Source organism: Cetorhinus maximus, chromosome 3 (genome assembly GCF_964194155.1).
Source record: "Cetorhinus maximus chromosome 3, sCetMax3.hap1.1, whole genome shotgun sequence".
In the NCBI taxonomy this organism is placed as follows: domain Eukaryota; kingdom Metazoa; phylum Chordata; class Chondrichthyes; order Lamniformes; family Cetorhinidae; genus Cetorhinus; species Cetorhinus maximus.
In genome coordinates, this window is record NC_135881.1 from 1,424,249 (window position 1) to 1,485,196 (window position 60,948).

At 46.6% G+C, this 60,948-nt stretch overlaps 2 protein-coding genes and 1 pseudogene across 3 annotated transcripts; 1 reads left to right on the plus strand and 2 right to left on the minus strand.

Moving 5' to 3' along the window:
* Positions 1-8,384: 8,384 nt before the first annotated feature.
* LOC144672432 (zona pellucida sperm-binding protein 4-like) lies at positions 8,385-13,970 on the plus strand. The gene is made up of 9 exons (XM_078534279.1): positions 8,385-8,757; positions 11,414-11,592; positions 11,667-11,764; positions 11,844-11,977; positions 12,066-12,255; positions 12,478-12,625; positions 12,785-12,857; positions 13,594-13,707; positions 13,782-13,970. Exons 1-9 carry the CDS (start codon positions 8,385-8,387, stop codon positions 13,931-13,933), a joined length of 1,461 nt encoding a protein of 486 aa, XP_078390405.1. The 3' UTR covers positions 13,934-13,970.
* A 14,594-nt stretch (positions 13,971-28,564) lies between these two features.
* LOC144672443 (zona pellucida sperm-binding protein 4-like) lies at positions 28,565-36,102 on the minus strand (annotated as a pseudogene). The gene is made up of 8 exons (XR_013574106.1): positions 36,051-36,102; positions 30,921-31,103; positions 30,540-30,713; positions 30,279-30,451; positions 29,909-30,056; positions 29,677-29,749; positions 28,827-28,940; positions 28,565-28,752 (listed from the first exon to the last, which is right to left on the minus strand). The product of XR_013574106.1 is annotated as a zona pellucida sperm-binding protein 4-like (transcript).
* Positions 36,103-42,340: 6,238 nt separating this feature from the next.
* LOC144674783 (fucolectin-1-like) lies at positions 42,341-47,662 on the minus strand. Its single transcript, XM_078535978.1, has 4 exons — positions 47,596-47,662; positions 46,708-46,984; positions 44,581-44,742; positions 42,341-42,925 (listed from the first exon to the last, which is right to left on the minus strand). The coding sequence occupies exons 1-4, from the start codon at positions 47,660-47,662 to the stop codon at positions 42,913-42,915; spliced, it is 519 nt and encodes a 172-aa protein (XP_078392104.1). The 3' UTR covers positions 42,341-42,912.
* Between the last annotated feature and the right edge of the window lie 13,286 nt (positions 47,663-60,948).

Below are 60,948 nucleotides of genomic sequence, written 5' to 3' on the forward strand. Positions count from 1 at the left end.
AGAAAATGGAAAGAAGATTTGCAAGAGTGATTTTACAACCTAGAGAATATACTTATCAGAAAAGATTGAGCAGGCTAGGACACTTTCCTTTAAGAAAGAGAGGGCTAAGAGGGGATCTGATAGACATCTTTAAGATTAAGGCCTTTAGGCTCGGTATGGAGAAGGTGTTGCCCATGTCAGCGAGACCAAAATCAGGGGCCATGAATATAAAACAGCTGCTATTAAATCATAAAAACATAGAAACTAGGAGCAGGAATAGGTCATTCAGCCCTTAGAGCCTGCTTCGCCATTCATTATGATCATCACAGAATCACTGATTTTTCATGGCACGGAAGGAGGCCATTCAGCCCACTGTGTCTGCCCCAGCTCTCCAAATGAGCATTAAAACCCGCTATTGCCCTGCCTTTTCCCCGTACCTCTCTCGTGCAGCATAGCGAAGGGGGTGGCGAGGGGACGGTGAGGGGGGTGGGGAAGGGGACGGTGAGGGGGGGTGGCAAGGGGACGGTGAGGGGGGTGGGAAAGGGGACGGTGGGGGGGGTGGCGAAGGGGGTGGTGAGGGGTGTGGTGAGGGGCTTGTCGAGGGGACAGTGAGGGGCTTGGCAAAGGGGGTGATGAGGGGACAGTGAGGGGACGGTGAGGGGCTTGGCGAAGGGGGTGATGAGGGGACGGTGAGGGTCGGTGAGGGGCTTGGCAAATGGGCTGGCGAGAGGACGGTGGGGGGGTGGCGAGGAGATGGTGAGGGGCTTGGCGAGGGGACGGTGAGGGGCTTGGCGAAGGGGGTGGGGAAGAGGACGGTGAGGGGGGTGGCGAGGGGACGGTGAGGGGGGTGGCGAAGGGGGTGGTGAGGGGCTTGGCGAAGGGGGTGATGAGCGAAGCATTGAGGAGACTGTGAGCCAAGCAGAAAGTATGTAAGTGTTGAGCATCCAATGGACAATGGGTGCACAAGGATATCAGCAGTAGCACCTTGCATGCACCTACGGAAGGAGTGGGTGTCGATTTCCTGTTCCGGGCATATAGCGACGATGTCAGTGGCACTGACTTCCTGCTCCAGGGCAGTGGCAAGAGATACAGTGGAAAAAAAATAAAGTGGAGGAAATTACAGCACGAGAGAATTCTAGCTGGAAATATAAAAACAGGTAGTAAGAGTTTCGGCAAGTATTTAAACAGGAAAAGAGTAACTAAATCGAGTGTTGATTCTCCAGAGAGTGAGGCTGGGAAATTATTAATGGAAAACCAGCAGATGGCGGAAGGATTGAACACATAATTTGTCCCTGTCTTCACTATAAAAGACTTAGAAAATTTCCCAAAGACACTTCAAAATCAAGAAGTGAAAGGGAGGGAGGAACTGAAAACAATCACTATCAGTAGGACAAATGTGCCGGGAAAACTATTAGACCTAAAGACTGACAGGTCCTCAGGACCTGAGGGCTTGCATCGCAAAGTTTTAAAATAAGTGGCTGCAGAGATAGCAGATGCATTGGTTATAATCTTCCAAGATCCCCTCGATTCTGAAAAGGTCCCAGCGGAGTTGAAAATAGCTAATGTAACAACTTTAATTAAGAGAGGAGGGGGGCAGAAAGCAGGAAGCTAAGGCCAGTAAGCTTAAAATCTGTCACAGGGAGATTGCTAGAATCCATTACTGAGAAAGCTGTAGTAGGATACTTAGAAAATCATAATGGAATCAGGCAGAGTCAAAACAAAAATAAAAATAAAAATACTTGGAAAAACTCAGCAGGTCTGGCAGCATCTGCGGAGAGGAACACAGTTAACGTTTCGAGTCCGAATGACCCTTCAACAGAACTAAGAAAAAATAGAAGAGAGGTGAAATATAAGCTGGTTTAAGGGGGGGTGGGGGGGGGGGGGGGGTGGGGGGGGGTGGGACAGGTAGAGCTGGATAGAGGGACAGTGATAGGTGGAGATTTCCAAAAGATGTCACAGACAAAAGGACAAAGAGGTGTTGAAGGTGGTGATATTATCTAAGGAATGTGCTAATTAAGGGTAGAAAGCAGGACGAGCAAGTTACAGATAGCCCTAGTGGGGGTGGGGTGGGGTGAAGGGATCGAAATAGGCTAAAAGGTAGAGATAAAACAATGGATGGAAATACATTTAAAAATAATGGAAATAGGTGGGAAAAGAAAAATCTATATAAATTATTGGAAAAAAGGGGGATCGGAAAGGGGGTGGGGATGGAGGAGAGAGTTCATGATCTAAAATTGTTGAACTCAATATTCAGTCCGGAAGGCTGTAAAGTGCCTAGTCGGAAGATGAGGTGCTGTTCCTCCAGTTTGCGTTGAGCTTCACTGGAACATTGCAGCAAGCCAAGGACAGACATCCTGATGATTTAGGGTAGACTGAACGGGCAGTAATTGGCTGGGTTGGATTTGTCCTGCTTTTTGTGGACAGGGACATACCTGGGCAATTTTCCACATTGTCAGGTAGACTACTATTTTAAACTCAAATAAGGGCAATTCTGAGGGCCTGAAAGCAGATCTAGCTGAAGTGAACTGAACAAAGAACAAAGAACAAAGAAAAGTACAGCACAGGAACAGGCCCTTCGGCCCTCCAAGCCTGCGCCCATCATATTGCCTGTCAACTAAAACATTTTGCACTTCCGGGGTCCGTATCCCTCTATTCCCATCCTATTCATGTATTTGTCAAGCTGCCTCTTAAACACTACTATCGTACCTGCTTCCGCCACCTCCTCTGGCAGTGAATTCCACACACTCACTACCCTCTGCGTAAAAAACTTGCCCCGCACATCTCCTCTATAGTTTTCTCCTCTCACCTTAAATCTATGTCCCCTAGTAATTGACTCTTCCACCCTGGGAAAAAGCTTCTGACTATCTACTCTGTCCATCATAATTTTGTAAACTTCTATCAAGTCGCCCCTCAATCTCCGTCGCTCTAGTGAGAACAATCCGAGTTTCTCCAACCTCTCCTCATAGCTAATAACGTCCAGACCAGGCAGCATCCTGGTAAACCTCCTCTGCACCCTCTCCAATGCCTCCATATCCTTCTGGTAATGTGGCGACCAGAATTGCACGCAATATTCCAAATATGGCCTAACCAAAGTTCTATACAGCTGCAGCATGACTTCCTAGCTTTTATACTCAATGCCCCTGCCAATGAAGGCAAGCATGCCATATGCCTTCCTGACTACCTTATCCACCTGTGTTGCCACTTTCAGTGACCTGTGGACCTGTACACCCAGATCCCTCTGCCTGTCGATGCACTTAAGGATTCTGCCATTTACTGTATAATTCCTACCTGTATTAGACCTTCCAAAATGCATTACCTCGCAGTTGTCCAGATTAAACTCCATCTGCCATTTCTCCGCCCAAGTCTCCAACTGATCTATATCCCGTTGTATCTTTTGACAATCCTCTTCACTATCTGCAATTCCTCCAACCTTAGTGTCATCTGCAAACTTACTAATTATCCCAGTTACATTTTCCTCCAAATCATTTATGTATACTACAAACAGCAAAGGTCCCAGGACTGATCCCTGCGGAACACCACTAGTCACAGCTCTCCATTCAGAAAAGCACCCTTCCATTGCTACCCTCTGTCTTCTATGACCAAGCCAATTCTGTATCCATCTTGCCTGCTCACCTCTGATCCCGTGCGACTTTACCTTCTGTACCAGTCTGCCATGAGGGACCTTGTCAAAGGCCTTACTGAAATCCATGTAGATAACATCCACTGCCCTTCCATCGCCGATCATCTTTGTCACTTCCTCGAAAAACTTGATCAAGTTAGTGAGACACGACCTCCCCTTCACAAAACCATGCTGCCTCTCACTAATACGCCCATTTGCTTCCAAATGGTAGTAAATCCTGTCACGAAGAATCTTCTCCAATAATTTCCCTACCACTGACGTAAGGCTCACCGGCCTGTAATTTCCTGGATTATTCCTGCTACCCTTAAACAATGGAACAACATTGGCCATTCTCCAGTCCTCTGGGACCTCACCCGTAGCCAGTGAGGATACAAAGATTTCTGTCAAGGCCCCAGCAATCTCCTCCCTTGCCTCCCTCAGTACCCTGAGGTAGATCCCATCTGGCCCTGGGGACTTATCCACCTTAATATTCTTCAAGACGCCTAACACCTCCTCTTTTTTGATCTCAACATGATCCAGGCTATCTACACACTCTTCCCTAGACAAATCGACCGCTAAGTCCTTCTCTTTGGTGAATACTGATGAGAAGTATTCATTTAGTATCTCTAACTGGCAAATTAATTTAAGGGATAGGTCAATAGTGCTGCAGTGGCAGATATTTAAATGGATATTTCAGAATATACAGAAGCCATTATTAAGGATGTAGTTGCAGGACATTTAGAAAAGTATAATATAATCAGGCAGAGTCAACATGGTTTTGTGAAAGGGAAATAGTGTTTGACTAGTTTATTAAAGTTCTCTGAGAAAGTGTCAAGTAAGGTGGATAAAGAGGAACCTGTAGATGTGGTTTATCGGGATTTCTAAAAGGCATTCACTAAGCTGCCATGTCAAAAGTTAATATGCAAGATAAGAGCATATGGTGTTGTGGGTAATATATTAGCATGGATAGAGGATTGGTTAACTAATAGGAAATCGAGTCAGGATAAATAGGTCATTTGCAGGTTGGCAAGCTAACCAGTGGAGTGCTGCAGGGATCAGTGCTGGGGACACAAATATTTATGATGAGGGGATCAACTGTATTGTAGCTAAATGATATGAAGATAGGTAAGAAAGCAAGTTGTGAGGAGGATACAAAGCATTTACAAAGGGGTATAGATAGGTTAAGTGAGTGGGCAGAAATTTGGAAAATGGAGTATAATGTGGAAAAATGTTGGTTGTCCACTTTGGCAAGAAGAACGGGAAAGCCATATATTATTTGAATGGAGTGTAACTGCAGAAAGCTGCAGTACAGAGGGACCTGGGTGTCCTGGTAAATAAATCACCAAAAGTCAGTGTGCAGGTACAGCAGGCAATTCGGAAGGCAAATAAAATGTTGGCCTTTATTGCAAGGGGGATGGAGTATAAAAGTACAGAAATCTTGCTACAACTGTACAGGGCATTGGTGAAACTGCATCTAGAGTACTGTGTACAGTTTTAGTCACCTAACATAAGGAGGGATACTTGGATTGGAAGCAGCTCAGAGAAGGTTTCCTGGGCTGATCCTTGAGATGAAGGGGTTGCCTTAAGAGGGGGTTGTCTTATGAAGAAAGTTTGTGTGGGTTGGGCCAATACCCAATGGGCTTTGAAGGATGGGAAGTGATCTTATTGAAACATATAAGATCCTGAGGGAACTTGACAGGAATATAGGAAAATAGAAGTTAAGAGCAGGGTTAGGCCTTTCAGCCCTTCGAGCCTGCTCCATCATTCAATAAGATCATGGCTGATCTGGTTGTGGACTCAACTCCACTTTCCTCTCTGGCCCCCATAACCCTTGACTCCCTTGTCCCTAACTCAGCCTTGAATAAATTCAATGACCCAGCTCCCACTGCTCTCTGGGGAAGAGAATTCCACAGACCAGCAACCCTCCAAAAGATAAAAATCTCCCTGGCCCCAGCACTGATCCCTGTGGCACTCCACTAGTTACAGGTTGCCATTCCGAAAATACCCCCCTTACCCCAATCTAATCTCTAACTAATCTTCTATTAGTTAGCTAATCCTCTATCCATAATAAGATACTACCCCCAACACCATGGGCTGTTATCTTATTAAGTGACCTTATGTGTGGTAACTTAACGAATGCCTTTTGGAAATCCAAATATATTACATCTACTGGTTCCCCTTTATCTATCCTGCTTGTTATCTCCTCAAAGAATTCTAATAGATTTGTCAGGCATGATTTCCCCTTCATGAAGCCATGCTGACTCTGCTTGATTATATTCTGCATTTCTGAATGCTCTGCTATTACATCCTTTATAATAGACTCTAACATTTTCCCAATGACAGATGTTAAGCTAACTGGTCTATAGTTACCTGTTTTTTGTCTCCCTCCCTTTTTGAATAAGGGTGTTACATTGGCAGTTTTTCAATCCTCTGGGACTTTTCCAGAATCTAAGGATTCTTGGGAAGATTACTACCAGTACATCCACTATCTGTGTTGCTACTCCCTTTAATATCCTAGGATGCAACCCATTAGATCCAGGGGACTTATCGGCATTTAGCCCCATTAGTTTCCCTAGAACCTTTTCTCTAGTGATAGTTATTGTATTTATTTCCACTCCCGCTTTTGCTCCTTGATTATTTAGTATTTTTGGAATGCTAGAACCATGGGTCAATCGCTGATTCCCGGAGGAAGTGATTTAAGCTTACATGCTGGTTGAGATCGAATGACAAAGTCCATGCCTGGCCGCCAAGGATGACCTTTGGACTTGCCAATTCAGTAGGAACTATAACCTGTACCAATCTCCACAAGTTGAGAGTCCTAGGCGAGTCATGCTTTGCTTAGGGTGGCTATGTCCAGCTTTCTGGCTGTGAGGGCTGTTCTATGTTCTGGTCTCATACATGTCTGCAAGTGTTTTGATGCTCCACTAACTGAGCCTCATACGATGACTAGTTCTATTGTACTTTATAGTTGAACCGCGTGAGAGATGACCAGCCTGGGGCAGTAACCTGGATGGTGCAGGGAGAGCAGGCTGTGGTAGGGGGTTTCCATTTCTTCCCCTTCTCTGGATTGTGGGAGAGCAGTGCTGTACCTGAAAGAGACTGCTCTGTCACCGCATGAGGATAGGAACACCACACTGGCCCCAATCTGTGGGGAGTGAGCATTCAGGTGTCAGAGAGCACAGCGAATCAGTCTTGCTCTGTGCTTCGTTCATGACCTGGGCTGTACAAGTTTAATGTTATTATTCAATCCCTTTCCACCAGCAAAGTGGCCTCAATGGGGTGAATGAAACTCTTTCAAGTTATCAACAGTCACAGATTGCAACTCTTTCGAGTACAATCACAGTTCTTGGTTTCCGGGAGTGGGACATGAACCCACAACCCTCTGATTCAAAGGCGAGGGTGCTATGAACTGAGCCACAGCTGACACCTCTATGGGGTGAATGAATTCAGTCCCCTGCTGTCGGTTCTAAACAAGCCTTGCCATTCCAATAACATTGACCAAGCACTTCCTTGGTCTTTCTCGCTTTCCCTGTCATGTACCTCAATGGAGAACATTCATGTTTCTGGCAGCCTGACACTTCCTATATTAATATAAAACAACGCATCTCAATAGTTAAGGTCACTTGTTCATCAACTTTATTCATATTCCAGCACCTCCGACTCATATAATAAAATTGGGATAACCGTGCATCATAAACTCCTTCCTCTATTTTATCAAAATACCCTTACCCGTCCACATGTCGCATCATCTTGCAAAAGCTGAAGAACCCAGTCTAATCTCTCTTTTGATACCTTCACAACTCCCATTCACTGCTGTGTTCTGTAACATGCCCAGAAATCTATGTTGCTCCACAAGGTTCATTCTTAAAAAAACTAGGGAACACCAAATGTCTGTGAATTTACAAATGGTTGATTGGAGGTGTTACCCAGCCGAAGGGCCCAGTCCCGTTCTATGTTTATTTTACATTGTCAGGGCTACATAACTTTACACTCAGACACTTCAGAATGAACAGAGCATCAACCACATTCTGGGATCTGCTTCAGGTCAATGACCTGAGCTATGAGCCATTGAGAGAGGAAATAGTTCCTTCAACAGAATAGTTTCAACATGATCTGGACACTGTTTAACATGTAAGTGCACTGATCCAGGACTGAAGCTACTGTGTATTCTGAACTCAATCCCCCAGTGAGGTCACTGAGATCCTCAGAAAAATGGGCCTCTATTCTGAGAAGACACTGAACTGATGGGGTCACATGATCCTCCAAAATCCTCATGGGCTCCAAAGCAGGGATGTCTTATTAGAAAAATAAGATCCAAATCCACACTGAGCTCACTCCGCATTTAGGGAGAGCTAGGGATCTCTGTAAAAGACGAAAACAATTCCCAGGAAGAGTTCGAGAAATGCAGGGAAAACGGACCGCAAGAGATTCAAGGAGAGGGAAGAGGATTAGATCAGGGATGTGTCCAATCCCCTGAGACCACAAGCAGACAATCCAGTAGATGGGCTCTCTGAGAGGGGTTTGCTCTGGAGCTGAATCAATATTCCCCAGTGTCTATGGGATGGAAGCGGCCTCTCTCTGCCCCGCAACATACCCAGTGTGGAATTGCCACAAACAACAATATGATCGTTGGCAATTCAACATTTCTTTCATTCATGAGACTTTGTGTGTCAATTCGATGAGTGCTGTCTCCTTAAGTGGGGTGACTTGTGGAGCTGTCTTTGGAGCCTGGGTCACCTTTAGTGCTTGATTAAAAACAGGCCCCATCTCTGTGCGAGCCGTGGGAATGCGGCTTGATGTTCAGGAGCCCGTGAGCCGCGGACTCTGTCTCAGTCTGATTGGGAAACTCATTGACTGTGGCTGCAACAGCGCTGGGATCAAAAGGGGGGGAGTCGGCTCCATAGCCTCACTTCTCTGGGAGGAGCCGCTTGTTCCAATGGACGGAGTAGGGCTTTTAGGCTTGTTATTGATTACAATCTGTTCCGCTCAGCCGCCTTCTCTCTTTCTCCCCGCCCAGAAATGTTGGCTGTCTCCCAAATGGCGCACAGAGTGTGGATTTGCGGGGATTGAAGGCAGTGAGTGTGTGCGGATGGGCTGCTGTTTTGATGCTGGGAGCCGGGATGTGCCGCCCTGTTTCTATTCACTGGATAATCTGCCAGGTGGGTGGATTCTCCCTCCGGCCATAGTCCAGAGCTGGACTCTCCAGGAGCAGCTGCAGTCCACATGGACTCGGCCTTTACTGGGAGAATCTGTGTTTTCCTCCCCTGAAGCTTTAGCTTCTTTGATTCCTGCAACTTGATTGTCGGATTAAATCTCCATCAATGATCCGTATTTGTAAAGCTGGTTAAATTAGCCAAGATTGACCTGGCCCCGACTGACATGATTGAAGACGGAATCCCCTCCCCTAAGGTATTGAGCAGGTTAAGGGGTTGCTTTGTAGGAGAGTTATCAGACGATGCAGCAACTTGCGGAGACAATGGTTTTCAATCTGGACGAGGCACCCATGGCTGACAAGGGAAGTCAGGGACAGCATTAAAGCTGAAGAGAAAGCATACAATGTGGCCAAAAGCAGGGGATTGGGAAGCCTACAAAGACCAACAGAGGACTCCTAAAAAAGAAATAAGGAGGGAGAAGATTAAATATGAGGGTAAACTAGCCAGTAATATAAAAGAAGATTGCAAGAGATTTTTTAGATGTATAAAGGGTAAGAGAGAGGCAAAAGTGGACTTTGGACCGTTGGAAAATGACGCTGGAGAAGTAGTAGTGGGGAACAAAGAAATGGCGGAGGAACTGAATAGGTACTTTGCGTCAGTCTTCACAGTGGAAGACACGAGTGACATCCCCAAAGTTCAAGAGAGTCGGGGAGCAGAGGTGAGAATGGTGGCCATTACCAAGGAGAAGGTGCTCGGAAAACTGAAAGGTCTGAAGGTGGATAAATCACCTGGGCCAGATGGATTACACCCCAGAGTTCTGAAGGAGATAGCTGAAGAGATGGTGGAGGTGTTAGTGGTGATCTTTCAGGAATCACTCGAGTCAGGGAGGGTCCCAGAGGACTGGAAAATCGCTAATGTAACCCCCCCTGTTTAAGAAGGGAGTGAGGCAAGAGACAGGAAATTACAGGCCGATTAGCCTGACCTCGGTCGTTGGCAAGATTTTAGAGTCCATTATTAAGGATGAGATTTCAGAATACTTGGAAGTGCATGGTAAAATCGGGCAAAGTCAACATGGTTTCATCAAGGGGAGGTCATGCCTGACAAATCTGTTAGAATTCTTTGAGGAGGTAACGAGTAGGTTGGACAAAGGAGATGCAATGGTTTTATCTACTTGGACTTCCAGAAGGCCTTTGACAAGGTGCTGCACAGGAGGCTGCTCAGTAAGATAAGAGCCCATGGTTTTAGAGGCAAGGTGTTAGCATGGATAGAAGATTGGCTGTCTGGCAGAAGGCAGAGAGTGGGGATAAGGGGATCCTTCTCAAGATGGCGGCTGGTGACTAGTGGAGTTCCGCAGGCGTCAGTGTTGGGACCACCACTTTTCACTTTATACATTAATGATCTAGATGAAGGAACTGAGGGCATCCTTGCTAAGTTTGCAGATGATACAAAGATAGGTGGAGGGACAGGTATTATTGAGGAGGCTGCAAAAGGATTTGGACAGGTTAGGAGAATGGGCAAAGAAGTGGCAGATGGAATACAATGTGGGGAAGTGTGAGGTCATGCACTTTGGTAGGAAGAATAGAGGCATGGACTATTTTCTAAATGGGAAGAGAATTCTGAAATCTGGAGTGCAAAGGGACTTGGGAGTCCTAGTCCAGGATTCTCTTAAGGTTAACTTGCAGGTTGAGTTAAGAAGGCAAATGCAATGTTGGCATTTATTTCGAGAGAACTAGAATATAAAAGCAGGGATGTGCTGCTGAGGATTCATAAGGCTCTGGTCAGATGACATTTACAATATTGTGAGCAATTTTGGGCCTCGTATGTCAGGAAGGATGTTCTGGCCCTGGAGAGGGTCCAAAGGAGGTTCACGAGAATGATCCCAGGAATGAAAGGCTTAACATATGAGGAATGTTTGAGGACTCTGGGTCTATACTCGATGGAGTTTAGAAGGATGATGGGGGATCTGATTTACACTTAGAGAATACTGAAAGGCCTGAATAGAGTGGACGTGGGGAAGATGTTTCTATTAGTAGGAGAGACTAGGACGTGAAGGCACAGCCTCAGTAAAGGGAAGACCTTCCCTTAGAACAGAGATGAGCAGAAACTTATTTAGCCAGAGAGTGGTGAATCTATGGAATTCATTGCCACAGAAAGTTGTGGAGGCCAGGTCATAGAGTGTATTTAAGAACAAGATAGATAGGTTCTTGATTGGTAAGGGGATCAAAGGCTACGGGCGGAAGGTGGGAGAATGGGATTGAGAAACTGAATGGCGGAGCAGATTCGATGGGCCGATTGGCCAGATTTCTGCTCCTATGTCTTATGGTCTCAGTGAAGGAAGGATTGCTAAAGGGAAGTGAAGAAGAGTTGATGTAGCCTCATTCTAGCCTGAATTGGGCGGGCTGGAGCAGAGGAAGATCCAAAGGGCGGAGTGAAGGATCCCAGGTCCCTAGAGAGTGTGATGTAGAGCTGATCTTTCAGTTGGGATGCCAGTCTCTGGAGCACAGCCACAGCAGTGCTGTGTGGCTGCTGGTTAACCGCTTCAGCAGCTGATTGAGAATGAGAGAACAGATAGCAGAACATGGCCCTGAGCTGCATGGAGTTTGTCCCACTCTCTAACCGTCCCTGTGCTGAAACCAAGCGCCTTTCATTGCCTCTCTTGCAGTTTGTACCAAGGATGGGCGCGTTCTGATCGCCATCTCCAAGGATTTAACGCTGCCTCCTGTAAACCTGACAACGGTGCATCTGAAGGATGGACACGGAGCTGAGTGCAGTCCGAGCGTGGCCTCTGTAGACACTGTGCTCTTTCAGTTCGCAGTCACTGAGTGTGGCACTACTCAGCGGGTAGGTATTGGGACTTGGGAGCCCCATCATTGGCTGCGAGTCGGCTACTGATCGTCGTCTTGTGTCTCTTGTAGCTGGACGGGGTGAATGTGGTGTATGAAACGGATGTGTTGGCTGAGTTTGAGATCTTGGATGGAGCTTTGGGCTCGGTGAGCCGGGACAGTCCCTTCAGGTGAGAATGGGAGCACATTGAGAGGCTGGAGGTGGTGAGGAGCTGAATTGTGTAGCCATACGTGTCCGTTCTCTTGCAGGCTCCATGTCCAGTGTAGTTACACGGGAAGCCAGGAGTCTGAAGTGCAGCTGAAGCCCCGAGTTTACACCCTTTCTCCGCCACTGCCTGTCACTGAGGCCGGCATTCTGCTTCTGGAGCTGAGAATAGCGAGAGGTAGCGAGTGCTCAATGATGGCGAGTAGTGTCCAACTTGAGGCTCTGTGTCCACATAGTGGCCGTCTTTCATCTTTCTCTCTCTCCAGATGCTGCCTACCGGAGCTGGTACGTGGCCACTGACTACCCGGTCCTGAGTGTGCTCCGGGAGCCCGTGTTTGTGGAGGTTCGTCTCCTGAAGCGGAACGACCCGAGCCTGGTGCTGGTCCTCAATGACTGCTGGGCGACCCCCAGCCCCGAGCCGTATTCGGGGCTCCGATGGGAGCTGCTGGTGAACAGGTAAAGGAGCGAGTGAGGCACCTTGGGCTAGATTGGGGATGAGAGAAGAGCAAATGGCCAGTGTGGGCATTTAGTGAATGAATGATCTTTCCCATTGAGATGCCTCGCTCTCCATTCCCTTGAACATAGCCAATGAGTGGCTTCTAGTTGTGTGATGTGTAAAGCTGCCTCTCGTGCCCCCTCCCTATCTAACTCCCCCCCTCCCCTGTCTCTGTGTTGCAGGTGTCCCTTTGCTGGTGACAACTACAAAACCCGCCTGGTCCCGGTAGACGCTGCTTCCCATTTGCGGTTCCCAACTCATCACCATCGCTTTGTAGTGAGCACTTTCACTTTCTGGGAGCGAGTTTGGGCCCGGCCTCTGAGCGGGGAGGTGAGCTTCCTTCAGTGTTAGTGTCTCGGGGCCTTGGTTCAATTTGTTCCCGGGCTGTTGCTGAGAGTCAGGAGGCCCCTGTTCACCCTCTGAATGTAGAAGCATCAATCTCCTGACTGGGAGCTGTGGGACTGACCATGCTGCACTCTCTCTTTCCAGGTGTACATCCACTGCAGGGCTGAGGTGTGTCACCCTTCCACCCGAGAGAACTGCACAGCTCCCTGCAGCTCCAGTAAGTACCTGGGATCGGACTAAAAACTGAAGCCTGATGGTGAGGGGGTGTCCCATCTGGACACTGGCTTCCCTCAACAAGGGCTCCAGTTGCTCCCAGGAATCGTGTGGTGAATCTGGAGGCTCTGAATTGTTGTGGGAAGTCCCCCAGTTCCACTTGGTGCAGTTTGATATTGGAATAATTGTGGGGCGGTGGGTGTGAGCACATGTTCCAGCAGGAAGGTACTTATCAGGAACCCTGAGCAGTACTTTGGTTCCTTGTTCCTAATGTGGATAGTGAAGCAGCCTAACTGACCTTGCTGAAGTCTCCATCTGTTGCTTCAGGTACACTCCACTCCCAATCTCCTGGTTGGTAAGAGATCCCATCTTTGGCATTGGGAACACTGACCCAGTGTCCAACTGTCAGCTTCATTAGTGGGAATTCCAGCTGGAAGGGGAATGGATATCCCATGTCCAGACACCTGGGACATGGATGTCCTGTGGAATAAATGGGTAAGGCAGATGGTGAAATTGGTCTTCACCAGGGGAGCAGATATTTATTGCAGTGGCAGTAACAGGAAATGTTACTCAGTTGAAGTGAGTCCTTTGTCCTGAATATGCAGAGAAACAATATTTGAGCACAGGCTGATTTCCCATCCCTGTCCTGTACCCAGTGTCTGCAGGTGTATTGTTCATTGGATTGAATGTTGTGGCTTCCAAAGCTTCACCTTGAACCTTTTCTCCTCCTCTTCCCCCAGAGAGACGAAGAAGTGCTGATGATCAGTCTGGAGCCTTGGTGACTGCTGAGGGCTCCATCATTTTCCTGGGAGATGAGGAGAGATTGGCTGCTGGGATGGAGCGGGAAGAGAAAGGTAGAGGAGGAATCTCTTCCTGTGTTTAGTGATGGAGTAACTGGTGTCCCTCTAACCCTGGCTTCTCTCCACAGATGCTGCTGTGGATTCCCTCTCCCATGTTGTTCCTGGATTAGCGGTTGGGGTGGCGCTGCTCTCTGTGACCCTGTTGGTCGGGACTGTTGCTGTGTGGAAAATGGATGTGACTCACAGGCTGGGCACTGAGTGCAGCTCGATGGAACTGTAGATGCTTGTTTGCTAATAAACTCTATTTAGCATCTTCCAGCTTGTGTGTTTACTTCATTAAGTGACTGTCTGCTTTCGGGTGCATTTTGTTTTTCCATCCATCCCTGGATGGATAGGGGAATGCCTTTTGGCCCATTCAGGCTCCTCTGTCTTTCAATTACACCACGGCTCATTTACCTCAATGCCTCTGACATGCTCTTCCTCATGTGCCTTGATGATCTATCCTGAAATCTATAGATTCTGGTTTTTGACATGCTCAATCACTGAGCTTCCACAGTTCTGGAGTAGAGAACATCTCCTCCATCCCAGTCTTCAGTATCCGGCCCTTTATTCTGGGACTCTGCCAAGGGGACAGACTCACCAGCTAGGGGGAATCTCCAAGCTATGTAAAATAAAAATAAAGCACTGGCTGCTGGAAGTATGAAGCAGGATGTTAACTGTTTCTTTCCTCTGCAGCCTGACCTGAGATTTTCCAGCACTTCATTTGTGTTCCTACCCACATCTAGCCTGTCAATGTATAGTATTGCAGTTTCAATCAGATCACTGCTTTTTAGAACTCTTACAGAACAGCTCCGGTATCCTCAATCTCTCCTCATGATACGTTCCCACCTTCATGGATTAGTGTGAACCTCTGTGCTCCCTTCGTGGCAGTAAGATTTTTCTTTGCGTATAATCTGAAGGGACCAAACTGCATTAACTGTGTAATATGTTCTTATCCACCAGGACTCTCTTTATCTGACCTGGATTCAGGGAGTTGTCTGATCTTTGCTTCATGCTGGGAGTGAAAATGTTTTCATTCAAAGGATGTGGGCTTTGGCTGGACTGGTATTTATTACCCATCCCTAATTGCCCTTGAAGGTGGTCATGCACTGCTGCAGTCCATTTGGTGTAGGTACACCCACAGTGCTGTCAGGGAGTTCCCAGATTTGACCCAGCAACTAAAAGAACAGTCATGTATTTCCAAGTTGAGATGGTGAGTGACTTGGAGGGGAACTTCCAGATGGTTGTTCCCATTTACCTTCTGCCCTTCTCTTCTGGATGGTAGTGGTTGTTGGTTTGAAGTTGATATCAATGGACCTTGTTGAATTTCTGTAGTGGATCTTGTAGATGGTACACACTGCTGCTACTGAGCCTGTGGTGGAGGGAGTGCATGGTTGTGGTGCCAATCAAGTGGCGCTGGTTTTTCCTGATGGTGTCAAGCTTGTGTTGTGGGAGCTGTACTCATCCAGGCCAGTGGAGAGAATTCATCACACTCCTGACTTGTGGACAGGCTTTGGGAGTCAGGAGTTGAGTTACTTGCTGCAGGATTCCTAGCCTGCTACCTGTTGTAGCCAGAGTATTTATACGGCTGGTCCAGTTCCATTTCTGGTCAATGGTAACCCCCAGGATGTTGATAGGGGAATACAGTGATGGTGATGCCATTGAATGTCATGGGGTGATGGTTGGATTCTCTTGTTGGAGATGATCATTGCCTCACACTTGTGTGGTGTGTATATTACTTGTCAACTCAGCCTGGACATTGTCCAGGTCTTGCTGCATTTGGACATGGACTGCTTTAGTATGTGAGGAGTATGAATGGTGCTGAACATTGTGCAATTATCAGCAAACAACTCCACTTCATACCTTTTATGGTGGAAGGACAGTCATTGAAGCAACTGAAGATGGTTGGGGGAGGGACAATACCAGAGGAACTCCTGCAATGATGTCAGAGCTGAAATGACTGACCTCCATCAACCACAAGCCTCTTCATTTTGTTAGGTATGGCTTTAAGTATGTATTTAGTTGGGTTGTGTAGTGAAGCCACGGAACTACAGGCCAGTGAGTCTCGTCAGTGGTAGGGAAACTATTGGAGAAAGATTCTGTCCTTCAGAATCTTTCTCCACTTGAGGCAAGGTTTGAGCAGGGAGAGGCTAGGTTTGATCAGGGATTGTCAGCATAGCTTTGTCAGAGGGAGGTCAATCCTAACAAATTGATAGGATTTTTTGAGGTGACCAGGTGTGTAGATGAGGGTAGTGCAGTTGATGTAGTTTATATGGATTTCAGCAAAGCCTTTGACAAGGTCCCACATGGGAGACTTATAAAGAAGGCAAATGCACATTGGTTACAGGGTTATTTGATAAAGTGGTTTCACAATTGGCTTAGTTGTAGGAGACAGAAGGTGATGACAGATGGCTCCTTTAGTGACTAGAAGCCAGTGTCCAGTGGCGTAACACAGGGATATGTGCTGGGTCCCCTAATTTGCCATTTATATAAACTACAGATGACTGGGGGCAGGATTAGTAAATTTGAAGATGAGACAAAGATTGGCCAGGTGGCTAATAATGAGGTTGAGCGTCTTGGGCTCCAGGAAGATCTAGATGGGATGGTCAATGGGCAGCTAAGTGGCAGATGGGATTTAAGCCTGAAAAGTGAGGTGATACACTTTGAATACTTCAGTGTTAAATTACTACTTCCAATGAACAGCATGACATTAGGAAGTTCTGAGGAACAATGGGACCTTGGGGTGTGTGTGTGTATGTCCATTGATCTCTGAAGGCAGAGGGGCATGTTAGTGGGTGGTGATAAAGGCATATGGGACACTTGCCTTTATCAGTCAAGGAATAGATTACAAAAGTAGGGAGGTCATGTTGGAGTTGTGTAGAACCTTGGTGAGGCCACAGCTGGAGTACCGTGAGCAGTTCTGGTCACCACATTATAGGAAGGATGTAATTACATTGGAGGGGGTGCAGAGGAGATTCACCAGGATGTTGCCTGTGATGAAACATTTATGAAGAGAGGTTGGATAGGCTTGGGTTGTTTTTGTTGGAGTAAAGACTGAGGGGTGAACTGATCAAGGTGTACAAGATTGAGGGGCATGGACAGAGCAACTGTTCCCCTTAGTTGAAGGGTCAGTCTAAGGGGACATAACCTCAAGGTGAGGGGTAGGTGGTTTAGAGTGGGATGTGAGGAAGAACATTTTTATCCAGAGGGTGGTGTCTGTCTGGAATGTGCTGCCTGGGAGGGTGGAGGCAGGTTTCCTCACATCCTTTAAGAAGTACCTGGATGAGCAAATAGCATGTCATAACATTGAAGGCTGTGGGCCAAATGCTGCTAAATGGCATTAGGTACATGGGTCAGGTGTTTCTCATGTTCATCCAGACTCAATGGGTTGAAAGGCCTCTTCAGCAGATTGAAGGCTGCCGTACTATTGCTGGAATATTCAGGGCCCCTAGCATTGGCACTATCCAGTGCCTTCAGCTGTTTCTCAATCTCATGTGGAGTGAATTGAATTGGCTGAAGACTGACATCTTTACTGGCTACTTTTACAGGTTGAGAAAGATCTTATTTGTCATGGAGCTATTAATGCACATTATTAGCAAATATGTTCCTTTTAAAATGGAAGTTTAGTCAGTGGGTGTCCTAATTAGATTAAGACCAGCTGGTCTAGGTGCTCAATGTACTTGTTGAGATGGATGAGGTAGAGTGCATTTCTATTTTCTTGAATTGAGCATTCAAGGAGTGAAATCTGGCTGCAAACTAGCAGAGACCAAGCAATGTTTATATTAATAAAAATTGGTACTAATAATGACAATTTAAATGCTTTTCATATCAGATATGCTAGTATAACAGTCTTTGTGGGCAGGGGCATGTAACATCAAAGCCTTTAAGCCTACCACTTCCTGCAAAAGAACTGAAGCGAAAGCAACCAAAGATGAAAATGCTTTCCCTGCCTGCTTAAGTCTATGGGTTCCTGTTGCCTTAACTTAAATTCCCAGACTAATCCTCATTATAACTAGTAGCCATGTGTAACTGTAACTATTGAATTTAACACTCATTTACACTTTAAACATAATCCCTTGAACTGTTGGTCTAATTCCTGGATTTATAGCTACATCTGGAAGATAACTCTAATGTTATGACAGTTGTTTGAAGTTCCTTCCCCTCTGGGATTTTTAAGTAACTCAACTTTATCTGCTGCATCATTAAACACTCAGCTGTTCCAGGTGAAGATTGTAGCAAATGCTTGAGCAGATTTTTTTTGCATTGGCATTCTGAGCTCCTCCCTCCTTGAGGATGTGGATATTTTTGGAGCCTCCTCCTCCAGTGAGTTGTTTAATTACACCCACCATTCACAACTGGATGTGGCAGGACTGCAGAGCTTAGATCTGATCTGTTGGTCATGGGATCACTTTTTCACTTGCTGCTTATGCTATTTGCACACTAGTCCTGCTATAGGGTCACCAGGTTGACAGCTATTAAGTATGCCTGGTGCTGTTCCTGGCATGACCACCTGCACACTGTTGAACCAAGGTTGATCCCCTGGCTTGATGGTAAGAGTGGGGATAGGCCAGGCTGAGGTTAGACTAGAGTACAAATTCTTATTTTGAGGGCTCACAATCTCATGGATGCCCAGTCTAGAGTTGCTAGATGTGTTCAAAATCTAACCCATTTAGTACAATGGTAGTGCCACATCAGCCAGTGAAGGTGGGATTTTCTCTTCTGCTAGTGCAATGGTCACTCTTACTGTCAGGACAGATGCATCTGCAGCAGGTTGGTGAGGTTGAGGGAGGTGTTTATTTCCCCACCCCACCCCCCGTTAATATCCTCACCACCTGCTGCAGACCCAGTCTAGCCGCTGTTGATTGTGGTTTGGTCTGAAATGGTACCACCGAGCCCCTACAAGGCCCTCCACCCAGTTCATTTTGAAGCCTTGTCATCCTCAGTATTTCAAGTGGTACTCAACAGAGAGCATGGATTTAAGCAGCTGAGCAAGGGGCAGTGTGGTTGTCATGTTTGGTCTGATGCCATGAGAATTCATGGGTTGCAGAGTCAATGTTGGGGACTCACAGGGCAGGTCCCTTCAAACTGCATAGCACTACACTGCCACATCTGGGCCTGTTTTGCTGGTGGGACACAATGGAACCCAGGGATGGTGGTGTCTGGGACACTATCTGTAAGCTGATTCCCTGAGGATGACTGTCAGGCAGTTGCTTAATTACATCTTATCTACTCAACTTGGAGAGAGCATTGGAAGTGGTAAGAGCACAGGATAACATCCATGTTGCATGGCACTAACTGCTAAAGGGGATAGATTTCAAACATTCACTCCAATCAATATCAACAACAGCTGAAGGCACTGGACGCTGCAAAGGCTATGGGCCCTGACAACATTCCAGCAACAGAACTGAAGACTTGTGCTCCAGAATGAGCTGTGCCCCCAGCCAAGCTGTTCCAGTACAGCTACAACACTGGCAGCTACCCAGTGATGTGGAAAATTGCTCAGGTATACCCAATACACAAAGTAGGACAAGTCCAACTGAGCCAAATACCACTCTTGATCATCAGTCAAATAATGGAAGGGGTCAATAGTGCTAGCAAGCAGTACTTGTTTAGCAAAAACCTGCTCCCTGAAGCCCAGTTTGGGTTCCACCAGGGCCACTCAGCTCCTGACCTCATTACAACCTTGGTTCAAATATGGACAGAGCTGAACTCCTGAGGTGAGTGACAGCCCTTGTCATCAAGGCAATATTTGACCATGTGGTATCAAGGAGCCCTAGTAAAACTGGGAATCAGGGGGAACTCTCCATTGGTTAGACTCAAACCTAGCACAAAGGAAGATGGTTGTTGGAGGTCAATCATCTCAGCTCCAGGACATCACTGCAGGAGTTCCTCAGGGTAGAATCTGCAGCCCAACCACCTGCAGCTGCTTCAACAATGACCTTCCGTCCATCATAAGGTCAGAAGTGGGGATGTTGAGCCCTATTCACCATGACTCAGGTCCTGAAGCAGTCCATGTCCAAATGCAGCAAGACATGGGCAACATCCAGGCTTGGACTGACAAGTGCCATTGACACCACACATGTCAGGCAATGACTCTCTCTCCAACAAGAGAGAATCCAACCATCAACCCTTGCCATTCAATGGCATTACCATTGCTGAATCCTCCCCACTATCAACTTGCTGGAGGTTACCATTGACCAGAAACTGAACTGGACTAGCCATATAAATACTGTAGCTACAAGGGCAGGCCAGAGGCTTGGAATCATAATGTGTAACCAACCTCCTAACTTAAAGCCTGTCTGCTATCTACAAGGCAAATGACAGGAGTGTGGAGAGTACTCTCCTCTTGCCTGGATGGGTGCAGCTCCCACAACTCTCAAAGCTTGACATGGTCCAGGACAAAGCAGTCTGTTATTGGCAGCACATCCACAAACATTCACTCCCTGCACCACCACACAGTAGCAACAGTGTGTACCATCTACAAGATGCACTGTAGGAGTTCACCAAGGCTCCTTAGACAGCACCTTCCAAACACATGACCACTACCATCTAGAAAGACAAGGGCCGCAGATAGATGGGAACACCACCACCTGGAAGTCCCCCTCCAAGTCACTCATTATCCTGACTTGGAAATATCATTCTTCCTTCACTCAGATAATATCCTGGAACTCCTGCCTGAACAGCACTGTGGGTGTACCTACACCATTGCAGTGGTTCAAGGCAGCTCACCTTCAGTAGCAACTAGGGATGGGCAATAAATGCTGGCCCAGCCAGAGAAGCCCACATCCCAGGAATGAATAAAAACTGAAGCATAACCTCCCTCCTTTCATTCAGTACCCCTCACAATAAATGATAACATTGTTAGCTTTCCTAATTATGTGCTGTACCTGCATACTAACCTTTGATTTGTGTACTCATACAGATCCCTGAATCTGAGCTCTGCCACCCCACCATTTAGATAAGCTTCCTTTGTATTTTTCTTGCTGAAATGAATGTCATATTTCTCCACATTAGACTCCATTTGCCAGATCTTTGCCCACTCACTTAACCAATATGTCCCTTTTTAGCATCCTTATGTCCCCTTCATTGTTTACTTTCCTACCTGTGTTGTCAGCAACTTTAGCAACCATTCCTTAAGCCCCTTAAGTCATTTATATAATTACTAAGCTGAGGTTCCAGCACTGATCCCCGTGGCTCACCACTCATCACATCCTGCCAACCAGAAATGACCCATTTATGCCAACTCTACTTCCTTTTAGCTAGCCAGCATATTTATGCTGATATATTACCTCATCTCAGGAGGTACAATAAAGAGCCCATTGTGTTAGAGGTAAGATAGCATGGATAGAGGACTGGCTAATAGAAAATGGAGAGTTGTGATAATAGGGGCATTTTCAGAATGGCAACCTGTAAGTCGTGGAGTGCCACAGGGATCAGTGCTGGGGCCACAATTACTTACAATATATATTAATGACTTGAATGAATTTACTCTCACCAAGTTGTGGGTGACAAATAGGTGGGAAGGCAAGGATAACAAGGAGCTGACAGAGGGATATAGACAGGTTAACCAAGTGGGAAAAAACTTGGCAGATGGAATAATGTGGGAAAATGTGCAGTTATGCATTTTGGCAGGAAGAGGAGCTGAATATTCTTTAAATGGAGAAAGACCCCCCAAGTCTGTGCTGCAGCCTTTGTGCATGAATTCCACAAAGCTAGCATACAAGTTCAACAGGTAATAGGGAGGGCAAATTGAATGTTGGCCTTTATTTCAAAGGGAATGGAGTATAAAAATAGGAAAGCCTTGCTAAAATAAAGGCACTAATTAGACCACACCTAGAATACTGAACAGTTTTGGTCCCCTTATCTAAGGAATGATGTACTAGCATTGGAGGCAGTCCAGAGAAGGTTCACTAGGTTGATCCTGGGTATCGAAGGCTTATCTTATGGAGAGGTTGGGCCTGTAGTCATTGGAGTTGAGAATGAGGTGCCCTTATTGAAACATACAAGATTTGGAAGGGGCTTGATTGTAGTTGTTTTCCCTTATGGGAGAGTTGAGGACCAGACAGCATAATATCAGTAAGGTGTCACCCATTTATGACATGTGAGAAATTTCTTCTGAGGGTAGGTAATCTGTGGAATTCTTTACCTGTGGGCTGTAGAGGCTGGACTATTTGAGGCAGTGATAAACAGATTTTTAAAATCAGGATGGGAATCAAGGGTTATGGGCAAAGGCAGGAAAGTGGAGTTGAGCATCAGATCAGCAATGATCCCATTGGATGGCAGAACAGACTCAGTGGGCCAAGTGGCCTCTGTCTGCTCCTACTTATGGAGTTGAGCTGCTTTCTGCTGGAACAAAACAGTAAGCACAGGAACAGGCCATTCGGCTCTCCAAGCCTGCGCCCATCATATTGCCTGTCAAACAAACATTTTGCACTTCCGGGGTCCGTATCCGTCTATTCCCATCCTATTCATGTATTTGTCAAGCTGCCTCAAACATCACTATCGTACCTGCTTCTACCACCTCCTCTGGTAGTGAATTCCAGACACTCACTACACTCTGCATAAGAAAAACTTGCACTGCACACCTCAATATTTCTCCTCACCTTAAATCTATGTCTCCTAGTAATTGACTCTTCCACCCTTGGAAAAAGCTTCTGACTATCTTCTGTGTATGCCACTCAAATTTTGTAAAGTTCTATCAAGTCACCCTCAATCTCCATCGCTCTAGTGAGAATAATCAGTTTCTCCAACCTCCCCTCATAGCTAATAACCTCCAGACCAGGCAGCATCCTGGTAAACCTCCTCTGCACCCTCTCCAACACCTCCATATCCTTCTGGTAATGTGGCGACCAGAATTGCACGCAATATTCCAAGTGTGGCCTAACCAAGTTTCTATACAGCTGCAGCATGACTTCCCAGCATTTATACTCAATACCCCTGCTGATGTAGGCAAGGATGCCATATGCCTTCCTGACTAACTTATCCACCTGTGTTGCCACTTTCAGTGACCTGTGGACCTGTACACCCACATCCGTCTGCCTGTCGATGCACTTAAGGGTTCTGCCATTTACTGTATAATTACTACATGTATTAGACCTTCCTAAATGCATTACCTCACATCTGTGCAGATTAAACTCCATCTGCCATTTCTCCACCCAAGTCTCCAACCGATCTATATCCCGTCGTATTCTTTGACAATCCTCTTCACTATCTGAAACTCCTCCAACCTTAGTGTCGTCTGCAAACTTACTAATTAGCCCAGTTACATTTTCCTTCAAATCATTTACATATACTACAAACAGCAAAGGTCCCAGCACTGATCCCTGCAGAACACCACTAGTCACAGCTCTCCATTCAGAAAAGCACCCTTCCACTGCTACCCTCTATCTTCTATGACCAAGCCAATTCTGTATCCATCTTGCCAGCTCACCTCTGATCCCATGTGACTTTACCTTCTGTACCAGTCTGCCATGAGGGACGTTGTCAAAGGCCTTACTGAAATCCATGTATATAACATCTACTGCCCTTCCATCGTCGATCATCTTTGTCAAGTCCTCAAAAAACTCGATCAGGTTAGTGAGACAACCTCCCCTTCACAAAACCATGCTGCATTTGCTTCCAAATGGTAGTAAATCCTGTCACGAAGAATCTTCTCCAATAATTTCCCTCCCACTGACGTAAAGCTCACCGGCCTGTAATTTCCTGGATTATCCCTGCTACCCTTCTTAAACAACGGAATAACATTGGCCATTCTCCAGTCCTCTGGGACCTCACCCATAGCCAGTGAGGATACAAAGATTTCTGTCAAGGCCCCAGCAATCTCCTCCTTTGCCTCCCTCAGTACGCTAGGGTAGATCCCATCTGGCCCTGGGGACTTCACCTTAATATTCTTCAAGACGCCTGACCTCTCTTTTGATCTCAACATGATCCATGCTATCTACACTCCTCCCTAGACAAAATCGACCACTAAGTCCTTCTCTTTGGTGAATACTGAGAAGTACTCATTTAGTATCTATCCCATTTCTTCTGGCTCCACACAAATTCCCACCTCTGTCCCTGAGTGGGCCTACCCTTTCCCTGACTACCCTCTTGCTTTTTACATATGTATAAAAGGCCTTGGGATTTTCCTTAATCCTGATAGCCAATGACTTTTCATGACCCCTTTTAGCCCTCCTGACTTCGTGTTTAAGCTTCTTCCTACTTTTTATATTCTCCACGGGCTTCATCTGTTCCCAGCCTTCTAGCCCTTAAGAATGCTTCCCTTTTCTTTGACTAATCTCAATATCCTTCATTATCCAAAGGTTCCTGAAACTTGCTATACTTATCCTTCATCCTAGCAGGAACATGCTAGTCCTGAATTCATATCAACTGACATTTGAAAGCCCCCCCACATGTCAGTTGTTTACCTCCAGTCTAGATTCCTCAGTTCCTGCTTAATATTGTTATAATTAGCCTTCCCCCAATTAAGCACCTTAACCAGAGGACTCCTGTTATCCTTATCCACCACAACCTTAACTTACTGAATTATGGTCACTTTTCCCAAAATGCTCCCCTACTGAAACTTTGACCACCTGGCCGGGTTCATTCCCTAATATCAGGTCCAGTATTGCCCCCTCCCTAATTGGTCTATCTACATATTGTCTCAGGAAGCCCTCCTGGATGCACCTTACAAATTCTGCACTATCCAAATCCCTAGTTCTAAGTGATTCCCAGTCAATAGAGGGAAAGTTAAAATCACCCACCACAACAACCCTATTGCTTTTACATCTTTCGAAAAATCTGCCTACATAACTGTTCCTCAATCTCCTGCTGGCAATTGGGAGTCCTATAGTAAACCCCCAACATTGTGACTGCACCCTTCCTATTCCAGAGCTCTACCCATATTGCTAATACCTTAAATTTCCAGAAGGCATTTGATAAAATGCTATAAAGTGCAGTACATCTACCAATTCCCCTCTTTCTGCAACACATGACTTCTTGAAAAGAAGTCCAATAAATTGGTTGGACAGGGTTTCCCTTTCACAAAACCATGTTGACTCTGCCTGATTACCTCAACTTTGTCCCTGTTTTAACATCTTCCCCATCAGATGTTAGGCTAACTGGCTTGTAATTTCTTGCTCCATCTCCCTCCCTTTGAAAGAAGGGATAATTATTTTCTTATCTAATCTTCTCAGAAGGTTTGAAAATTAAAACCAGTGGACCAACCATCTCACTGGCCACTTCTTTCAAGGCCTGAGGGAAGTCCAGACAGACCTGGGGATCTGTCAGCCCACACAACCAACAATTTGCTCAACCATTTCCCTGGTGGTTGTAATTTTGATTTCCTCCCTCCCATTTCTTGATTTACAGGATTAAAGCTTGTGTCCTCTAATGAGGACAAACAAAATACCTGTTAATTCATCAGCCATCTCCCTACTTTCCATTATCAAACCTCCAGAAACTGTGGGACCAATGCACAGTTAACTCTTATTTAAATATCTATAGAAGCTCTTACTATCTGTTTATTACTAGCTAGCTTTCTCTTATGCTAATCATTCCCTCAATCTTTGTCACCCATTCTTTCCAATATTCTGAGCTGCCACCTGTCTGTGTAATTAGATGCTTAACTTGTGATTCATGAACCAGGAACCCCAGATCCCTCTGCAGAAACCTGTCAGACAATCCCTCCCCATTTAAATATCCATTTATCTCTACTCTGGTTCCTGTCAACTAACCAATGCTCTTTTTAAAAAAGGTAATTATGGGATTATGGACATCACTGGATAGGCCAGCATTTATTGCCTACCCCTAATTACCCCTTGTTCACACAGCATTGCAGAATCAAGCACATTGCTGTGGTCTGCAGTCACATGTAGGCCAAACCAGCTAAGGATGGCAGATTGCCTTCAAGCTCCTGGATACAAGTCTAGCCTGTGTAACCTTCTCAAGACAACCCTCTCATCTGAGCATTTAGTCTAGTAAAACCTTCTGAAGCACTCAAGGTTGACAATTGCTCATTGAGCACCCTTCTAGTGGAAAGATCTACCCAAGTCAACTCATTCCTCACATCTGCATCACTGCATTGTGTTAATTGGAAAGCTGAAATCTGAATCTAAGTAATTGTTTGGATTGAACTGAACTACTCTAAACCCCTGTATAATCTCCAATGATAACCTCTGGTGCTTCTCATGGATGAAGAACCTCCCCTTTGCAGTACAATCTGATCCAAAACCTGTGCCCAATTGGTTTGGACAGAACTCCATGCTGAACAATTTCTAGTCCGGAAACCAAGTTCCTCATGATTGGTTCTTCCAATACCACAGCCACCAGCTTCCTGATCAATCTCTGCACGTATTGAATCAAAGGGGTTTGAGGTGTTGGCGATAGTATTGCAGTTATGATCTCCAGATGAGGCTACCACTGGGGAAGCCTGATCCCATGGTGGGACCCAGCTTGATAGACTGTAGTTTTTGTTTAGATACTTGTAAAAGGGTTACTGAACAGTCACAGGAGTCAGCTGATTAACAAAAGCATAAAAAGATTAAACATGAAATAAACTACAATGCTCCTTCACCCACAGCTATACCTTCTGATTCACTAGGTAACAAAAGCTCTTATACTCCAATGTAGAGAACATTGTCCACGTAAACCATTAGGGGGACCTGTGGTCAGACAAAGCACACAAACCAAGTGAAAGATGCCACCTCAGATGCTGTGGATCTTGCATCAATTCCCTCAGACACTTGTCTGAGTGAGCCATCCATCTTCACACAAGGGTTTTCCAATCTCCACACCCTCACCTTAGAATCTTCTCCCAAACTCTGACTCAGACACCTTCCCACAAGGGTCACCTCCAGGGTATCAAACTCTCCCTCTGATGCTGCTCTCCCATGGATCACCACATGTAATCAAGCTTTCCTCCACACGCTGACTCTGCTGTCAACACTACACCACAGCTCCATATGCAGACAGCAAAGATTTACAGACCTTCAGGCTTCAAGCTGTCTATTACTGGAATTTAGGCCCTTGCTCTTAAAAACAGGAGCTTTTCCCAGGTTCCTGTCCTTAGACCTGGAGGTCCTGGGACTCTGGTCCACTCACCTGGATTTTTGGAGAGTTGTAGCCTCTGCCCCTTCTAGGTTGCTTCTGCTTGGCAGCCATCTTCAAACTGACCTCACTGCTGTTTGTTTCTGTGCGGCTGGTACCTGACGACCTATTGCTAGGCAACAGCCCTGTTCTCTACTTGTGTTCACCTGACTTAGGGTTGTAAAAAAACAGGTTACAGGCAAAGCGCCTGTATTTCTAAAAAAAACTTTGCTGAAATACAAATTAAACATTAAAGCTAAAACTCATTCCTAACACCTACAAATGCCAATATAACTTAGGAAATAGAGAGTTCTACCAACAGAAGATATGGTGACCTGCTCTAAGTTGAAGTTGATGTAATGACCTCATCCCCACATCACCCCCTGCTGGTTCAGTGGTGACATTGCAATTCAGAGCAGATCACAATCAGTGTAGAAGAGGCCATTGGGCCCATCAAATCTGCATCGACACATGAGAAACACCTGACCTACCTAATCCCGTTTACCAGCACTTGGCCCATAGCCAAGAATGTTATGACGTGCCAAGTGCTCATCCAGGTACTTTTTAAAGTCTGAGGCAACCCGTCTCCACCACCCTCCCAGGAAGTGCAGTCCAGACCATCACCACCCTCTGGGTAAAACAGTTTTTCCTCACATCCCCCCTTCCCCTCCTGCCCCTCAGCTTGAGCTTATGCCCCTTTGTGACTGACCCATCAACTAAGGGGAACAGCTGCTCCCTTGTCCATGCCCCTCAATCTTGTACACCTCAATCCAGTCACCCCCTCAGTCTTCTGTGCTCCAACAAATACAACCCAAGGCTATCCAACCTCTCTTCATAGCTTAAATGTTTCATCCCAGGCAACATCCTGGTGAATCTCCTCTGCACCCCCTCCAGTGCAATCACATCCTTCCTATGTGGTGACCAGAACTGCACATGGTACCCAAGCTGTGGCCTCACCAAGGTTCCATACAACTCCAACATGACTTCCCTACTTTTGTAATCTAAGACTGGATTGATAAAGGCAAGTGTCCCATATGCATTTTTTACCACCCCCTAACATGCCCCTCCACCTTCAGAGACCTATGGACACACATGACAAAGTACCTTTGTTCCTCAGAACTTCCTAGTGCCATGCTGTTCATTGAATACTTCAATGTCACAAATACTCCTTCCAAAGTGTATCACCTCACGTTTCACGCTTAAATTCCATCTGCTCCTTATCTGCCCATTTGACCATCCCATCTACATCTTTCTGTAGCCCAAGACACTCAACCTCATTGTTAACCACCCGTCCTGCTCAGACTGAGCTTCTGCTGCTCAACATTGGGTTTGTCTCCATTTTGCTTCATTATCACCTGTTGCTCTTCATTATCTTAAATTCATGACTAGTAGGAACGAAGCTCAACCTGAAAATTATTAGCTAGACAGTGCTGTAATCCTCAATTGGAAACCAGGACATTTCCCTGTTGATCAGGGCAACCCCAAAACCATCCTAACACTGCAGCATCCAAATCAATATTCCAGAGGCAACTGTGACCTCCCTGTGGGAAGAGTTTGCAAATGGGCAAGTGAGGTGCCAGCAGAACACAACTAGCCAGGATTGTCCAACCACTTCCCCTGGAAAGGACAGTGAAGAGACCAGAGACTAAGCCACAGAATCAAGCTTAGATAGAAGGGAATCTGGGTGAAGAATGTATTACTGACCTAATGCAGTTTAATGGGTATCATACAGAATAGGATGTAATAGTGACATGGAGCTGGAGCCAGAGAGACTCACTTGGCCGTGAAAAACAACAAATCACAAGCTAGATGACAGAAGTAGAGTTTATTACCGAACAGGAATCTACGGCTTCATCGAGCTGCACTCAGTGCCTAGCCTGTGAGTCACATCCATTTTCCACACAGCAACAGTCCCGACCAACAGGGTCACAGAGAGCAGCGCTACCCCAACCGCTAATCCAGGAACAACATGGGAGGGGGAATCCACAGCAGCACCTGTGGAGAGAAGCCAGGGTTAGAGGGACAGCAGTTACTCCATCACTAGACACAGGAAGAGATTCCTCCTTTACCTTTCTCTTCCAGCTCCATCCCAGCAGCCAATCTCTCCTCATCTCCCAGGAAAATGATGGAGCCCTCAGCAGTCACCAAGGCTCCAGACTGATCATCAGCACTTCTTCGTCTCTCTGGGGGAAGAGAAGGAGAAAAGGTTCAAGGTGAAGCTTTGGAAGCCACAACATTCAATCCAATGAACAATACACCTGCAGACACTGGGTACCGGACAGGGATGGGAAATCAGTCTGTGCTCAAATATTGTTTCTCTGCATATTCAGGACAAAGGACTCACTTCAACTGAGTAACATTTCCTGTTACTGCCACTGCAATAAATATCTGCTCCCCTGGTGAAGACCAATTTCACCATCTGCCTTACCCATTTATTCTACAGGACATCCATGTCCCAGGTGTCTGGACATGGGATATCCATTCCCCTTCCAGCTGGAATTCCCACTAATGAAGCTGACAGTTGGACACTGGGTCAGTGTTCCCAATGCCAAAGATGGGATCTCTTACCAACCAGGAGATTGGGAGTGGAGTGTACCTGAAGCAACAGATGGAGACTTCAGCAAGGTCAGTTAGGCTGCTTCACTATCCACATTAGGAACAAGGAACCAAAGTACTGCTCAGGGTTCCTGATAAGTACCTTCCTGCTGGAACATGTGCTCACACCCACCGCCCCACAATTATTCCAATATCAAACTGCACCAAGTGGAACTGGGGGACTTCCCACAACAATTCAGAGCCTCCAGATTCACCACACGATTCCTGGGAGCAACTGGAGCCCTTGTTGAGGGAAGCCAGTGTCCAGATGGGACACCCCCTCACCATCAGGCTTCAGTTTCTAGTCCGATCCCAGGTACTTACTGGAGCTGCAGGGAGCTGTGCAGTTCTCTCGGGTGGAAGGGTGACACACCTCAGCCCTGCAGTGGATGTACACCTGGAAAGAGAGAGTGCAGCATGGTCAGTCCCACAGCTCCCAGTCAGGAGATTGATGCTTCTACATTCAGAGGGTGAACAGGGGCCTCCTGACTCTCAGCAACAGCCCGGGAACAAATTGAACCAAGGCCCCGAGACACTAACACTGAAGGAAGCTCACCTCCCCGCTCAGAGGCCGGGCCCAAACTCGCTCCCAGAAAGTGAAAGTGCTCACTACAAAGCGATGGTGATGAGTTGGGAACCGCAAATGGGAAGCAGCGTCCACCGGGACCAGGCGGGTTTTGTAGTTGTCACCAGCAAAGGGACACCTGCAACACAGAGACAGGGGAGGGGGGGAGTTAGATAGGGAGGGGGCACGAGAGGCAGCTTTACACATCACACAACTAGAAGCCACTCATTGGCTATGTTCAAGGGAATGGAGAGCGAGGCATCTCAATGGGAAAGATCATTCATTCACTAAATCCCCACACTGGCCATTTGCTCTTCTCTCATCCCCAATCTAGCCCAAGGTGCCTCACTCGCTCCTTTACCTGTTCACCAGCAGCTCCCATCGGAGCCCCGAATACGGCTCGGGGTTGGGGGTCGCCCAGCAGTCATTGAGGACCAGCACCAGGCTCGGGTCGTTCCGCTTCAGGAGACGAACCTCCACAAACACTCAGGACCGGGTAGTCAGTGGCCACGTACCAGCTCCGGTAGGCAGCATCTGGAGAGAGAGAAAGATGAAAGACGGCCACTATGTGGACACAGAGCCTCAAGTTGGACACTACTCGCCATCATTGAGCACTCGCTACCTCTCGCTATTCTCAGCTCCAGAAGCAGAATGCCGGCCTCAGTGACAGGCAGTGGCGGAGAAAGGGTGTAAACTCGGGGCTTCAGCTGCACTTCAGACTCCTGGCTTCCCGTGTAACTACACTGGACATGGAGCCTGCAAGAGAACGGACACGTATGGCTACACAATTCAGCTCCTCACCACCTCCAGCCTCTCAATGTGCTCCCATTCTCACCTGAAGGGACTGTCCCGGCTCACCGAGCCCAAAGCTCCATCCAAGATCTCAAACTCAGCCAACACATCCGTTTCATACACCACATTCACCCCGTCCAGCTACAAGAGACACAAGACGACGATCAGTAGCCGACTCGCAGCCAATGATGGGGCTCCCAAGTCCCAATACCTACCCGCTGAGTAGTGCCACACTCAGTGACTGCGAACTGAAAGAGCACAGTGTCTACAGAGGCCACGCTCGGACTGCACTCAGCTCCGTGTCCATCCTTCAGATGCACCGTTGTCAGGTTTACAGGAGGCAGCGTTAAATCCTTGGAGATGGCGATCAGAACGCGCCCATCCTTGGTACAAACTGCAAGAGAGGCAATGAAAGGCGCTTGGTTTCAGCACAGGGACGGTTAGAGAGTGGGACAAACTCCATGCAGCTCAGGGCCATGTTCTGCTATCTGTTCTCTCATTCTCAATCAGCTGCTGAAGCGGTTAACCAGCAGCCACACAGCACTGCTGTGGCTGTGCTCCAGAGACTGGCATCCCAACTGAAAGATCAGCTCTACATCACACTCTCTAGGGACCTGGGATCCTTCACTCCGCCCTTTGGATCTTCCTCTGCTCCAGCCCGCCCAATTCAGGCTAGAATGAGGCTACATCAACTCTTCTTCACTTCCCTTCAGCAATCCTTCCTTCACTGAGACCATAAGACATTGGAGCAGAAATCTGGCCAATCGGCCCATCGAATCTGCTCCGCCATTCAGTTTCTCAATCCCATTCTCCCACCTTCCGCCCGTAGCCTTTGATCCCCTTACCAATCAAGAACCTATCTATCTTGTTCTTAAATACACTCTATGACCTGGCCTCCACAACTTTCTGTGGCAATGAATTCCATAGATTCACCACTCTCTGGCTAAATAAGTTTCTGCTCATCTCTGTTCTAAGGGAAGGTCTTCCCTTTACTGAGGCTGTGCCTTCGCGTCCTAGTCTCTCCTACTAATAGAAACATCTTCCCCACGTCCACTCTATTCAGGCCTTTCAGTATTCTCTAAGTGTAAATCAGATCCCCCATCATCCTTCTAAACTCCATCGAGTATAGACCCAGAGTCCTCAAACATTCCTCATATGTTAAGCCTTTCATTCCTGGGATCATTCTCGTGAACCTCCTTTGGACCCTCTCCAGGGCCAGAACATCCTTCCTGACATACGAGGCCCAAAATTGCTCACAATATTGTAAATGTCATCTGACCAGAGCCTTATGAATCCTCAGCAGCACATCCCTGCTTTTATATTCTAGTTCTCTCGAAATAAATGCCAACATTGCATTTGCCTTCTTAACTCAACCTGCAAGTTAACCTTAAGAGAATCCTGGACTAGGACTCCCAAGTCCCTTTGCACTCCAGATTTCAGAATTCTCTTCCCATTTAGAAAATAGTCCATGCCTCTATTCTTCCTACCAAAGTGCATGACCTCACACTTCCCCACGTTGTATTCCATCTGCCACTTCTTTGCCCATTCTCCTAACCTGTCCAAATCCTTTTGCAGCCTCCTCAATAATACCTGTCCCTCCACCTATCTTTGTATCATCTGCAAACTTAGCAAGGATGCCCTCAGTTCCTTCATCTAGATCATTAATGTATAAAGTGAAAAGTGGTGGTCCCAACACTGACGCCTGCGGAACTCCACTAGTCACCGGCCGCCATCTTGAGAAGGATCCCCTTATCCCCACTCTCTGCCTTCTGCCAGACAGCCAATCTTCTATCCATGCTAACACCTTGCCTCTAAAACCATGGGCTCTTATCTTACTGAGCAGCCTCCTGTGCGGCACCTTGTCAAAGGCCTTCTGGAAGTCCAAGTAGATAAAACCATTGCATCTCCTTTGTCCAACCTACTCGTTACCTCCTCAAAGAATTCTAACAGATTTGTCAGGCATGACCTCCCCTTGATGAAACCATGCTGACTTTGCCCGATTTTACCATGCACTTCCAAGTATTCTGAAATCTCATCCTTAATAATGGACTCTAAAATCTTGCCAACGACCGAGGTCAGGCTAATCGGCCTGTAATTTCCTGTCTCTTGCCTCACTCCCTTCTTAAACAGGGGGGGTTACATTAGCGATTTTCCAGTCCTCTGGGACCCTCCCTGACTCGAGTGATTCCTGAAAGATCACCACTAACACCTCCACCATCTCTTCAGCTATCTCCTTCAGAACTCTGGGGTGTAATCCATCTGGCCCAGGTGATTTATCCACCTTCAGACCTTTCAGTTTTCCGAGCACCTTCTCCTTGGTAATGGCCACCATTCTCACCTCTGCCCCCCGACTCTCTTGAACTTTGGGGATGTCACTCGTGTCTTCCACTGTGAAGACTGACGCAAAGTACCTATTCACTTCCTCCGCCATTTCTTTGTTCCCCACTACTACTTCTCCAGCGTCATTTTCCAGCGGCCCAATGTCCACTTTTGCCTCTCTTACCCTTTATATATCTAAAAAATCTCTTGCAATCTTCTTTTATATTACTGGCTAGTTTACCCTCATATTTAATCTTCTCCCTCCTTATTTCTTTTTTAGGAGTCCTCTGTTGGTCTTTGTAGGCTTCCCAATCCCCTGCTTTTGGCCACATTGTATGCTTTCTCTTCAGCTTTAATGCTGTCCCTGACTTCCCTTGTCAGCCATGGGTGCCTCGTCCAGATTGAAAACCATTGTCTCCGCAAGTTGCTGCATCGTCTGATAACTCTCCTACAAAGCAACCCCTTAACCTGCTCAATACCTTAGGGGAGGGGATTCCGTCTTCAATCATGTCAGTCGGGGCCAGGTCAATCTTGGCTAATTTAACCAGCTTTACAAATACGGATCATTGATGGAGATTTAATCCGACAATCAAGTTGCAGGAATCAGAGAAGCTAAAGCTTCAGGGGAGGAAAACACAGATTCTCCCAGTAAAGGCCGAGTCCATGTGGACTGCAGCTGCTCCTGGAGAGTCCAGCTCTGGACTATGGCCGGAGGGAGAATCCACCCACCTGGCAGATTATCCAGTGAATAGAAACAGGGCGGCACATCCCGGCTCCCAGCATCAAAACAGCAGCCCATCCGCACACACTCACTGCCTTCAATCCCCGCAAATCCACACTCTGTGCGCCATTTGGGAGACAGCCAACATTTCTGGGCGGGGAGAAAGAGAGAAGGCGGCTGAGCGGAACAGATTGTAATCAATAACAAGCCTAAAAGCCCTACTCCGTCCATTGGAACAAGCGGCTCCTCCCAGAGAAGTGAGGCTATGGAGCCGACTCCCCCCCTTTTGATCCCAGCGCTGTTGCAGCCACAGTCAATGAGTTTCCCAATCAGACTGAGACAGAGTCCGCGGCTCACGGGCTCCTGAACATCAAGCCGCATTCCCACGGCTCGCACAGAGATGGGGCCTGTTTTTAATCAAGCACTAAAGGTGACCCAGGCTCCAAAGACAGCTCCACAAGTCACCCCACTTAAGGAGACAGCACTCATCGAATTGACACACAAAGTCTCATGAATGAAAGAAATGTTGAATTGCCAACGATCATATTGTTGTTTGTGGCAATTCCACACTGGGTATGTTGCGGGGCAGAGAGAGGCCGCTTCCATCCCATAGACACTGGGGAATATTGATTCAGCTCCAGAGCAAACCCCTCTCAGAGAGCCCACCTACTGGATTGTCTGCTTGTGGTCTCAGGGGATTGGACACAAATCATCTGGACCTGGAGATTTGTCCACTTTTAAGCCTGCCCAGAGGTGTCAGCTGTGGCTCAGTCCATAGCACCCTCGCCTTTGAATCAGAGGGTTGTGGGTTCTTGTCCCACTCCTGGAAACCGAGAACTGTGATTGTACACAAAAGAGTTGCAATCTGTGACTGTTGATAACTCAAAAGAATTTTTAAGCCTGCCAATTGTTTTAACTCTACAAGAGATACATCTTCTTGGGGAGGCAGTGGCATAGTGGTATTGTCAATGGGTTGGCAATCCAGGGTAATGTTCTGGGAACCCAGGTTCAAATCCCAGCATGACAGATGGTGGAACTTGAATTCAATAAAAAAAATTTTTTTTTTAAGCCTGCCAACACCTCCAACACCTTGTCACTCCCTATATCAATTTGCTTAAGAACCTCGCAGTTTCTCTCCCTGAGTTCAATATCTTCATCCTCATTCTCTAGGGTGAAGACGGATGTGAAGTATTCATTCAACACTCTAGCCATGTCCTCTGTCTCCACCCATAGATTGCTCCATTGGTTCCTTAAGGGCCCAACTCTTTCCCTGGTTATCCTCTTTGCATTGATATACTTATCGAATATCTTGGGATTTTCCCTACTTTTACCAGGCAGAGCTTTCTCATATCCCCTCTTTGCTCTCCTAATTGCTTTCTTAAACTCTCCCCTGCACTGTCTGCACTCCACTAATGCCTCTGCTGATTTGCTTCCCTTGTACCTGCTAAAAGCCTCTCTTTTCTTTTTCATCACAGCCTCAGGGGCTCCTGGGGTTTCACTGGGACCTGCAAGCCCTCAGGAGGCCATTGCCAGTGTGAGAGGTGGATGAGGCAGCTCGTCTCCCTGCTACGTCCCCGTCCATCGATGGTGAGCAGGGAGGTGCAAACACACCTCACACTGGCTGGCCAGCTGCCTGTCATCTCTGTGGGCTCCTCTCAGGGCACCCTGGACAAGGGCACCAGCTCCTCTGCCCCTCTGCCAGTGACCACTGCATCTGATGATGCCGTGATGACTGAGGAGTGCCCAGCTATGGGGCTGGATGCACCCTCCCAGGCGGAGCCTGTTCAATCTCTGGCTGCCAGAGGACAACCGCCAGGGTCATCAGGGCCACCAGGACAGCAGGGTAAGCAGCTGCCTCCAGCAGCACTGCCAGTGCAGGCCGGGGGAGGATCACCCATTAACAACACCCGCCCATGGAAGTTGAAGTCACCTTGAGCACAGCTGGGGCCTGTCACAGGTGACATTTTTGCATTTTTCCTTTTGGCTCTTGTGTTAGGGATGAACACTTTGCTCCTTGTCCATGTGAAGTACCATAAACACTTATTTGATTTAAATGTGCTGTGTTGGCTGGATAGGATGAGTAGATACCAGATACAGCACCAGCTTGAAGCAGTGTGGTGTTGTGTGCTGCTGGCGTACTGGGCTGGGTTCTCATTTATCGATTGTTAGCAAAGGAGACAGAGCCATTGGCCTGACGAGGCATCGATGCCTTGGGTGCCTAGCAGAAGGTTCACTGGATCACAGCATCCCTGGTGTCCCTGCCTCCATGAGGGTTCCTGTCCTCTGCTCCGAGATCCTCACCCTGCACCTCCTCAGGCTCTTCCTCTGAGCCATCACTTGACTCATCCTCCATGACCTGTGGAGCTGCCTCGCTTTCCTCAGCCTCCAGTACGTCCCCCCTTGCCAGAGCCAGGTTGTGCAGAGTGCAGCATGCGACGACTATGAGGGAGACAGACTCTGGATGGCACTGTAATGACCCCCCCACCACCCCCGACAGGTCCAGGCATCTGTAGCGTATCTTCAGCAGCCCGATGGTCCATTCCACCGCTGCCCTAGTGGAGTCATGACTCTCATTGTATCTCCCCTTGGCCTACATTCTTGAGTGATGGAGTGGGGTCATCAGCCACCTCTTTAAGGGATAGTCCTTGTCGCCAAGGAGCCATCCACCCACTCGTGCAGGAGCCAGGAATAGCCTTGGTACCTGTGGAGGCGTTATTGGTGATCTTTCGGGAATCACTGGAGTCAGGGAGGGTCCCAGAGGACTGGAAAATCGCTAATGTAACCCCCCCGTTTAAGAAGGGAGTGAGGCAAAAGACGGGAAATTACAGGCCGATTAGCCTGACCTCGGTCGTTGCTAAGATTTTAGAGTCCATTATTAAGGATTTCAGAATTTCTGAGATTTCAGAATACTTGGAAGTGCATGGTAAAATAGGGCAAAGTCAGCATGATTTCATCAAGGGGAGGTCATGCCTGACAAATCTGTTAGAATTCTTTGAGAAGGTGAGGAGTAGGTTAGACAAAGGAGAGCCAATGGATGTTATCTACTTGGAATTCCAGAAGGCCTTTGACAAGGTGCCGCACAGGAGGCTGCTCAGTAAGATAAGAGCCCATGGTGTTAGAGGCAAGGTACTAGCATGGATAGAAGATTGGCTGTCTGGCAGGAGGCAGAGAGTGGGGATAAGGGGGTCCTTCTCAGGATGGCGGCCGGTGACTAGTGGAGTTCCACAGGAGTCAGTGTTGGGATCACAAGTTTTCACTTTATACATTAATTATCTAGATGAAGGAACTGAGGGCATCCTGGCTAAGTTGGCAGATGGTTCAAAGATAGGTGGAGGGACAGGTAGTATTGAGGAGGCGGGGAGGCTGCAGAAGGATTTGGACAGGTTAGGAGAATGGGCAAAGAAGTGGCAGATGGAATACAACGTGGGCAAGTGTGAGGTCATGCACTTTGGTAGGAAGAATAGAGGCATAGACAATTTTCTAAATGGGGAGAGAATTCAGAAATCTGGAGTGCAAAGGGACTTGGGAGTTCTAGTCCAGGATTCTCTTAAGGTTAACTTGCAGGTTAAGTGGGTAGTTAGGAAGACAAATGCAATGTTGGCATTTATTTCCAGAGGACTAGAATATAAAAGCAGGGATGTGCTGCTGAGGCTTTATAAGGCTCTGGTCAGACCACATTTAGAATATTGTGAGCAATTTAATGGCACCGTATCTCAGGAAGGATGTGCTGGCCCTAGAGAGGGTCCATAGTAGGTTCACGAGAATGATCCCAGGAGTGAAAGGCTTAACATATGAGGAACGTTTGAGGACTCTGGGTCTATACTCGATGGAGTTTAGAAGGATGAGGGGGGATCTGGTTGAAACTTACAGAATACTGAAAGGCCTGGATAGAGTGGACATGGGGAAGATGTTTCCGTTAGTAGGAGAGACTAGGACCTGAGGGCACAGCCTCAGAGTAAAGTTAAGACCTTTTAGAACAGAGATGAGGAGAAACTTCTTTAGCCAGAGAGTGGTGAATCTATGGAATTCATTGCCACAGAAGGCTGTGGAGGCCAAGTCATTGAGTGTATTTAAGACCGAGATAGGTTCTTCATTGGTAAGGGGATCAAAGGTTACGGGGAGAAGGTGGGAGAATGGGGTTGAGAAACTTATCAGCCATGATTGAATGGCGGAGCAGACTCGATGGGCCAAATGTCCTAATTTCTGCTCCTATGTCTTATGCTCTTATGATCTGTGAGGGCCACAAGACATAAGCATCGTGTGAGCTCCCAGGGTAACGGGCACAAACTGGGAGAATCTGTGTCCTGTGGTCCCAGAAGATCTGAACATTCATTGAGTGGAACCTCTTTCTGTTTACAAAAGCTCCCGGCTCACCTGCTGATGTCTGGATGGCCATGTGAGTGCAGCAAGATGTTACACCCCGGTCACGGGGAACTCAACCATCGCAGTGAAACCTCGTGCTCTCTCTCCACCTGGCTCGTCTCGTCTGTCCGGAAGTGGGTGAACGTGCGGAAGTGTCTAAAGATAGCATCAGTTATGAGCCTGACACAACCGTGTGCAGCTGATTGAGAAATATCGCACAGATCCCCCACTGAGCCCTGAAAAGGACCAGAGGCAGAGAGGGTCAGGGCCACTGTGACCTTCAAAGCCCCCGGCATGGGGTGTCCACCCATGCGTTTGGAGGCGATTTCTGGACCCATCATGTGACATATTGATGTCACTCTGTCCCTGGAGAGGCGGAGCCTCCTGTAGCACTGGACCTCAGACATCTGGAAGTAGTTGGAACACTGCCTGAACACTCAAGCCGCTGGATACTGGTGTCTTCAGTGTGCCCTCCTGTCTTGGCCTCCCTGCTGGCCCTGCACCAACTGAGCCCGTGCCTCTCCCCTTAAAGGCCTGTCTCTAGTTCACTGACTGCGTCCACCTGGTATCCTCTCCCTCCTGCTCCTCTCTTCCTCTTCACAGGAGGTTCCCCCAGTAGAATACACTACCCCCATTAGATGGGATGCAGAGGGGCAGTGTCTTGTAAATGAAGGAGCGCTGGGCTGCAATACTCAGGGGAACCTTCCAGGGAAGGTGAGGGCCTGAGATGCTGAAAGGCAGGCTGGACAATCAAACGAGATGCCAAAGAAACTCTGGGACCAGCCACGATCCACAGTAAAGGACTGGGTAATGACAGAGAAAGTGCTGCTGCTCCGGGGCCTTTTCTCCCACCTGTGGATGAGGAAATGATTAAAACCTGAATTCCACCCACCCATTTTGCCTGTGGATGGGCTAAAAATCAACATAAAATCGTGGCCAATTGGCTTTTCATTGGCCTTAATTTTCCCTTTAATTGGCGGCGGGCGGGCGCTGCTCGGACTCCCGTGTGCACCTGCCGACCTCAATATTGCCCACGTGCGCGATGACGTGTGGACACGTGCCCAATCTCAGGCCTTGCTGCTTTTGTACATGGCCTGTGTTATGGCACAACAGAGGGTGAATGTTGAGCTGCTCAAATCCCAGATGGAATCTTCAAACAGCAGCCACAACTGTTTTTCAATTTGTATTTTAGAGTCATAGAGTTGTACAGCACAGAATCAGGCCCTTCAGCCCATCCTGTCTGTGCTGGCCAACTCTAGCCCCATTTTCCAGCACTTGGCCCGTAGCCCTGTATGCTGCAGCGTCTCAAGTGCTCATCTAAATACTTCTTAAACGTTGTGAGGATTCCTGCCTCTCCCCCACTGCAGCTACAAGGTACACAGGCAGAGAGGGAATGGGTGACTGCCAGAGTATGTAAGAGGAACAGGCAGATAGCCTCAGGGGATTCCTGCACTAACTCGCTTTCTAAGCACTTCTCCATTTTGGATACTGGTGAGCGAGATGGTTCCTCAGGATTGTAGCAAGAGTCACGTTTGTGGCACCACAGGAGGCTCAGCTGCACAGGATGGGAGGAGGAAGAGTGGAAATGCTTTAGTGACAGGGGATTCCATAGTTAGCGGAGCAGACAGATGTTTCTGCAGCTGTAGACGTGACTCCAGGATGGTATGTTGCCTCCATGGGTCAAGGATGTCCCAGAGCAGCTGCAGGACATTCTTTTGGGGAAGGGCGAGCAGCCAGAGGTCGTGGTCCACATTGGGACCAATGACATAGGTGGGAAAAGGGACAAGGTCCTCAAAACAGATTTTAGGGAGTTAGGAAGGAAATTAAACAGCGGGACCTCAAGAGCAGTAATCTCAGGATTACTCCCAGTGCCAAGTGCTAATGAGCATAAGAATAGTAAAATTGAGCAGTTCAACATGTGGCTGGAGAAATGGAGCAGGAGGGAGGGGTCTAGATTTCTGAGGCACTGGGACCAGTTCAGGGACCTGTACATGAAGGATAATTTACACCTTAACAGGACTGAGACTAATATCCTCGTGGGGAGATTTACTCGTGCTGTTGGGGAGGGTTTAATCGAGATTGGCAGGGGGATGGGAACCTGAGGGGAAATTCAGAGTGCAGAGGAGAAAAACTGGCTGTGGGAAGTAGAGAAGTGTTAACTGATATGGAGGATATATCAGACTTGCATCAATTGGATAGATTACTTGGAGAGTTTGATAGAATTAGAGTAGACAACAGTAAGTTATTAGTTGGGGTCAGAATAAAGGGGAAAGTATAAAAAGCCTAAATCAGGGCTAATGTGCGTCTATGTGCATACACGGAGTGTGGTGAATAAGATTGGTGAACTGCAGGCACAGGTTGACAAATGGAACTGTGATATTATTGCTATGACAGAGACCTGGCTCAAAGAAGGGCAGGACTGGGCGTTAAATATTCCTGGGTACAAGGTGTTTAGAAGAGACAGGAAGGGGGGGAGAAGGTTGGGGGAGGTGGTGTGGTGGGGGCAGTGGCAGTATTGATTAAAGCTGGCATTACAGTACTGGAGGGAGTGGATATTCCAGAGAGGTCAAGGACAAAATCTCTCTGGTTAGAGGTTAGGAATAAAAAAGGTGCAATAACGTTGATTGGTGTAGCATATAGACCACCAACTAGTGGAAGGGATGTGGAGAAATAAATTTGCAAAGGAATTAAAGAGAGGTGCAAAAATTATAGAAATAATTATAATGGGGGACTTCAATTCTCCAGATATAGACTGGGATAGGGATAGTGCAAAGGGACGAGAGAGGCAAGGGTTCCAGGAATGTGTTCAAGATAGTTTTCTGCAGCAGTATGTTTCCAGTCCAATGAGAGGACAGGCACTGTTGGACCTGGTTCTGGGGAATGAGTTGGCCCAAGTGGATCAAATATCAGTGGGAGAGCCTCTAGGGGACAGTGACCTTTGTATCATAAGGTTTAGGTTAATCATGGAAAAGGACAGAGAACAATCCAGAGCAGGGATAATTAATTGGGGGAAAGCCAACTTCGATGGGATGAGAATCCATCTGAGTCGAGTGAGTTGGAATCAAATGTTGGCAGAGAAGATGGTGCATGAAGAATGAGCTATAAAGAAACAGTATTGCAGGTGATGTCAGGGTATATTCCCTTGAAGGGGAAAGGTAGGGCAAATAAATCTACAACACCCTGGATGATGAGAGATATAGAGGCAAAGATGAAAAGGAAGAATTGCGCATATGACAGATATCAAGTAGAAAATGCAATGGAGAATCAAGCTGAATATAGAAGGTCCAGAAGGGAATGAAAAAACTAATAAGAAAAGGAAGGAGAGAGCATTAAAAGAGACTGGCAGAGAACAGAAAAGGGAATCCGAAAGTCTTTGATGAGCGTGTAAATAATATAAGGGTGGGAAAAGAAAGTAGGGCTGATTAGGGACATAACAAGGGGACTTGCATGTGGAGGCTGGAGTAATAGTGGAGATGTTGAATGAGTACTTTGCATTTGTCTTTACAAATGAAGAAGATAGTACCCAGGCTGAGGTGAGAGAGGTGAGAGAACTGTTACACTAGTAGAAGGACTACCAGATGACTGGTTGGATTAGTGTGGATAGAAGGCTGTTTGGCAGAAAACAAAAAACATTCAAAATCAAACAACCTGGAACATTGGAACACACTGGAACAACAAGATCAATGGCACAGTAAGATCCCGCAAATAACAATGAGATTAATAAGCAATTTTTTTAGTGGTGTTAACTAAGCTGACAACAGGAGAGTCAGAAGGTAATAGCAGAGGGAGATGGAATGATTGAAGATAAGGGGGTAATGTCAAAGTGTGGAAATGATTTTCATGTGACAGAGACAAGACAGAACAAGTCTCCAGTTGTCAGCTTGGCTCAGTTAACATCAGGGGGAGGAGAGACATGGGCTGGAGGAGTGAGGGGCAGAACCCAGGGGACGGACAGGGCCTGGGATGAGGGGGGGAGAGAGAGCTTGCAGGGACGATGGAGGGAGACCCCGTAAGGGGGAGGGAGAGGGCCTGCGAGAAGGCGGGGAAGGGAAAGGGCCCACGGGTGGGGGGAAGGGAGAGGGCCACGGGGTCTTGGTTTCTGTGTACAATAGGGAAATGGGAGTGTGAAAAGTCAGCAATATTCCTGAATGAAGTGAGATTGTGTGGAATGAGTTTGAGTGTCCAGTGCAGGACAGAGTGAACAGAACAGACACAGTAACAATAATCCGCAATCAGCAATTTTATTGATTTTTGTTTAAAATCAGGAATGACAGGTTATAGATCACACACACATCCTCCCAGAACAGGAACTAAACAATGCAGATAGTGAATGGTCAATCTGTACTGAGCTCTTATTGGACAGATACTGATGGGGGTAAACTGCACAGACTCCAGGATTAATCCTGCCTCTCCTCAGAGCTGCAGGTTTTCCATTAAAGCGGGAATTGCAGTTGACAGTCAGTGGGACAGAGATAGGACTGATCCATCACTCTGTACTCCTGTGTTCTGGACAGTGTTTGATAGACTCTTTCTCTGGTGACTCTTGTCCTTTCACTGAGCTCTGTCCCATTGCCTCTGATTTCTCGATGAAAACTGTTTGACTGAGAACCCATCGACTGCCTGTTCTTGGATGTGTTGCAGAAACTCTGAAGACAGACTCGTTGTGTGAGCTCATTGTTTAAAGCTGCTTTGCAGAGAGTGTGGCCCAGGGGAAGAAGCTGAGAATGACCCTGGTTGGTTGCATAAGCTGGAAGCACAAAATGGATCTTTCCAAACAAGCGGCGATTTCAGTTTGGATTATTCAATGTTCATGTCTGGAAAACAAAACTAGTGTCAATGAAGAATACTTTTATTGTTTCATTTACAGGACGTGGGCGTCGCTGGCAAGACCAACATTTATTGTCTATCACTAAGTGACCCTGAGGTGGTGCGAATGAGTCACATTCCTGCTGGGAGTGGTTTGATACAATTGAGTCTGGCTGGGTTAATTCAGAAGACAGTTCAGAGTCAAGCACATTGCTGAGGCTCTCAAGTCACATCTAAAGCCCCAGGCCAGGTAAGGATGGTAGCTTTCCTTCCTTAGAGGACAAGAGAAAAATGGGTCCCATTTCCGTTATTGGAATGATTTCATCAGTAACACTGCTAACTCAGTACAGGGAGGGATTGTGCAGAGTGAGCGGAGTTAGGTTTTTCAGAATTGGTGGATGCTACAGTACATGTGGTTTGCAGAGACAGCTGCCCATATTGGCTTCATATTAGGTTGGCAGTGGGCAGGGCCTTGGTCACCAGGGAAAGGTGACCCTTGATTGTTGGGGACTCATCCTTAAACAGGTTGAAGGGTCAGTGTGAGTCCATGCAGACAATGTGAGCCACTGTCAGTCCCAATGTGAGTCAGAGATTTGACCGCTCAGCAGGACTGTCTCGGATACAATGATCCCCTGACTGCCTCTTCGGCTCATCCAGTGGCTGGCACAGCTCAGAGGGCAGTGAGTTCAAGTCCCGCTGTCGGACAGGAACACAGAATCGAGGTTGGCACTCCAGGGCAGGGACTGTTAGACTGCAATATGGGAAATGGGAAAAGGGAAATTTCAGATATAGGCTGGGTACATTCCAACAAGAGTGAAAGGTAAGGGAATCAAAAACAGGGCTCCTTGGGTGACGAGGGAGATAGAGATGATAATGAAACTAAAAAAAAAGAGGGTCAATGATGAACATCAGGTGAATTCTTCAAGTATGAATCAGGTCATCTACCCCAGATTAAGAGGGGAGGTGCCAGAGGATGGGGAAGTTTAGTGACACCTGTGAAAAAAAATCCTTCTCAATGCTAATTGGCTGTCAAACCCCATGGTGCCTGGTTATTGACCTCCTATAGGTCCTTTGTATCCATTCTATCAATTTTATACACCTCAATCAAATCTCCCTCAGCCTCCTCTGTTCCAAAGTAAACAACTCCAGCCGATCCAACCTTTCCTCATTCTCCATGCCCTCTGTACTCTCTTTCAGTGTGATCACATCGTTCCTGTAATCCGCTAACCTGAACTGGATGCAGTATTTCAGCTGTGCTCTAACTAGTGTTTTCGAGAGTTCTAGGTTAACCTCCCTGCTCTTATAGTCTATACCATGGCTAATAAAGGATGGTATTCTGTAAGCTTCATTACCACTTTATCTACTTGCCCTGTTACCATCAGGGGGCAGTGGGCACGCTTTCCAAGTTCCCTCAGTTCTTCTACTTCCTTTCCCCTATCTCAGTGTTAATGTTATTTCTTCCCAGGCCTGCTGACAGATAGAAACTTTTACAGATAAACGTGGTAATCTCAGTGGTCCTGGGAGTGTGTGGAGATCTCTGCTATGGACCCTCAGAGCCCTGAAGCACTGACCATTGCTCCCCCGAGAGGGATCTCAGCAGCTGAGAGAGTGAATGGATGGTGATGGAGCCAGCTGGAGACAGAGCCTCAGAATCAATACTCACTCATGGTGAGGTTCATGTGCTCCAAACGCTTTCACCTCACACAGCGACAGGGCCACCATCTTGTCTGGAACATGGATGGTCAAATAACGGCCGTGCACTCCGAGACCTGCACATTTAAATATTTGTGTCGCTCCTGCTGGAATGCTCTCAATCTTGGCGCAGCTGTAAGAGACAGGGTGAAAATAAAGAGAGAATCTCAGTCCCTAGGAATCAATTGTACAAAATCTGTGACTAACTCTAGATTGAACATTAAAGGGGGATTTAAATAAACGCACTCTGTACATTAGAGACGAACATACAAATTAGGAGCAGGAGTAGAGTAGGCCACTCGGCCCCTCGAGCCCGTTCTACTATTCAATAAGATCACGGCTGATCTGATTGTGGCCTCAACCCCACATTCTCCCCACCCAGATAACCTTTCACCCCCTTGTTTATCAAGAACCTATCCACCTCTGCCTTAAAAATATTCAAAGACTCTGCTTCCACCACCTTTTGAGGAAGGGAGTTCCAAAGACTCTCAACCCCCTGAGAGAACAGATTTCTCCTCATCTCTGTCTTAAATGAGTGACCCCTTATTTTTAAACAGTGACCCCTAGTTCTAGATTCTCCCACAAGAAGAAACATCATCTCCACATCCACCCTGTCCAGACCCCTCAGGATCTTATGTGTTTCAAGCAAGTCACCTCTTACTCTTCTAAACTCCAGTGGATACAAGCCTAACCTTTCCTCATAAGATAACCTGCCTAATCCTGGTGACAGCTTTTCTCCCACACCATCCCCTCCTCCCACCCCATCCCCACTAGGGCCATCTGTCACTTGCTCATTCTGCTTTCTACTCTTGATGTTCCATGTAGCACCTCCTTTAGCCAGTATCACCACCATCAGCCTTTTGTCCATTACACCTTTTGCAATCTCTCCTTTGCCTCCACCTATCACTGGCCTTCTATCCAGCTTCACCTGCCCCACACCCCCTTAAACAGTATATATTTCACCACATTTTTACTTCTCTTTAGTTCTGAAGAAGAGTCAAACAGACTCAGAACTTTCACTCGGTCTTTCTCTCCACAGATGCTGTCAGACCTGCTGAGTTTTTCCAATAATTTTTTTTCAGATTTCCAGCACCTGCAGTATTTTGCTTTTAGCCCATTCCTGGTATTAGTTCAGTAAACCTTCTCTGAACTGCTTCTAACACACTTACATCATTCTTTAAATAAGGAGACCAGCACTGTACACAATACTCCTGATGTGGTCTCACCAATGCCCTGTACAACTGAAGCTTAACCTCCCAACTTTCGTATTCAGTTTCCCTCATATAAATGATAACATTCTATCAGCTTCCCTAATTACCTGCTGTACCCGGATACTAACCTTACGTGATTCATGCTCTAGGACACCCAGATCCCTCTGAATCTCAGAACTCTGCAATCTCTCACCATTTAGGTTATAAGCTTTTTTAATCTTCCTGCCAAAATGAACAATTTCACATTTGCCCACATTATACTCCGTTTGCCAAACTTTTGCCCAATCCCTTAACCTATCTATGTCACTTTGTAGCCTCCTTACATGCTCTTCACAATTTACTTTCCTACCTATCTTTGTGTCATCAGCAAATTTAGCCACCATTCCTTCGGTCCCTTCATCCAAGTCATTTATATAAATTGTAAAAGGTTGAGGTCCCAGCACTGAACCCTGTGGCACACCACTCGTCACATCCTACCAACCAGGAAATGACACATTTATGCCTATTGTCTATTTGCTGTTAGCCAGCCAATCTTCTATCCATGCCAATATGTTACCCCCTACACCATGTGCTTTTATTTTCTGCAATAACCTTTGATGTGACACTTTATCAAATGCCTTCTGGAAATCTAAGTACAGTACATCCACCTGTTCCCCTTTATCCACAGCACATGTGACTCCATCAAAGAACCCCAATAAATTGGTTAAATATGGTTTCCCTTTTAAAAAAGCCATGTTGACTCTGCGGGGTTTGTACATTCCAGGGGGGTTTGTATGTTACAAGGGTTGTTAAATAAACACAATTGTACATTACAGGGGATGTTGTACATTACAATGGGGTTGGTAAGTTACAGGGGGTTTCAACATGATGGGGTGTTTGTACGTTACATTTTGTTTTTGTTGCCATTGTCGGCTAATGAGTCTCCGATGCGAATTTCTGCTCCCATCAAGCCCCCTCCATCCCTGCTGGTGGTGATTTCTACAACGTAGACATGGTAATGGTAGAAAAAATCAACCCTCCACCAAGGGGACCTTTGCACCCTTGTGCGGCTGCACGATCCCACATTGTAATCAGTGTTCTCGTTTCCATCGATGGCATGTCGAGGTTCGCCAAGAAAATGTTCAAGGCTGGACTGGGTAGCCCGAATGGTCGCTGCCAGATTCCCTGGAATCAGGGGAAAGAAAGTTGTTTAAAACTTTACCTTCCACTCAACTTTGACAAAAGAAATCCTGCCTAAAATTTAAGGGAATTGGCAAAAGAACCAGGGGTGAGATGGGGAAACCATTTCTCCACAGTGAGATGTTGAGATCTGCGCTGCACTGTCTGAGAGGATGGTGGAAGCAGATTCAATGGGGAATTGGATAAATATTTGAAGGGAAAGTTTTAACAGGTTTTGGGGAAAGAGTGGGGGGGACTCGGACTAATTGGAAAGTTCTTTCAAAGGCACGATGGACCGAATGGCCTCCAGCTGTACAGTATCATGTCGCTATCATCTACATACAAAATACACACACACACTCAGTAAGAGAGATACACACACACACACACACTGTCCATTTTGGGGTGATTTTCTGCTATCAGAGCTGTGACTGTTTGTTTTCAGTCAGGGACAGTGTAATTCCAGCTGGTCACAGTCACCAAGCACTGACCCAGTCTGACCAGTACCAGCCTGCACTAATAACCAATCTAAATGGGAATTAGACAGTGGCTGAACCTGCACAGTTTTCCTGCTTGTGTTTGTAACTAAATGTAACTTAGAGACGTTAATGTCTTACCTTTAGAGGGATGGGCATTAGCAAAGCCCCAGAGACAGGCAAACACCAGCAGGTAATGAGTTGACATTCTGTAGAACAGACACAATACAGGGAAATGTTACTCACACTGAGAAAGGGCCTTGCTGTTGTAGAGAGAAGATTTCTGTGTCCCTTACAGATATTACTCAGACTTGGATTCATATTTATTGGGGGAATTCGACTGTTGATCACCCAGCCATGTTGGGAAGATATTAATTTTTCTCTCATTGACTGTTGACTCTTACTGGGACAGTTCACACTTGCTGGGCGTTATGGCTATATCCATCAAATGTACAGCACAGAAAGAGGCCATTTAGCCCAATTGGTCAATGCTCATCTTTATGCTCCTCATCAAACATTCCCAGGACAGGTATAGCATGGGGTTAGATACAGAGTAAAGCTCCCTCTACACTGTCCTCATCAAACACTCCCTGGACAGGTACAGCATGGGGTTAGATACAGAGTAAAGCTCCCTCTACACTGTCCCCATCAAACATTCCCAGGATAGGTACAGCATGGGGTTAGATACGGAGTAAAGCTCCCTCTACACTGTCCCCATCAAACATTCCCAGGACAGGTACAGCATGGGGTTAGATACAGAGTAAAGCTCCCTCTGCACTGTCCCCATCAAACACTCCCAGGGCAGGTACAGCACAGGGTTAGATACAGAGTAAAGCTCCCTCTACACTGCCCCCATCAAACACTCCCAGGACAGGTACTGCACGGGTTAGATACAGAGTAAAGCTCCCTCTACACTGTCCCCATCAAACACTCCCAGGACAGGTACAGCACGGGTTAGATACAGAGTAAAGCTCCCTCTACACTCTCCCCATCAAACACTCCCAGAAGAGGTACAGCACGGGGTTAGATACAGAGTAAAGCTCCCTCTATACTCTCCCCATCAAACACTCCCAGGACAGGTACAGCACGGGGTTAGATACAGAGTAAATTTTGGATCTCTCTCCATTTCACTCACTCATTTCACTGGAACCCAATGGAGGAAGCAGCTCCCTATCCTGTGTCCCTTCTACTGAGCATAAGCACTAACACTGATTTAAGATGCGCATTGAGGAACAGGAGTGTTCGGGATAGTCCCAGCATGGACCCACTCCATAATTCCTGGACTTCACTCAGGCTTCAGGAAAAGAGATTGAGAAAATTTCCTCACCTTGTGCAGGATCTTCACAGTTGCGGAGAGACCCAGTTTGATCAGAGTTTATATCACAGCATTGGAGAGATGGGTCAAGGTGCAAATGGTCACATGCTGCTGATGTTGGGTTTCTATTGGCTAAAAGTTTGATGCTGTTTGTCAATCTTAGGTAATAATAATTTGAGCAACACCCTCAGAAATAGAAGAACTCGGGGAATGTGTAACATATGTAGGGCCGTTAAACGGGATGGGGAAAGAGGGAATCATCTGTTTGAAAGGAGAAGTGCAGGGAAAGCTCAGGAGAGCTGAGAAAACAGGCTTAGAGAAATCAAACACACAGAAATCAAACACAACACCTCCAAATGTTCAAGAAAGTGAAATTAGTAGATTTAAGAATCAATAAGAAAGCAGCTGAGGACACAGGAGGGATTAGTAAAGGTGCACAAAGTGACCCTAGAGCATGTCTCTCCACAGAGGCTGCCTGACCTGCTGAGTATTTCCAGCATTTTCTGTTTTTATTTAAGTCAGGACATAGACCTTGGTGTACAGGGCACACGTTCAAAACCAGCAGATGATACAAATCCTGGGAGTTTTGTGAACCATAAGGAGGATAGTGTAGTACTTCAAAAGGATAGAGCCAAGTTGGTGGAATGGGTGGACAAGTAGCTGATGAAAATTAGTGCAGAGATGTGTGAAGTGCTTCATTTCGTTAGAAGAACATGAAGAGACAATATAAAATAAAGGGTACAATTCTAAAGGGGAGCAGGAGCTGAGGGACCAGGGTGTAAGGGTACATAAATCATTGAAGGTGACAGGACAGGTTGAGAGTACGGTTAATGAAGTATTTAGTGTCCTGGGCTTTTTTATTAGGGGCATAGAGTACAAGAGCAAGGAGGTTATGTTTAACTTATACAAAACACTGGTTTAGCTACAACGGGATTATTTTGTCCAGCTATGGGTGCCACACTTTAGGAAGGATGTGACAGTATTACAGAGAGTGCAGAAAAGATTCACAAGATGGCTTCATGAAGGGAAAACTTTTTCATGCAGCGAGTGTTTAGGGTCTGGAATGCACAGCCTGAGAGTCTGGCGGAGGGAGGTTCAATCATGGCTTTCAAAAGAGAATTTGATCATTATCTGAAGAGGAAAAAACTGCAGAGCTGTGGGGAGAAGACAGGCAGTGGCAGCAGGTGAATTGCTCTTGCTGAGAGCCAGCACAAACATGTCGGGCCGAAAGGCCTCCTTCGCTGCTGTGACCGTTCTATATTACGGGACCTTGGGCTTCATAAATAGAGGCATTGAGTACAAAAGTAGGGAGATTACACTGAACCTTTAGAAAGCCCTGGTTAGGCCACAACTTGAGTACTGCATCCAGTTCTGGTCACTTGGGAAGGGTGAGAGGGTCCCTGAGAGGGTGAGGAGGGGATTTACCAGAATGGTTCCAGGGATGAGGGATTTTAGTTACAAGGTGAGGTTAGAGAAGCTGGAACTGTCGGAGTGAAGGAGATTGAGGGGAGATTTGATAGGGGTGTACAAGATGATGACAGGTTTAGATAAGGTAAACAAGGGAAAACAGTTCCCATTGGCTACAAGGAGTAGGGGACACAGATTTAAGGTTTAGGGCAATAGATGCAGGGGCGATGTGAGGAAGAACTTTTTTAATGTCGTGAGTGGTAATGACCTGAAACTTGCTGCCTACGGGGAGATGAGATGATGTAAAGGAAATTGGATATACAGGAGAAGGAAATAAACTTGCAGAGCTACAGGGATCGAACGGGGAGTGGGACAAACTGGATTTCTCTGTGGAGAGCTAGCATATACTCGATGGATCGAATGGCGTCCTACTGTGCTATGTATTTTTTATTATTCGTTCATGGGATTTGAGCGTCACTGGCTAGGCCAGCATTTATTTCCCATCCCTAACTGCCCTATTCAGAGGGCATTTAAGAGTCAACCACATTGCTGTGGGTCTGGAGTCACATGTAGGCCAGACCAGGTGAGAATGACAGATTTCCTTCTCTAAAGGGCATTAGTGATCCAGATGGATTTTTACAAAAATCGGCAATGGTTTCATGGTTAGCATAAGACTTTTAATTCCAGATTTTTATTAAATTCAAATTCCACCATCTGCCTGGGTCCCAAGAGCATTACCCTGGGTCTCTGGACTGCCAGTCCAGTGACAATACCACTACACCATTACCTCCCTATATAACTCTCTGAGCCAAGTGACCTTCATCACACTCCTGAACAATATTCTCTGTATTTGTCATCACAATTCATTATCCTTCCTTGACCTATCTGTAACCTTTGACCTGGTCAACTAAGAACATAAGAAATAAGAGGAGCAGGCTATTCGGCCCCTCAAGCCTGCTCCGCTGTTCAATAAGATCATGGCTGATTGGATTGTGGCTTTAACTTCACTTTCCTCTTTGCCACCCCATAACCTTCAGTCCTTGTCAATCAAAACCTCTGTCTAACTCACCTTGGATATATTCAATGACCCAGTCTCCACTGCTCTCTCTAGAAGAGAATTCCACAGACTAAAGACCTTCTGAGAGAAAGAAAAATCCTCCTCATCTCCGCCTTAAATCAAGACCCCTTATTCTGAAACTGTGTCCCCAGGTCTAGATTTACCCACGAGGGGAAACATCCTCTCAGCATCGACTCTGTCAAGTACCTTCAGGATCTCAAATGTTTCTATAAATTCGCCTCTCATTCATCTAAATCCCACGGAATATAGGCCCAACCTACTAAACCTTTCCTCATCAGATAACCTCTTCATCCCAAGGATCAGCTTGGTGAACTTTTTCTGAACTGTCTCCAATGCAAGTTCCCCCAATGGAACCCAGCTCTCCCTCTCCACCACATTTTGTTTTGTTCATTCATGGGATGTTGACATCGCTGGCTGGGCCAGCATTTATTGCCCATCCCTAATTGCCCTTGTTCAGAGGGCAGTTAAGAGTCAACCACATTGCTGTGGGTCTGGAGTCACATGTAGGCCAGACCAGGTAAGGACATCAGATTTCCTTCCCTAAAGGGCATTAGTGAACCAGATGGGTTTTTACAACAATCGACAATGGTTTCATGGTCATCATTGGAGTTTTAATTCCAGATTTTTATTGAATTCAAATTCCACCATCTGCCGTGATGGGATTCAAACCTGGGTCCCCAGAGCATTACCCTGGGTCCAGTGACAATATCACTATGCCACCGCCTCCCCTTGACACCCCCATTGCCTTTGTGTTGTCACACTGCTTGTTCAATCATCCAGTATTGCATGAGCTACAATTTTCCGGAGTTCAACATTGGGAAGTCCAAAGTCATTGTCATCAGCCCCTGACACAAACTCTGTTCCCTCAGCAGTGACCCCCCAGCCCTCTCCACAACCATTGTTTCAAGTTGAGCTGGGTAGTTCCCAATCTCAGGAATATATTCAATGCAAAGCTCTTATCTTCTCCATCACAAATACCAGCTATTTCTAACTCTGTAACATCCTCAACTCTCCATCCCCACATCAACCTAACTCATCTGTGTCTTTGTCACCTCCAAGCTTGACTATTCCATTTCCCACCTTCAAAAACTAGGATCTTCGCATCCAAACACTCATTAAGTCCTGTTCACTAAACAGCCCTTTTTCAATAACATACCTTGGCTCCTAGCCTGACAAAGCCTCAATTTTAAAATTCTTATCCTTGTATTGAAATCTTTCCCTGGCCTCAGCCCTAAGAAATAGGAGCAGGAGTAGATCATTCGGCCCATCGAGCCTGCCCCACCATTCAGTACCATCATGGCTGACCTTCTGCCTCAACTCCATTTTCCCACCCACTCCCCATTTCCCTTAATTCCCTGAGAAACCAAAAATCTCTCTCTCCCAGTCTTAAATATACTCAACGATGGAGCATCCACAACCCTCCAGTGTAGAGAATTCCAAAGATTCACAACCCTTTGAGTGAAGTAATTTCTCCTCATCTCAGTCCTAAATGACCGGCCCCTTATCCTGAGACTGTGTCCCTGTGTTTTAGATTCCCTGACCAGTGGAAACAGCATCTGCCCTGTCAAACACTTTCAGAATTTGTAGCTTTCAACGAAATCACCTCTCATTCTTCTAAACTGCAGAGAATAGTGACTCAATTTACTGTGCACTTTTTTTTATTTCAATCACGTGGTGTGGGCTTCACTGGCTGGGCCAGCATTTATTGCCCATCCCTAGTTGCCCTTGGGAAGGTGGTGAGCTACAGGACAAACCTCTCCCAGGGACCAATTTACTGAACCTTCTCTGTACCTCTTCCAATGGAATTATATCCTTCTTTAGATATGGAACCCAAAACTGCACTCTCCAGATGTGGTTTCACAAAAGCCCTATAAAACACTAGCAAAATGTCTTTATTCCTGTTCTCCAATCCCCTTACAATAAAGGCCAACATGCCATTTGCCTTCCTAATTGCTTGCTGTAGCTGCATGCTAAGGGTAAGTGAGCAGAATGATATGTTTCTGGGCTAGTAATTCAGGGAATGTAAAAATTCTTTCAATAGACCTTTACCCGCTTTGACCAATGCATGTCTGCAGATTCATTAATTTATAACTGCTGTCTGAAATAGCCCAGCTAGCCACTCAGTTGTATCAGATCAAGAAGACAGCTCACCACCGCCATCTCAGGGCAACTAGGGATGGGCATTTAATGTTGGTCTTGCCAATGATGCCCACATTCTGAGATGTTTAAAAACAAAACTACTTGTGACCTTCTCCCAGTTTCCTCACTCCACCATTGATGGCAATGCCTCTTGTAATCTAGGCCCAATGCTTTGGAATTCTCTCCTCCCTCTTTGACCAAGCATTTAGTCAGCCCTCTCTCCTCCTTTGTCCCTGGTTCCCTTCACCCTCTCTGCAAAGAGCTGAAAGGTACTATTTGTTCTTAAATGTAAACGGCGTGGGCTGCCCACACTGGCTAGATTGTGTGAGAGACAAATACTCTATTACATAGGAACATAGGAAACAGGAACAGAGTAGGCCATTCAGCCCGTCACGGCTGCTCTCTCATTCACTTAGACAATGGCTGGTCTTGTACACTAATGCCATTTCCCCACCCTATCCGCATAACCTTTAATATCTTGAATATCCAGAAATCTATTGATCTAAGTCTTGAACATGCTGAATGACTGAGCCTCCACAACCCTCTAGGGTAGAGAATTCCAAAGATTCATCACCCTCTGAGTGAAGCAATCCCTCTTCATCTCAGTCCATCTCATAAACTTTGACCCTTGTTTGTGGTTTGTGTCCAGGGTGAAGATCACAGTGCTGGCACAGAGTGACCACCAGACTAAATACACCGTCTGTGTTAGAATGACCAACAAGTGTTAAACAAAAACAAAAATAAAATAAAAACTGTTAAACAATGCCAGGATCTAGATGAATTCTGGACAAGAGGTGAAGAGCACATGCAGGGTTCCACAATCTGTTCCATCTGTCAACCAGAGCCACAGAATGACACCTTCCCCCTCACTGCCTGACAGAAAGTGAGAGAAATACGTTGATAACCTGGTTGAATTTGACTATTATGGTCCGGGCAAAATGCAGTTTGGTTTTGGTGTGAGGTTTCCAATATTTCTGCCTTTAATTCTGATATTTAGATGAACTGGTTTGATTCTGCTCTTCATGTTGGGCTGTTTTATTGTACGTGACCTTTGGCCGACCCCGGTGTGAAGCCAGGTTTCATTCAGAGCAAAATGCAGCTGTTGCTTATTACACAACTCTCCGTCTTTTAACAGTTACCTCGTTGGGTCAAGATGTCCTTTCCCAATTGACAGTTTGTCAAAGAGAAGTTCTGTTCCTAAGCAGAAGTTTCTAAACTTGTGGCAGTTGTTACTCAATCCAATCCCAACCATTCATTCGAGAGAAGGTCAAAGGCTCAAGTCCCACTCCAGAGACTTGACTTTATAACCCAGGCTGACATTTCAGTGTTGTACTGAGGGGTGTGGAGGGCAGTAAGGAAGGAACATTGTTGGAGGGTCAGTACTGAGAGAGCACGCACTGTCAAAGAGGCAGTACTGAGGGAGTGCAGCACTGTCAGAGGGTCAGCACCGAGGGAGTGCTGCACTGCCGGAGGGTCAGTACTGAGTGCTGTACTGTTGGAGGGTCAGTATTGATGGAGCACTGCTATGTCAGAGGGTCAGCACTGAGGGAATGCTGCACTGTCAGAGGATGAATAATGAGGGAATCCTGCAATGTTGGAGGATCAATATTTAACTCAAAACCGACATCAGTAAAACAGTGAAGTTACGTGAAACATGTGGTGTACCAATATTCTCGACATCTGGAGCATTGTGAACAGTCCCTGCTCCAGATTGGGGAATGGTAAATTAATGTTTTTTTTCTTAATTCATGGGATGTGGGCTTCACTGGCTGGGCCAGCATTTATTGACCATCCCTAATTGCCCTTGAGAAGGTGGTGGTGAGCTGCCTTCTTGAACTGCTGCAGCCCATATGGTGTAGGTACACCCACAGTGCTGTTAGGGAGGGAGTTCCAGGATTTTGACCCAGCGACAGTGAAGAAACGGCGATATATTTCCAAGTCAGGATGGTGAGTGACTTTCAGGGGAACTTCCAGGTGGTGATGTCCCCATCTATCTGCTGCCCTTGTCCTTCTAAATATTAGAAGTCACGGGTTTGGAAGGTGCTGTCGAAGGAGCCTTGGTGAATTCCTGCAGTGCATCTTGTAGATGGTACACACTGCTGCTACTGTGCGTCGGTGGTGGAGGGACTGAATGTTTGTGGATGTGGAGCCAATCAAACGAGCTGCTTTGTCCTGGATGGTGTTGAGCTTCTTGAGTGTTGTGGGAGCTGCACTCATCCAGGCAAGTGGGGAGTATTCCATCACACTCCTGACTTGTGCCTTGTAAATGGTGGACAGGCTTTGGGGAGTCAGGAAGTGAGTTACTCGTTGCAGGATTCCCAGCCTCTGACCTCTTGTTGTAGCCACAGTATTTATATGGCTAGTCCAGTTCAGTTTCTAGTCAATGGTAACCCCCAGGATGTTGATAGTGGGAGATTCAGCGATAGTAATGTCATTGAACATCAAGGGGCAATGGTTAGATTCTGACACTTGTGTGGCGTGAATGTTCCTTGCCAATGGTCAGTTCAAACCTGGATATTGTCCAGGTCTTGCTGCATTTGGACATGGTCTGCTTCAGTATCTGAGGAGTCGCGAATGGTGCTGAACATTGTGCAATCATCAGCAAACATCCCCACTTCTGACCTTATGACAGAAGGAAGGTCATTGATGAAGCAGCTGAAGATGGTTGGGCTGAGGACACTACCCTGAGGAACTCCTGCAGTGATATCCTGGAACTGAGATGATTGACCTTCAACAACCACAACTATCTTCCTATGTGCTAGGTATGACTCCAACTAGAAGAGAGAGTTTTCCCCCTGATTCCCATGGACTCCAGTTTTGCTGGGGCTCCTTGATGCCACACTCGGTCAAATGTTGCCTCATTGTCCTGGGCAGTCACTCTCACCTCACCTTGGGAGTTCAGCTCTTTTGTCCATGTTTGAGCCAAGGCTGGAATGAGGTCAGGAGCTGAGTGGCCCTGGCAGAACCCAAACTGGGCATCAGTGAGCAGGTTATTGCAAAGCAAGTGCCCCTAGATAGAACTGTTGAGGACCCTTTCCATTACTTTACTGATGATGGAGAGTAGACTGATGGGGCGATAATTGTCCGGGTTGGATTTGTCCTGCTTTTAGTGTACAGGACATACCTGGGCAATTTTCCACATAGCCGGGTAGATGCCAGTGTTGTAGCTGTACTGGAACAGCTTGGCTAGGGGCACGGCAAGTTCTGGAGCACTAGTCTTCAGTACTATTGCCGAAATATTGTCAGGGCCTATAGACTTTGCAGTATCCAGTGCCTTCAGTCGTTTCACGTGGAGTGAATTTTTAATAAAATTAATTTACAAGTTATGGGCTTCTCTGGCCCAGCATTTATTGCCCATCCCTAGTTGCCTTTGAGGAGGTGGTGATGAGCTGCCTTCTTGAACCGCTGCTGTCCCTGTGGTGGAGGTACACCCACAGTGCTGTTAGGGAGGGAGTTCCAGGGTTTTGACCCAGTCACAGTGAAGGAACCATAGAACCATAGCACACTACAGCACAGAAAAACAGGCCATTCGGCCCTACTAGTCTGTGCCGAAATATTATTCCGCTAGTCCCATTGACCTGCACCAAGTCCATAACCCTCCAGACCTCTCCCATCCATGTATCTATCTAATTTATTCTTAAAACTTAAGAGTGAGCCTGCATTTACCACGTCAGATGGTAGCTCGTTCCACACTCTCACCACTCTCTGAGTGAAGAAGTTCCCCCTAATGTTCCCCCTAAACCTTTCTCCTTTCACCCTAAAGCCATGTCCTCTCATGTTTATTTCTCCTAATCTAAGTGGAAAGAGCCTACTCGCATTTACTCTGTCTATACCCCTCATAATTTTGTAAACTTCTATCATATCTCCCCTCATTCTTCTACGCTCCAAAGAATAAAGTCCTAACCTGTTTAATCTTTCCCTGTAACTCAACTCCTTAAGACCCGGCAACATCCTAGTAAATCTTCTCTGCACTCTCTCAATCTTACTGATATCCTTCCTGTAGTTAGGTGACCAGAACTGCACACGATACTCCAAAGTTGGCCTCACCAATGTCTTATACAACCTCACCATAACATCCCAACTCCTATACTCAATACTTTGATTTATGAAGGCCAGTATGCCAAAAGCTTTCTTTACAACCTTGTCTGCCTGTGACGCCACTTTCAGGGAATTATGTATCTGAACTCCCAGATCCCTTTGTTCCTCCGCACTCCTCAGTGCCCTACCATTTACTGTGTATGTCCTACCTTGGTTTGACCTTCCAAAATGTAACACCTCACACTTTTCCGCATTAAATTCCATCTGCCATTTTCTGGCCCATTTTTCCAGTTGGTCCAGATCTCTCTGCAAGCTTTGAAAGCCTTCCTCGCTGTCCACAACGCCTCCAATCTTAGTGTCATCAGCAAACTTGCTGATCCAATTCACCACATTATCATCCAAATCATTGATATAGACAACAAACAACAATGGTCCCAGCACAGATCCCTGAGGCACACCACTAGTCACAGACCTCCAGTCTGAGAAGCAATCATCCACTACCACGCTCTGTCTTCCCCCACACAACCAATTTCGAATCCAGTTTACAACCTCTCCATGGATACCAAGTGTCTGAACCTTCTGAACTAACCTCCCATGTGGGACCTTGTCAAAGGCCTTACTAAAGTCCATGTAGACAACATCCACAGCCTTTCCTTCATCTACTTTCTTGGTAACCTCCTCGAAAAACTCTACAAGGTTCATTAAACATGACCTACCTCGCACAAAGCCATGCTGACTATCCTTAATCAGCCCTTGGCTGTCCAAATAATTATATATCCGATCTCTGAGATATATTTCCAAGTCAGGATGGTGAGCACATCCTGAGTGGAGCACAGCCAGAGTGATTCGGAATTTGGTGCAAAGCGGGTATTCGGTACGTAGGGGACGAGGTGCTCTTTGCATTTTTTCCTTGCTATCCAACTTCTATAATCTTTAGAGCGTGCTGCAGCATGAGACGCTACAAGGGAAAGGAATCACTGGTAAGCAGTGGGTAAGGTATTTACTACTTTAATCGCTTATAGTTTAAGGTCTTTTTGTGGTTTACAGTTTGTATATTCGACAGTAACGAGGATCAGGAAAGTAGGGCCCTAGAGTAATTGACTTAAAAGGTTTAATTTAAAGGGATAAGTCATGGCAGGAGCGCTCAAAGCCGTGGTGTGCTCCTCGTGCTCCATGTGGGAAGCCGGGAACATTTCCAGTGCCCGGGACCAGCATGTGTGCAGGAAGTGTGTCCAGCTGCAGCTCCTGGAAGCTCGGGTTTCAGAGCTGGAACGGTGGCTGGGGACACTGTGGAGCATCCGTGAGTCTGAGAGCATCGTGGACAGCACGTTTAGAGAGGTGGTCACACCGCAGATACAGGGACTTGAGGAAGGAAGGGAATGGGTGACCACCAGGCAGTCCAAGAGAAACAGGCAGGTAATTCAGGAGTCCCATGGGGTCCCGCTCGCAAATCAGTATTCCATTCTGGAGGCTGATGTGGGCGCTGGTTCCTCCAGGGAGTGCGGACAGAGCCAAGCTTCTGGCACCATGAGCAGCCTGTCTGTACAGGAGAGGAGGAAGGGAGGAAGAGCAATAGTAATAGAGGATTCTATAGTCAGGGGAACAGATAGGCGTTTCTGTGGCCGTCAATGTGACTCCAGGATGGTGTGTTGCCTCCCTGGTGCCAGGGTCCGGGATGTCACTGAACGGCTGCAGGGCATCCTGAAGGGGGAGGGTGATAAGGCAGAGGTTATGGTACATGTTGGTACCAATGACATAGTTAGAAAGAGGGATGAGGTTTTGCATCAAGAATTCAGGGAGTTAGGCAGTAGACTAAAAAGCAAGACCTCTCAGGTTGTAATCTCTGGATTGCTCCCAGTTCCACGTGCTAGTGAGCTCAGAAATAGGAGAATAGTGCAGATGAATAGGTGGCTTAAGAGTTGGTGCAGGAGAATGGCTATTAGATTCCTGGATCACTGGGACCATTTCTGGGGAAGGTGGGACCTACATCTGAACCAGAGCGGGACTAACATCCTTGCGAGTGTGTTTGCTAGTGCTGTTGGGAGGAGTTTAAACTAATTCGGCAGGGGGAAGAGACTAGAATGTTAGCAGAATAGGGACACATCATAAAAAGTAAAACAATCAAGTCAGAGGGAGGACAGCTGCAATAAGCTTCAAGGGAGTAAGGCAAGGCTGGATGGCCTCTACTTTAATGCCAGGAGTATTACAGGTAAAACGGATGAGTTAAGGGTGAGGATTGAAACGTGAAATTGTGATATAGTAGCCATCACTGAGATGTGATTGAGGGATAGGCTGGATTGGCAGCTCAACATTATAGAATCTTCAGGCGAGACAGGGGATGGGGTAAAAGAGGAAGAGGCGTTTCATTATTAGTTAAGGAGTCAGTTACTGCATTAAGGAGAGATGATATCTTGGAGGGGGCATCGAATGAAGCTTTGTGGGTAGAGTTTAGGAATAAAAAAGGGGAAACCACATTATTGGGTGTTTATTATAGACCCCCAGATAGTCAGCGGGAAATTGAGGAGAAATATGTGCACAATTTGTGGAGTTGTGTAAAAACAATAACAATAGGGTAATTATATTATGTGATTTCAACTTTCCCAACATTAATTGGTATAGGCATAGTGTTAAGGGCTTGGATGGAGTGGATTTCTTGAAGTCTGTACAGGAGAACATTTTAAGTCAATACGTAGAGGGTCCAACAAGTGACGGCGCAGTGCTGGACCTAATTCTGGGGAATGAAGCCAGACAGGTGGCTGAGGTGGTGGTGGGGGAGCATTTTAGTAATAGTGACCATAACATGGTACAATTTAAGGTTGTTATAGACAAACATATCGACAAGTTGCAAAAAAATGTTTTGGATTGGGGGAGAGCGGATTTTAGTAAAATAAGGCAGGATCTGGCCAAGGTAGACTGGGAACAGCTACTTGTGGGTAAATCTACAGAGGAACAGTGGGGGGTGTTCAAACAGGAAATGGGGAAGGTACAGGCTCAACATGTTCCCTCTAGGGTGATAGGAAGGAGTAACGAGCCCAGAGAACCATGGATGACCAGGGATATCCAGGTTACAATGAGAAGGAAAAGAGAGGCATTTAGCAGGTACAAGGGAAGCAAAGCAGCAGAGGCATTAGTGGAGTACAAACAGTGCAGTGTGAAGCTTAAGAAAGCAATGAGGAGAGCAAAGAGGGGATATGAGAAAACTCTGGCTGGTAAAAATAGGGAAAATCCCAAGATATTCTATAAGTATATCAATGGGAAGGGGATAACCAGGGAAAGAGTAGGGCCCATAAGGAACCAAGGGGGCAATTTATGGGTGGAGCCAGAGGACATCGGTAGAGTGTTCAATGAATACTTCACGTCCGTCTTCACCCAAGAGAATGAGGATGAAGGTATTGGTCTCGGGGAGAGAGACTGCGAGTTCTTAAGCAAATTGATATAGGGAATGACAAGGTATTGGAGGTGTTGGCAGGCTTAAAAGTGGACAAATCTCCAGGTCCAGATGATTTGTGCCCCAGAC

What these genes read in the sequence shown, in the direction of transcription:
- LOC144672432 (XM_078534279.1), top strand. Translation starts at nt 8,385, where the DNA reads ATGCGGCTTGATGTTCAGGAGCCCGTGAGCCGCGGACTCTGTCTCAGT. An exon ending in TTCACTGGATAATCTGCCAG is followed by an intron (nt 8,758 to 11,413) that starts GTGGGTGGATTC and finishes CCTCTCTTGCAG; the next exon opens with TTTGTACCAAGGATGGGCGC. An exon ending in AGCCGGGACAGTCCCTTCAG is followed by an intron (nt 11,765 to 11,843) that starts GTGAGAATGGGA and finishes GTTCTCTTGCAG; the next exon opens with GCTCCATGTCCAGTGTAGTT.
- LOC144674783 (XM_078535978.1), bottom strand. Translation starts at nt 47,662, where the DNA reads ATGTCAACTCATTACCTGCTGGTGTTTGCCTGTCTCTGGGGCTTTGCT. An exon ending in TAATGCCCATCCCTCTAAAG is followed by an intron (nt 46,985 to 47,595) that starts GTAAGACATTAA and finishes CCCTGATTCCAG; the next exon opens with GGAATCTGGCAGCGACCATT. An exon ending in AATGGCAACAAAAACAAAAT is followed by an intron (nt 44,743 to 46,707) that starts GTAACGTACAAA and finishes TGTCTCTTACAG; the next exon opens with CTGCGCCAAGATTGAGAGCA.